At 43.2% G+C, this 72089-nt stretch overlaps 1 long non-coding RNA gene across 1 annotated transcript; it reads left to right on the top strand.

Moving 5' to 3' along the window:
* The first annotated feature begins 41729 nt into the window (after positions 1-41729).
* LOC120991331 lies at positions 41730-52234 on the top strand. Its single transcript, XR_005776628.1, has 3 exons — positions 41730-41740; positions 42742-42756; positions 52124-52234. It is a non-coding gene; the product is annotated as an uncharacterized LOC120991331 (long non-coding RNA).
* Positions 52235-72089: the final 19855 nt, after the last annotated feature.

The raw sequence follows: 72089 nt of genomic DNA, 5'->3' as shown, positions 1-72089 counted from the left end.
TTTCTCCTGCGGTGTTGCTATCAGTGTGTGAAGAGTGGGATAAGAGGGTTTCATTGACAATCCAACACAATGGGCAGCACATTGAACACATTTTATAAGTGGTCAGAAACTTGTAAATAACTCATGAAAGAATAAAGTTACGTTAAAACCAAGCACACCATTGTTTTTCTTGTGAAATTCCCAATAAGTTTGATGTCACATGACCCTTTTCCTATTGAAAAAAAAAAAGTTGAATTCAAAATGTCCGACTTCAAAATGGCCGCCATGGTCACCACCCATCTTGAAAAGTTTCCCCCTTACATATACTAATGTGCCACAAACAGGAAGTTAATATCACCAACCATTCCCATTTTATTAAGGTGTATCCATATAAATGGCCCACCCTGTATACCTCATCTAAGTCCAGGAAGATGGCACTGGCTTTTTCTTTTAATTAACTTTCTTTATTATTATTTCAATATTAACAAACAAATTTATAAAAACATATCAATATTAACATCATTTTTTCCCAACCAACACCACCCTCCCAATTCCCGCCCCCTCCCGTACCATGATGTGTCCTACTTCTCCACCAGCCCTCCGTAACATGACCGAGGAATGATGGAGAAGGATGGAGAGCGAAGGGAGCTCTATGGATTCCATTCTCCCCACATTCTACTCCATTTTATCTCTATATCTCTTTGCTTATATAAAATATGTTCACATCTCTTATTGGTATTTACCAAGTTTACCCATGTGTTAATACTGGGAACATCTCGCGCAAACCAAGAGTGTGCTATTAGGAGTCTTGCCAAAAACATTATTTTAAACAGAAGATTTTTTTTTTTTATATTGGTGTGGTGACAGCCCACCTTGGCAAGATCCCCCAATACCCAGCATTCAGGAATAATAGGAATCTGCACATTCAGTTTTCTCTCTATGTAGTCGTGAATAGTCTCTCAATATTGTTTCAGCTCTGAACAAAACCAGAACATATGCAAATAATCAGCATCAGGAAGATTACACCTAGGACAATTAGAGTGATTCCTAATACCACATTTATTAAGCCAGACAGGTGTAACATTAAGTCTATGTAGAATATTAAACTGCACCAGAACATGATTGAAATTATGTGATACCAATTTTAGATCCTGATCTAACTTCTCCTGATCCTCCAAATTTGCCATTAAACATTCATCTTGCCAAGCCCTCTGTCCCAGGGACCAAATATCACCAAATTGTAATATAATTAAACTTTTATAAAGTTGAGAAATCTTCATCTTTTGGCCTAAATTCTCTATCAATTCGTTAAATTGTGAACGAGTGTAAATTTGCAACCTATTTTTTTCTTTAATACTTAAAAGTGCCGATCTTAACTGTAAATACCGGAACCATGATAAATTCTGTGATTTTTGTCTTTGTGATAATACCGTGAATGGAACAATATCCCCACTTCCTACTACCTGTGTCACATATACAATATTACCTTTTTGCCAGTATAGATCTCTACTATATTCGACTAGAGTTTGTAAATGCTTATTGTACCACAGCAGTGTACATCTGATTGAACCTTTCACTCCACACCAAAGTCTAATCGAATACTATGACTTCATAAACAAGTTCCTGGCGGATTTAAATTCTCTATCGGAGTCGGTCAATTGATCCGACTCCAAGAGCGTCGAAAAATTATCATAAGGAGATCTATTCACTAAATACCTACAGAGAGGCCCATCAATCCACTCACGGAGAAAACAAAACTTTGCGGCCAGGAAATAACCCCTGAAGGAAGGGAGATTAACTCCTCCTCTCTCCAGGGGCTTATACCAATAGTCTAATTTAAGTCTTACGCGTTTCTGCCCCCATAATAAGTCCCTGATAATTCTTTCTATTAATTTAAAATGGCGCTGGCCTAAGCAAACCTAGTTGCTAAAGCTATTTTCTTTATTTGTTAAGGCTGGATTTTATTGGATTGAGATGGTAAGTTTTGCAGTGGGACCTCCCAATCCACCTCCTCATTCCAGGGAATGTTTTCCTTTCACTTGAGGTGATTGCAGGTGAGGCCTGCTGTAATCAGGCTGACATAAAGCACCTCCCAGTGTGTCAGTCTGGGGAGAGAGTGAACTTGGAATACAGAGACCTGCCGAGGCTCTGTGTGTGGTCTCAGTTAGGAAGACTGAGGTTCCACGAGGCTATATAGCCGAATCTCTTCCCTGTGGGGAACTGTGCGTGGTGCAATGACAACCTAGAAGCTGCTGGATGATTGGCTGAGAAAGCCGCACCTGAGACAGTGTGTGAGCTGTGCTATGTAGGTAAGTCAGGGAGACATGTTATCTTTACTAGCTGGGCAAGTGTTTATTATTTTGTGTCGATGTCACACGTGTTTAGTTGAAGGTGTGACTTCATGATGACCTGTATTGATTGGAGTGTGTAAAATAAAGCATGAGTTTGGACAGTATATCCGTGTCTGGCGAAGTAACCTGTGATGACGACCCCCGGAAGTAAAGTGATCCCTTACCATATATTTTGTACTATGCCAATGATAAATTTACTTCAAATTGAATCTTAAAATGTACTAGAATTTTCTGCTTCCTATTTTTTTAAAGGGGCTTCATAAGATTAGAAATCAGGTCTTTTTTTTCCATAAACAGAGTATCTATTGTCTATGGGCTATATCTTGTATTGTCATTTGACCATGAGACACAACTGATGGACAGGAGTAGTGCTGTTTCTGGAAAAAATGTAGACACATTATTTTTATTTCTAATTTCATAACTCCATATAAGTATGAAAATGACAAATTAAAATTACGTTAGAGCTGATGTTTCTATAGATCACCATGATGTGCCCCACCAACCGTCCGAGTAGCTTATTTCCACTAATAGTTATGTCTTGTTTGCTGGCAACAACAGGAAGGCTGGAGACCACACCATCATAGAGCCTGTCCAATGGAATGAGCAGAGTACCAGATCAAGCAGCATGTTATGTATTGTAATACAGTAGGCAAAAAATAGTGCACAATTTTTAATAATAATAAAAGAAAAAAGACAATAAAAAGCTGTCCAACCGTCTCTGAATCCCTAAAGAGAGCCAAATGTAATGTACAATACTTACCTTTTAAAATTTTACCAAATGTCACACACACGGGCATCGACTGACTTTTTACACCACAAAAATTAGCAAATTTGAAAAGTGACCTAAAAGCTTTTTGTGCAGTTTTACATAAATATGAGAAATACTGAGTCAGATTTTTGCACATTGTAAGGGCTCACGCACACAACCGCATGTATTTTGCGGTCCGCAAAAAACATCCGCAAAAAATACAGATGACATCCGTGTGCATTCCGTATTTTGCCAAACGGAACAGCTGGCCCCTAATAATCTGTCATGCAGACAATAATATTTATTTTTGCAGAATGGACATACGGAAATGGAATGCTTACGGAGTAACCGCAATTTTTTTTTACAGTTGTTCTTCTCTTTTAGAGGAGTCAAACAACGATAATAATGGAAGTGCCGGATAGGGTACATAACTGACCCGAATGGAGTTGAACAGACTCCATTGCTTACCATGCAGTCCATTTAGTTTCTGTTAAAAATCTTTTTTGTCTAGTCTTTTTAACAGAATCTGCCATGGAGGCACTGAACAGAGCCTTCAACCCCTCAATGCAGACATGAATTTGCCCTAACTCTGCAAGGCAAAGCAAGAGAATTAGCTGCCAACTAATAAGTAGGACCATCCACTACTTGGAACTGCATTTTCATAGATTTTCATTTGATACTTATTTTGTACTTTAAGCGTGGAATAAAGTTTATAAAACTCATTTATATTTGGCAGCTGACAAGGTTGAAAAAAGAACTCATTTAATGGTCTTATGGTGTTTATCCAGAGGAAGGCAAAACTCCTATGAGACAATTTCCCCTATCCATCTCTCTCCCAATATTTGTCACGCCCTGCCCTGTGAGTGATCTGAGAAGAATTGTCAGACTTGCTGCACGTGAATCTATCTGACAGATTGCTTTGTTGTGGCTTTGGGCTGGATGCCACCCCCTCACAGGTTCTGCTCATTAGTTAGTTAGTGATGCTATTTATACCTGCCTCTCACTATACCCCTTGCGGTTTATAGTTTCTCCTGGAGTTCTCTGCTGTTGTTTGGTTGATCTCCTGCTCCCAGTTCGTCTTCAGTTAAGTCCTCCTTCCTTCCCTTCTGTTGTTTGTACTGGCTAGAACTTAGGTTGACTCTGGTTCCTTCATCTTGTGCAAGGAACCGGTTGTCTTTTTGCCTGCTCCCTAGCTGAGGGTTTGTGTCAGTTTTTGTCAGTTGCAGCAGGGCTTAGGTTCAAGATTTGTTCATGTTGGTAGTAGTCAGGGAAAGGCTCAGGGATTGTCAGGAGGTGACATTTCCCTGTTCCCTAGCTGTGGGGCCTAGCCTGCTGTTTTGTTTAATTTTGTTGTGTTTGGTTTGCTTCCCTTCCCTATTCCGTGACATTATAAACCGCCTATAATGTTATTTTTTTTTCCCTTGCTCTGTGCAAAATGGATGCTGTTGACGCTCTGGTTGATCGCACGCAGGGATTGTCTTTGGAGGTTGCTGGCAGAGGGTTTCTTTTAAAAAAAAAAAAAAGATGGGTCCCTTAGACCGTGCCTAGATTTCCGGGAACTGAATCTCATTACTGTCCATGACCCTTATCCCCTTCGCTTGATTCCGGATCTATTTGATCAGATTGTTGGTGCCAAGGTGTTTTCTAAGTTGGATTTAAGAGGAGCTTATAATCTGATAAGAATATGGGAAGGGGATGAATGGAAGATGGCCTTTAATACCCCTGAGGGTCACTTCGAGAAACTGGTTATGCCCTTTGGTTTAACTAATGCCCCGGCAGTCTTCCAGCACTTTATCAATAAAAATTTTCATCATTTGGTGGGGAGGTTTATCGTTATTTAACTCGATGACATACTGATTCACTCACCCGATATGGAGTCTCATCAGGATAATTTAAGACAGGTATTATTGATCCTTCAGGAGAATAAATTGTATGCTAAGTTGGAAAAATGTGTGTTTGCTGTTCAGGAACTGCAGTTTCTGGGTTACTTACTTTCTGCCTCAGGTTTTCGCATGGATCCCGAAAAGGTCTGTGCGGTACTAGAATGGGAACGGCCAGAGAATCAGAAAGCTCTAATACATTTTTTAGGATTTACTAATTACTACAGGAAGTTCATCCTGAATTATTCCACTACTGTCAAACCTTTGACCGATATGACTAGGAACGGTGCTGACTTCTCTGTCTGGTCGGAAGAGGCATTACAGGCTTTTCCTGCAATTAAGGAATGTTTTGCTTCCGCTCCAATTATGATGCAACCCGATGTGTCTCAACCCTTCATTGTGGAGATTGACGCGTCAGAAGTGGGAGTCGGAGCAGTTTTGTCTCAGGGTTCCTCTGCTAGCAAATGGCGTCCGTGTGCTTTTTTCTCTAAGAAACTCTCTGCTGCTGAAAGAAATTATGATGTTGGGAATAGAGAGTTGTTGGCCATCAAATTGGCCTTTAAGGAATGGTGTCATTAGTTAGAACGAGCGATTCATCGGATTACGGTAATTACTGACCTTAAGAATCTGGCTTACTTGCAATCAGCAAAGCGTCTGAACCCTAGGCAGGCCAGGTGGTCATTGTTCTTTACCAGTTTTCATTTTGTGGTCACTTATCGTCCTGGGATCAAAAAGGTCAAAGCGGATGCTTTGTCACGTAGCATTCCTTGGGGGGGGGGGGGAGATTCAGAAGATCCCGCTCCGATTTTGGCTGATGGGGTGGTGGTATCCGCACTTTATCCCGAGCTGGAGGTGGAAGTGTTGGGGGCTCAAGGTGAGGCACCTGATTCCTGTCCTCCAGGGAAGTTGTTTGTTCCTTCAGAACTGCAACACAAGGTGTTCAAGGAACATCATGATACTGTCCTTGTGGGACACCCTGGGAGTAGATACACAGTGGTTCTTATTTTCCTGAGATTCTAGTGGCCAGGTTTGCATAAATGTGTTGAGGGCTATGTAGCAGCTTCTGAGACCTGTGCATGCGCTAAGGTGGCTCACACTCGGCCATCAGGATCTCTTCTTCCTTTTTCCATTCCAGCTCATCCTTGGACGCATTTGTCCATGGACTTCATCACTGATCTACCAAGTTCCTCTGGGTAAACTATGATTTTGGTGGTGGTGGACAGCTTCAGTGAGATGGCTCACTTTGTACCATTATCAGGTTTGCCCAATGCTAAAACTCTCGCTCAGGTGTTTATTGATAACGTCGTGAAATTACACGGCATCCCATCTGATGTGATGTCTGATAGGGGGATGCAATTTGTCTCCAGGTTTTGGAAGGCGTTTTGTACTCATCTGGGTATTCAGTTGTCTTTCCCTTCGGCTTTCCATCCTCAGTCGAATAGACAAACTGAGCGCACTAACCAGAACCTGGAGACTTATTTGAGGTGTTTAGTCGCTGAGAATCAGGAAGAATGGTCCTCGTTTTTGTCCCTGGCTGAGTTTGCCTTGAATAACCATAGACAGGAGTCAACTGATAAGTCACCATTTTTTGGAGCATGTGGTTTTCACCCTCAGTTTGGTACTTTTTCTGGGACTGAATCTTCTGGTATACCTGAAGAGGAGAGATTCTCTTCTTCATTGTCTTCTATCTGGTGAAAGATTCAGGTTAATTTGAAAAAGATGGGCGAAAGATATAAACGGAATGCTGACAAGAGACGTATGACTGGTCCGGACCTGTGTGTGGGTGATTTGGTGTGGTTGTCCACTAAGAACATTAAGTTGAATGTACCCTCTTTGAAGTTGGGCCCAAGATTTATTGGTCCATACAAAATCTCGGCCATTATTAATCCGGTGGCGTTTCGACTGGAACTTCCGCAGGCCTGGAAGATCCATAATGTGTTTCACAGGTCCTTGTTGAAGAAGTATGTTGAACCTGCTGAACCATCTCCTTTGCCTTCTCCTCCTGTCTTGGTAGATGGTAATCTGGAGTTTCAGATCTTCAGAATACTAAACTTACTTGTTCTTCGACGTTCCCTTCAGTAGCTGGTGCATTGGAAGGGATACGGTCCTGAGGAAAGAATGTGGGTTCTGGCTACTGATGTCAATGCTAGCTGCCTTGAGAACGCCTTTCATAGGGCACACCTGGATAAAGTTGGTCCTGGGTGCCCAAAGGTCACCCGTAGAGGGGGGGGGGGTACTGTCACACTAGAACTCATCTAATGGTCTTATGGTGTTTATCCAGAGGAAGGCAAAACTCCTATGAGACAATTTCCCCTATCCATCTCTCTCCCAATATTTGTCACGCCCTGCCCTGTGAGTGATCTGAGAAGATCTGTGAGACTTGCTGCACGTGAATCTATCTGACAGATTGCTTTGTTGTGGCTTTGGGGTGGATGCCACCCCCTCACAGGTTCTGCTCATTAGTTAGTTAGTGATGCTATTACTACCTGCCTCTCACTATACCCCTTGCGGTTTACAGTTTCTCCTGGAGTTCTCTGCTGGTGTTTGGTTGATCTTCTGCTCCCAGTTCATCTTCAGTTAAGTCCTCCTTCCTTCCCTTCTGTTGTTTGTACTGGCTAGGCCTTAGGTTGACTCTGGTTCCTTCATCTTGTGCAAGGAACCGGTTGTCTTTTCGCCTGCCCCCTAGCTGAGGGTTTGTGTCAGTTGCAGCAGGGCTTAGGTTCGTGTGCATGAACACTTCTATCATCGAGATTTGTTCATGTTGGTAGCAGTCCGGGAAAGCCTCAGGGATTGTCAGGAGGTGAGCTTTCCCTGTTCCCTAGCTGTGGGGCCTAGCCTGCTGTTTTGTTTAATTTTGTTGTGTTTGGTTTGCTTTCCTTCCCTTATCATCCGTGACACTATTAGTGGAAAATTTCATTCCTTAATCTAATATTGGGAAAAAGAATTATTCCCTGGATCAGTTTCCTATCTCCGGAAATCTAGTACTCATAACATCTGATATTCCTATGTTTAAGAAACTTATCCAGGACAGTTGAAATTATTCAACGCATCAACCAGAGATGAGCAAACTTCTGTAAATTTGATTTGTGTCCGAAATTGAGAGTACCATAAAAAGATATTCTCTTTCTGTGCTCTCTGCAAAAATGCTCCCAATTGGAATAATCTAAATTTCTGATTCTTTAGAATATGATTTTTGCAAAAAATTTGGGTTGACTTGAATTCTGATCCTATAGAGTTGATTTACTCATCTCTATAGGATCTATTACTAGTATGGTACATGGATTGCAAGATAAAACTTACCAGGAAAGGTTAAAGGACCGTAACATGAATAGCTTGGAAGAAAGACGAGACAGAGGGGATATGATAGAAACTTTTAAATACATAAAGGGAATCAACACAGTAAAAGAGGAGAGAATATTTAAAAGAAGAAAAACTGCTACAAGAGGACATAGTTTTAAATTAGAGGGGCAAAGGTTTAAAAGTAATATCAGGAAGTATTACTTTACTGAGAGAGAGGTGGATGCATGGAATAGCCTTCCTGCAGAAGTGGTAGCTGCAAATACAGTGAAGGAGTTTAAGCATGCATGGCATAGGCATAAGGCCATCCTTCAGATAAGATAGGGCCAATGGCTATTCATAGTATTCAGTATATTGGGCAGACTAAATGGGCCAAATGGTTATCTGCCGACACATTCTACAGTATGTTTCTATAAACTTCTTGTGCCAGAGAGCTTCATAGTCTTAATGTTCTTACAGTAAAGAATCCCAATCTATGTTGATGGAGAAATTGACAGCATAAAAGTTCTACACAATCTTCAGATAATCCTGCTTGCCCAATTGAACATCTGCACCACGATCAATATTTTACTGCAAATTTCACCATTTTCAATGCTACTGAAAACCTGCAACAAATTCTTGTTACAGATTTACTACAAATTAACAGCAAATTCCACAGTGTGAAAATGGTGAAATGTTTTACTATCTCATATTTATATGCAGGAAGGAAGGAAGACATTTAATTTTTTCCCAAAAAGTACCCATCATGTTGGTGTTTTGAAAAATGTAACATTGTTTTAAGTTGTAGCAATATACAGATTTTTTTTAAAACATTTCAAAATGTAAATACCAGATTTATAACAGCAAATTATACTGAACCGCATGCGAAAAATATGTCATGCTCCAGCAATTTATTTGCATTCAGTCAGCTGCCTGTTAGCCATTCACGTTGCATGCTTTGATGATTGGGGTATGTACTTTACTAATCAAGCTGTGAACTTTCGGCGCTTGTGTTGTATCTATAATCATGTAGAATTCTCAGCTGATTAGCTGCACATAGGGGATCAGAGCTGTTACATGCTATGCTGATGTCATTGGATTTTTCCCCGCTGCATAAAATTATACAATATTTCTGAACTGATCTAGAATGTAAATGTTTCCAGTAAGTTTCCAACCTTTTCTAAATTTCCACCAATATAGATGACTATTTATATTCACTTTTAATTCATTTTATAATATGGAAGTGCACATTTTATAGAAAGTGCTTTTGTAACTAGTAATAAGTTAGTAGAATAGCAAGAAAGCTCAACTATTCTGTTACTTTCTTGGGCTGAGTCCTATCTTATTTTTTTTTTGCATCTCCCATAATGTATTATTTTCAAGTATAAACATACTGTATCAGTTTTTTCCTATAGTGGGTGGACCTTAGGTATCACTTGACACTACCACTTGTGCCTAACCATAGAACAAAAATAAATTGTAAGAGAGTAAAGTCTGACAAAACTACTGGTGTGGGAAAATATGTTCCATTGCCATAATAGCCACGAGCTGCAGAAATCTAGAAATCATTCTATAACAGTGACCACAGAGAGTAAAAATTATTTGCAATTGTAAAGGGATGAAAAAATCAATTCTGTTAGAATCTAATTCGACCCAAATTTTCCAAAAATTTAGGTTGAAAACAAATCAGAATTTTTGGTGATTAGAGTAGGACAAATTTCTCAATATGGCACCAGCCTTTTTTTTCAGATCAGAAAACAGGAAAGATGGAGGAGGGTCACATGACCCTAAGAGATGTCTGTGTTAGAATTTTTGGACTGTTAAAAAAGTAAGAAAATTCAAAAGTTCTGTGCATTTGTAAGGCCACATTCACACAAACTTATGTGTTTTGCAGTCCGCAAATTGCGGAGTTGCAAAAGAAAAAAACGGATGACGTCCATATGGCGTCCGTTTTTTGTGTGTGGATCCATTGAAACAATGCCTATCCTTGTACGCAAAACAGACTAGAATGTTCTATTTTTTTTTTTTGCGAGGGCTACGGATCGGACATACGGATGCAGATAGCACACGGTGTGCTGTCTGCAGTTTTTGCAGACCTATTGAAATGAATGGGTTCTCATCCAATCCGCAAAAAAAAATGAGCGGACACGGAAACAAATTACGTTTGTGTGAATGTAGCCTGAGGCTCTTTGCCACAGCCAATAGCCACATATGTTGCTGTCAATTTAACATTAACTCGTCGTAGCTTCACTCGGTAGAGCGGCATGACGTAGGTTAGCCGCGCTCCTCCTCCGGCTGCCGTCTCCGCTCTCGCTCACCTCTCTCCGCCTCGCCTAGCTCTGCTCTGCTCCCTGATGCGCATGGAACGCCGATGGAATGCCGCCCCCTGGCCAGGCCTGGCTAGTCGATTACCGATGGAAGCCGGAGTTACCTGCCTGCTGCCTGCTGGGATCCGCCGTGGCCTCCGGGCTGATTGTTCCTGGCCCGTCGTCCGAGCCCGCTTGCCTGCAGTTACCTGCAGCATGATGATCTGTTTCCTCTCCTGCGGAAGTGCCGAGTGCTGGTGTTTGATCTTCTGCTCCCGCTCCTGCTCCTGCTGAGGTGCCGTGTGCCGGCCGGCGGTGGTAAGCCTCTGACATGCTGGATTGGGCTCCTGTTATATCTTGCCCTTTGCTGCCTCTTCAGTTGTTTGCAGTGCCCAGCCTCCTACTGTACAGCGCCCCCCTTGCTACGTCATTGTGTGCCCGAAGACCGATGCCCGCTCCCAGCCGTGTCTTGTTGCGACCTGTTTCATGTCGCCCTGCTGCCTGGGGGGTGTTAGGAGTTGGAGCTGGAAAAGTTAGGGGCTAAACCAGGTTGCTGCCCGCGTGGGAGAAGCAGGTGCTTGATCTCAGGCACCCCACTGGTTAATTGGTTGATGTGACCCCAATACGGAGTGCTGAGGAGTTTGCTGATCCCTGGTGCGGCCGGGCAACGGTGGTGGTGTGGAATTCTCAGCCTTCTGTGTCAGCGCTCCTGTCCCCGTTGGTGAGCCCGGCGGATTGCGGTGGCTGGTTGCGGGACCTGGGGCTGATCGCTAGGGTCTGGGGCTGCGATATTAGTGCAACTAATGAATGTAAAGGCCCATAAAGCCTGAGCGGAACAAGTGGAAATAACTAAGAGGAACAGTAAAGTCCCATAAAGCTCCTCTTTAACTTTCAGACTCCCGGACTTCAACCGTCGCTTTTCTGGATGGATTGGCGTCCCCTGGTAAACCCAGTCGCTAAGGGCAATTTGATTCCGCAACGGTATATTTAGAAAGCCAAACTCTGACCTTTCCATCTTAAACATAAGAAGGCTCCCCCCTACTGGGTACCCTCCTCCTGCACATTGTTTATGGGACATATTCCTTAAAACCGGCTCTGATATTTCGCTTCGCTTGGATACTTTGCTGTACTCTGATTTATGTTAACTTGATAATATTATGACCGTTATATAACTGCTGGTCACCTCTTCTCAGCCGGCTAGTGGCTTATCTCGCCTAACCTCACTAGATAAAATTCAGGGCAACTTTATCAAGATGTTTAATTGGGGGTGGTAGCCAGTCAACTTGCACATACCTTGGGCTTGTGGCAACCACACCTAATTAGTGACTGCATTATTCCCTGATATTTTTTGTGCATAATTGTCTGGTATTTGCCTCCTTTTTCTATATGCCAGCCTAACATAGATGGGTGCCCTGTACATATTTGTATATGAGATATAGTCGTCTGGGAACTGTGTTCATAGTCGCAATATATTGGACCCCATAAAAATGCCGCCAAAATATCGTAAATCAGGTGGTCTATCCCCGCCAAAAAGTGGAACAGGGGGGAGCCCACAAGCTCGGTTAGATAAATTTCTGAAATCACCACCCCCCAAAACTAGAGGAGGGGTTCAGAGGTCTGCTCTTCAGGCTGAGATAGGACCTGACAATGCGGAGCGGTCAGAGCAGGGGCTATTAAAGACCAGCTCATCCCATAGTGAAGGTTTTGACAGTATTAACAAAAAATTGCAGGATATACTGGGAGTAGTAAATGCTACCAGTACTTCGGTTGCAGAGTTGGCCTCTTCCCTTGCAGTAGTACAAGGGGACGTCACTATAATAAGAGATGAAATGTCGAAGCTCAGATTAAAGGTGAACGAATTGGAAACTACAGTTAATTGTGTCAGTGTAGAGAATGGTATACTAAAGAACAGACTTAAAGAAGTAGACGAAGATCGTATATGGTTAAGAAGGAAAGTGGTAGAACTGGAGGATAGATCACCTAGGTACAACCTGCGATAAGTTGGGTTTCCAGAGGGGGCGGAACAGGATGATACGCCGAAATTTATCCAGAAGTGGCTGGTAGAAAATCTGGGGCCAGAGCATGATATGTCTACCTTCTGTGTGGAAAGGGCCCATAGGATTCCTTTTAAAAAACCGCCCCCAGGTGCCCCTCCTAGGGCAATTTTAGCTAAATTTGTCTGCTCAAAGGATCGGGATTGGGTCTTCAAACGTAAAAGAGAAGTATTAGAAACATATTTTGATAATAACCTGATATCGATATTCCCTGACTTTTCTCGAGAGACGCAAAATCAAAGAAGATCTTTCTTTGAGGTTAAGAAAAGATTGATCTCAGCTAACATTAAATATTCAATGTTATACCCCGCTAAATTAAGAGTGGTAGACAAAGATACTGTCCGATTCTTCTCTAGACATGAGGAGGTGGCACATTGGTTGGATTCCAGGTGTCTATGAAGATGAGGTGGGGAGGGGTGTGGGTGAGGGGTGGTGGCGGGGGGGAGGTTTGGTGGAAGGTGAGAGGTTGATGGGTATTGTAAAACGCCTTGTCAACCACATAGGGGGTTTTTTGGGGGGGGGTTTTAGGGAGGGATTGGCTGCCGTTATCCGTCTCGTGGTTATGTGTGCCTCTCCGCTGAGATTGTAGATACTCTTACTCATACGCATGCCATGTAACATTTTATGTTGGAATGTGCGAGGGTTGGGAGACAGAGTGAAGAGGACGGTAGTATTTGACCTGGTGACCCGTCATTTGCCTGCGATTGTTGCATTATTAGAGACTCACGTAACAGAAGATAGGATTTACACACTGAAAAAGAAATGGGCCTCTCTGGAGTACCACGCTTGCTTTTCATCTTACTCAAGAGGTGTCAGTGTATACATACATAGAGGGACAGAGTTCCAACCGCTAGACAGTGCCATAGATAAAGAGGGACGATATGTATTTCTTCATGAGTTCTGGAAGGGGCAGGAGGTGATACTGGCTTTTATATATATCCCCCCTCCATATAAATCAAATGTTATGTCACACTTAGCTCAATATATTTCTACTAAAAATCAATGTGCCTTATTGGTGGCAGGCGATTTTAATGCGGTACCAGACCCTGAGCTGGATCGGTTCTCTGCACTCTCTGGGCGCGGTCGCAGCGGGTCCCCTTTGACTGCCGTGTGCCAGGAGCTGGCGCTGGTTGATATCTGGCGCCACCTCTATGGCAATAAAAAAAAATTCTCATGCTTTAACCAGTCATACGGGTCTATGTCCCGTATTGATCTGGCATTTGCTTGTCGGGATCTGTGCGGACGTGTCCGGAGGATGAGGTACGAGCCTCATGGAATCTCGGATCACTCCCCCATGTTGATTGTGTTTGTGGAGGCTCCAACTTTAAGTAGAGCCTTTAAATTGAACTCACACTGGTTTGAGGTGATAGGGGAGCAGTCCGGTGTAGATCATGATATTCAGGAATTCTGGGGCTTCAACGTAGGCTCAAAACACATCCATTATGTGTGGGACACGCTGAAGGCACATATTAGGGGTCTGTACTTTAATAAAATTTATAGATTTAGAACGGAAATACGCCGTAAGGGAAAAACAGTTGACAGACTCAATAAGGAGTTTGCGTGCCGCATTAATTAATTGCCATGAGGAGCAACTTGTTGTTCAATTAAAGGAGGCCAATTCTCAGCTTAAGACAATTTTATATAAAAAAGCACAACATAAGCTCTTCTTTCAAGGTCAGAACCGATTTTGTGAGTCTGGTAAAACAGGTAGATTTTTGGCCCGTTTGGTGGCCAACCAGAGAGAGGTCACTACTATAAAAGAAATCAGGAACTCCCAAGGAATTGGGGTGAGATCCGTAGAGGAGATAAGAGAGGAATTTGTGAAATATTACTCTACCCTCTATAAATCTGACTCTATGTTTAGACACACGGATATGGATCAATATCTCCAACAATTGGCGCTCCCCCAGCTATCTACCCAGGAGAGAGCGATGTTGGACTCCCCTATTCTTTTGGAGGAACTCCAAGCGACTCTTTCGGTATTAAAATATAGTTCTTCCCCCGGTCCAGATGGGCTACCGTTTGAAACTTATAGATATCATGCCAAATCTCTTTTGCCAATTTTACTTCAAGTCTATAATGAATCCTGCGCATTTGGCTCTTTACCATCATCATTCAGAGAGGCAGTAATTATCTTGGTTCTGAAAAAGGACAAGGACCCCTGCGATGTGGGGTCATATAGACCCATATCGCTCTTAAATACGGACTATAAGATCTTTGCAAAAATTCTGGCTAATCGCTTGAAGAGGGTTATAGCCGGTCTGGTCCACCCTGACCAGACGGGCTTTATCCCGGGTCGCCAAATTCAGACGAGCATATATAGGGTCTATCTGAATTTGTCTGTTGGGGGTGGTGTAGACCACTCCATCCTGTCATTAGACGCCGCAAAGGCGTTTGACAGGATGGAGTGGTCTTTTCTCTGGGCTACGATGTCCCATTTCGGCTTTGGAAATCCATTTTTGGAAATGACTCAGTTGTTATATGCACAGCCAGTTGCACGTATTAGTGTCAATGGTATGAGCTCCTCTCCTGTGTCGATGCTGAGAGGGATGAGACAGGGTTGTCCTCTGTCTTCCCTTCTTTTCGCTCTCTTTATCGAACCATTGGCTTGTCGGATTCGCTTGGAGAATCGTATAGAAGGCTTCGGGGTGGCGGGAGTGAGCGATAAAATAAGTCTATATGCAAATGATGTGATTCTGTTCCTGGATCAGGGATGGAAAATCCTTCCTTATGTCATAGAGGTAATAGAATCTTACGGTAAATTATCAGGATATATGATCAACTGGACAAAGTCATCGCTCCTCCCGCTGAACCGGAAAGCTGTAGATGTGGGGAGCCGAGTCTGTATTTTGGCCCCTAATGATTCCTTGAACTATCTGGGGGTTAAGATCGGGGTTCCAATAAGTAGATTCTACGACTTGAATCTTGCCCCAGTTTTGAATAAAGTTAGAACTAAAGTTAGCGCTTGGCGGAAGCTAATATTGGCACAGACAGACCGAATCGCATTGATCAGGATGATTATTCTACCTATGGTCTTGTTCCCGATTTGTGCCTCCCCTATTTGGATTGACGACATCTTTTTTCATAGATTGGAGACTCTGATTAATGACCTAATCTGGGGTAGGAAGAGGGTTTGTATAAAGCAGAGATATCTATGGTTGTCGGAGGCAGATGGTGGGCTGTCACTACCCTTCTTTCAAGGTTATTATTTTTGTGCACAGATTCAGCGGTGTTGCCATTGGAAAGAGAGTTTATTATCACGATACTTGAATAAAGTTATTGACACACCAATAGAGAACATTTTTGTATGTTTGGAAACTGGTACTATGGGAATGAAGAGGTCCTTGCTGGTCCCTTACTCACTGCAGAGAGTGTGGAACAGGCTGAAGGAGATTCTTAAAGTCTCCGGTCCGCTTGGTTTCACTCCTCTGTGGGGGAACGGGGCGCTGGAGGAGTTCTTCAAAATTACAGATTTTGGTTATTGGACACGCAATGGCATCTACACGGTGTCTCACCTTTTTTACTTAGGTCGATTTAAATCACTTTCGGAATTTGGATTTAATTATTGTTCACCATTGGATGTATTTATGTATACACGTTTGAAAAACTTATTTGAAGCCTCTAGGAATAGGGGTCGTATTTTCCCACGAGAGAATATATTTCTTGATTACTGTTATGCCCAGAAGGATGAGAAGGTGAAAATATCTAGATTATACTCTAATCTCCGAATGGCACTGGTGGCTGTAACACCTTTCAAAAGCCCAAGTAAATGGGAGCAAGAGTTGAATTGCCCCCCTTTACACTGGTCTACTATTTACAGGAACGTGAGAAGGGCGACAGTTTCCAGTGCACATAGACTAATACAATTCAAGATCCTCCATAGGCTGTATTATACGCCCCAAATTCAAGGAAAATTTCCCCAAAATAGGGGCCGGGACTGTTGTTGTCCTAAATGTGGACATGTTAACGCGAACTTTGTCCATTTGCTCTGGAGTTGCAATAAAATTAGAAAATACTGGGATGAGGTTTTCTCTGCTCTACAAAAAGAATCCTCAATGAAATATAACCCGGGGATATTGACAGTGATCTTAGGAGATTATGGTTCTGAAACAGAAGTCCCCCCCCAGGTTAGACGGATTTGGGTGAGGGGTTTGATGGTGGCGAAAGCTATATTGGTGAAGTACTGGGGCTCAGCCTCCCAGCCCTCATCAAGGGAGTGGGATCTATACCTTCAACAAATTAAAATTTATGAGGATATGGAAAGGAAGCGGAGAGTAGCACGCAGAGCCACGTAGATATCTCTAAATGTATTTACTGTTTTGTTGTATCTGAAGAATTGAGGGGAACGACAGCCAATGGGGGGGGGGGGGGGGATATAAGGATATGTATGTCTGTTTTATTATATATACTGATTTATCTTAAATTGGTTTATGTATTAACTTTATGTACTTTCAAAATAAAAATATAAAGAATAAAAAAACATTACTAATGATGATACAGATGTAGCAGGTTTGACAGTCACAGTCATAACATGTTAACTATATTTGGTAACTCACCAAGTGTGAGTGCTAACTCTGTTGCATTTGCATAGACTTGTATAAGAGGTACTGTATCTTTGTGTTAGTCCTCTTGCACACAAAAGTATTTTCATTCCGTTTCAGTTCCGTTTTTTTGCTGACTGTATACGGAACCATTCATTTCAAAGGGTCCCCCAAAAAAACGGAAGGTACTCCTTGTACTTTCCGTTTCCGTATTTACGTATTTCCGCAAAAAAATATATGTCCTATAACATGTCCTATTATTACGAACAAGGATAGTACTATTCTATTAGGGGCCAGCTGTACCGTTCCGCAAAATACGGAATGCACACGGATGTCATCCGTATTTTTGCGAGTGCAAGAGGCCTTAAAGAGCTTGAAAAGTTGCAGAGATTTAGGAGACTCCAGAAGGTCATCAATAACTTGTTAGGTAAATTCAGTCACTTTTGATTCACATAAAATTTATCTAGACCCAAATCGAATCACCTCACTGATTCAGCTGAATCAAGTCTGAATTGTGCACCTCTTTGCCTCTTTGCTAGGTATAGGAAATAGTGTGTGCAGTTGTATCCAGAGTCTTGTAGTTGTGGGTGCTGTGTTCAGCTTTCTGTTTGTTAGATTTTTTTCCCCCTGTTTTGTTGAGCTTATCAGCTCAGACTTTTTCACCAGGTTTATGCCTCTTAACTACAATCATTCTACTACACCAATACACTATTGCTGTTTGCCTTCTGTTCCTATGCAGGACTCCTTCTCCCTAATCCATTGGTATTACCAACCCATTTTTTGTAATCTATCGGTGAGTTTATAATTCTGCATTTGTTGTGTGTCAGTCTCATATGTGTTTCATATATCCTTTTTTGTGAACTTTCAGTCCTTATACAATTCTACTCTAAGTCCACAGGTTATCTGAGTACCAAGAGCCATTAATTAGGACATGGGAAAAGTTATTGCCATAGATAAAGTCAAGTTCTCAAGTCTTGCATAAGACTGGTTTTAAGAGTACAAAAATGTACATTGTATATTTTGCGTTTGTCGAGGTTAATTTTTTGAACTGGTAAATAATTATTATAGCATTAAACTTTAATGTTTAGTCCTTTTATGCTCTCAGAATCCATAGCCTTTCAAAGACTTTGAGGGTTTTTCCTGTTTGATGTCTTGGAGCAGTGTCTGCCTGTATGTTAAAGGATTACATAGTTACATAGTTAATACTGTTGAAAAAATACATAAGTCCATCAAATTCAACCAAGGGATACGGTAGGTGGGAATGCGAATCCCAGAAGGAATTTAAACTCAGATTTCTTCACGTTTTCATAAGCAATAATGTTGTTTACTTTTAAGAAATCATCTAAACCCTTTTTAAAACTGTCCACTGTTCCTGCTGTGGTACATAATGCAATAAGGATAGAGTAGGGGATGAACGGACCTCCTGTAAAATAATATATTAACTAACAAGTTAACAATAGTATGATACATATTAGATCACAAGTCAATACTAAGTCATTGCTTCTTATTGCGTATTTTACTGGAATTTTTCAAGAGAGAGTTGCAGCAGGTGGGATGTTGTGTTACTTAGCCCGGTTACTATGGGCCAGTGTTAAGCAGGTACGGGGAAACCTTTACTATGGTGTTATGTACTAGGGGTTAACAAATGAATGAAGCCTGCCTAATTTTAGCATAAGCATAGTGGACTTCTGGGCCAAGATAGTAGGATCAAAGCCTAGGACAGGGGGAAACTAGAACCTCCAGGTTCAACAAAGCGTCGCAGAACAAGGTATTGGAAACTTCGTCAGAGTTCCGCGGCTATGAAAACTAGTGTGAAATGTGGATAGCTAGAGTCAGAAGTAATCCAAGTTGATTCTTCTTGGGGTTAAGGGTGAGTTCTTCCTCTTCTGACGTTGGGCTTTCGGGGTTCTTTTCGTCTCGAACGGGGTTAATTTCGGGATCACTGGAAGCGAGGATAAATCTTGCATACTGTCCCAGTTCTTGATTTTCAGGGGTTGTATCTCCATGTGATCGAATATCTGGGCCAGATCTGTGTGAGAATAAATGTTATGTCTGTGACCGTTAAAAGCAAAGGAGAGGCCGAAGGGAAATGTCCAGCGGTATGGGACCTTTTGATTCCTGAGCCAGTCCGTCAAAGGTTTGAGAGCTTTGCGTTTCTTTAAAGTGACAGGCACCAGATCTTGGTATATATTGATGGATGCCCCGTTGTATGTAATATCAGCGGCATTACGGGACTTGAAGAGGACCGCTTCTTTGTCTTGATAATTAAGAAAGCGACATATTATGTCCCTCGGTGGGTCAGAAGCATTTGGTTGGGGCCGCAGAGCTCTGTGGGCCCTTTCTAAGATGACTTGCGAGGGATTATCAGAACCTAACAGGTAGGTGCAAATAGCTAGGATCGCAGTCGGAACCTCAGATGTGGTGATAGCTTCTGGAACTCCTTGGAATCGGAGGTTATTTCTCCTTCCACGGTTCTCCTGGTCTTCCAGGGCTGTATGGACCGCGTTTAGATGGTCTTGGCATTTCTGTGTTGCCGCCGATTGCCAATCTTTCATGGCGGCTTGTGCAGTTTCCAGTGTCTCAACTCTGCCTCCAATGTGTCTCACGTCTTGACGGAGGGAGGCCAGCTCATGAGCTACTGGTTCTAGGACTCTTGATAGAGTCTTTTTAAGGAATTTCCTTGAACCCCGCCAAGCTCTGTGAGCCTCTTGCTTCCTCCGTGTCGCTCTCTGCATCAGAGGCCTCATGTTCACTCATGGAAGCCTCGGTTTGTGGAGCAGGCGCTATCTTGGATTCTTTAGCGGTGCATATAGCAGCGGCTCTCTTTATGAATTTGTCCATATCGCCTTCCCCAGTTGGGTTCTTTTAATGGCGAGTGGAGTCCCCTGGGTTGGGGTTGCCAATTTTCACCATTATATGTCGGGTGTGCTGGCGTAGGCTAGGTAGGGAGCGAGTCTGTGTAGCGGAGCTCAAGCGCTTGCGGCCATTCCCTTCCGGTGCTAGCTCCGCCCCCCCCATCACCGTATTTTTTGTATGGCCCATTTATATATTTGTATAGGTTAATCATGTCCCCCCTTAGACATCTCTTCTCAAGACTAAATACATTCAATTCTTTTAATCATTCTTCATAACTAAGACCCTCCATGCCCCTTATCATTTTAGTCGCACTCCTCTGTACTTTTTCCAGCTGTAGTGTGTCCTTTCTATGGACTGGTGCCCAGAACTGAACTGCAAATTCCAGATGAGGCCGCATCAACACTTTGTAAAGTGGTAATATTATATCCCTGCTCCGTGAGTCCATGCCTCGTTTAATGCATGACAATATCCTGGTTTCCTTAGAAGCAGCTGATTGACATTGTATGCTGTCATTTCATCTACCATCCACAAGGACACCCAAATATTTCTCTATAAGTGACTCTCCCAGTGTTACATCACCTAGGACTAGTGTTGAACGAGCATGCTTGGCTGAATACCTGTTCGGCTCGAGCATCGCTATGCTCGGCACATGGCGGTACTCGGCCGGGTACCGCATATGCTCGAGCGCGATGCTCGAGTCTCCTCCACGCGCGTTTCATGGCTGCTAAGCAGCCAATAAACATGCAAGTAAGCACTGCCCTAACTGACATTTAAATTATCCGCGAGACATCTCCTGTTTAAAGTCTGCACATTCCTAAAATATCAGTGACATCCAGTACACTTTTTCCGTAGACGGTGTCCACTGGGGACAGTTAGATTATCTGCGACACATCTCCTGTTTAAAGTGTGTGAATCCCTAAAATATCAGTGATATCTAGTACACTTTATCCATAGATTGGATCCCCTGCGGTCAGTTAAATTATCTGCGCCACATCTCCTGTGCAAATTGTGCGCATCCCTAAAATATCAGTGACATCCAGTGCACTTTATCCATAGACTGTTTCCCCTGCGGACAGTTAAATTATCCACGCCACATCTCCTATATAAAGGGTTTCTGTCATCAGAAAAATGGGTATTGACTAGAGATGTCGCGAACATAAAATTTTCCGTTCGCGAACGGCGAACACGAATTTCCTCAAATGTTCGCGAACGGGCGAACCGGGCGAACCGCCATAGACTTCAATAGGCAGGCGAATTTTAAAACTCACAGGGACTCTTTCTAGCCACAGTAGTGATGGAAAAGTTGTTTCAAAGGGACTAACACCTTGACTGTGGCATGCCGGAGGGAGATCCATGGCAAAACTCCCATGGAAAATTACATAGTTGACGCAGAGTTGGGTTTTAATCCTTAAAGGGCATTATTCACCTAACAATCCAAATTTTTTTTGAACAACGTGGTTTAAAACATCCAGTGTGTGTATACGATCAGGTATGATGTTGTATTGATCAGGTAGTGTAAGGGTTACGCCCGCGTCACAGACATTGACAGACCAAACTCCCCTTTTAATGCACCGCAAACAACCGCAAAAAGTCCATTTGCCCAACCTCCCTCCTCCCATTGGAGACTCCTCCCTCCTCCCATTGGAAGCATGGCCACATGCTGGAGGTAACTGGTGAGCTGTTTGTAAGTCGGCCTTATGCTCCTGTAATTTGCCCACTGGCTCCTGGTATCGCCCATACGGCTCAGGTAGGAGAGTGTTAGGTCCCGGGCTACTTGAGAAACCTTGGCGTGGTGTCCGGGCTTAGACATGTTCTACATCGTAGGACATGTTGACTAATCTCTCAATTTTAAAATCAGTTTGAGGGTCTAGTGAGACTGCAGAGTGCACCTGTCCTTGTTATTGTTTTGTTATATTGTTATATTAATTATGACATCCGCACTTGTTACCTTGTGTAGGATGTCTATTGTGGTACTTGTGGTTCGCCGCGTGCATCCTCCATTGTATGCATTTTGCTGGGGATTGCCATTAGCAACGGGCCACAAGTGCAGGATTTGCTCCCCTATATTTATGCACAACTGCATGTGGGTTTGAGCACCTCCTGCTAATGCTAACCTGTCTTCTTAATTTGTATATATAGATTTCTGGAGGTGTATAAACTCCAATTTTAATGTGCCTGTTTTTCATCTACAGGCCACATTTAGGTGCACCTGTGAGGCCTGGGACATATCAGCCAGTCTTGAGTGGGACTCGCAGACTCCTCCCTCCTCCCATTGGAAGCATGGCCACATGCTGGAGGTAACTGGTGAGCTGTTTGTGAGTCGGCCTTATGCTCCTGTAATTTGCCCACTGGCTCCTAAGATCGCCCATACGGCTCAGGTAGGAGAGTGTTAGGTCCCGGGCTACTTGAGAAACCTTGGCGTGGTGTCCGGGCTTAGACATGTTCTACACCGTAGGACATGTTGACTAATCTCTCAATTTTAAAATCAGTTTGAGGGTCTAGTGAGACTGCAGAGTGCACCTGTCCTTGTTATTGTTTTGTTATATTGTTATATTAATTATGACATCCGCACTTGTTACCTTGTGTAGGATGTCTATTGTGGTACTTGTGGTTCGCCGCGTGCATCCTCCATTGTATGCATTTTGCTGGGGATTGCCATTAGCAACGGGCCACAAGTGCAGGATTTGCTCCCCTATATTTATGCACAACTGCATGTGGGTTTGAGCACCTCCTGCTAATGCCAACCTGTCTTCTTAATTTGTATATATAGATTTCTGGAGGTGTATAAACTCCAATTTTAATGTGCCTGTTTTCAATCTACAGGCCACATTTAGGTGCACCTGTGAGGCCTAGGACATATCAGTCAGTCTTGAGTGGGACTCGCAGACTCCTCCCTCCTCCCATTGGAAGCATGGCCACATGCTGGAGGTAACTGGTGAGCTGTTTGTGAGTCGGCCTTATGCTCCTGTAATTTGCCCACTGGCTCCTGGTATCGCCCATACGGCTCAGGTAGGAGAGTGTTAGGTCCTGGGCTACTTGAGAAACCTTGGCGTGGTGTCCGGGCTTAGACATGTTCTACACCATAGGACATGTTGACTAATCTCTCAATTTTAAAATCAGTTTGAGGGTCTAGTGAGACTGCAGAGTGCACCTGTCCTTGTTATTGTTTTGTTATATTAATTATGACATCCGCACTTGTTACCTTGTGTAGGATGTCTATTGTGGTACTTGTGGTTCGCCGCGGGCATCCTCCATTGTATGCATTTTGCTGGGGATTGCCATTAGCAACGGGCCACAAGTGCAGTATTTGCTCCCCTATATATATGCACAACTGCATGTGGGTTTGAGCACCTCCTGCTAATGCCAACCTGTCTTCTTAATTTGTATATATAGATTTCTGGAGGTGTATAAACTCCAATTTTAATGTGCCTGTTTTCCATCTACAGGCCACATTTAGGTGCACCTGTGAGGCCTGGGACATATCAGCCAGTCTTGAGTGGGACTCGCAGACTCCTCCCTCCTCCCATTGGAAGCATGGCCACATGCTGGAGGTAACTGGTGAGCTGTTTGTGAGTCGGCCTTATGCTCCTGTAATTTGCCCACTGGCTCCTGGTATCGCCCATACAGCTCAGGTAGGAGAGTGTTAGGTCCCGGGCTACTTGAGAAACCTTGGCATGGTGTCCGGGCTTAGACATGTTCTACACCGTAGGACATGTTGACTAATCTCTCAATTTTAAAATCAGTTTGAGGGTCTAGTGAGACTGCAGAGTGCACCTGTCCTTGTTATTGTTTTGTTACAACCTCCCCATTTGCACAAGGTTGGATACCAAGCTAGCCATGTCCCGTCGATGTCATTGAAGGTTTCTTCCTCCACCCACCACGTACAACACCAACCAGTTTGTGTCTCAGCATGTTTGCCGTGCTGCAGTCGCATCTTGCGCCCATCCCCATTATAGTTAATAGGCCCAGAGCGGACTTCCGGCGGCACGCGTGGGCTAGCGTTAGTACAGATCTGACAGGCTGCCTCCCCCCCCCCCCCGGAAAAGCCTTCCGAACCCTGCTAAAGCGCAAGTGTGAAAGTAGCCTAATGTATCTGTATATGTGAAATACATCTACAGTATGACTGAGTAAATGTATATGTGTGTTCTATATGTACTTTATATATGATTGATGTATATTTATATATAGTGTGTGTAATACATGTATGTTTGTATAATGTGTGTATATATATATATATATATATATATATGTATATATATGTATTAAGCAAATATATTGCTGCATTTGTGGGAGGGGAGGCTGATTACAAGGCTATCTATACGCACCTGTGGGCCCAGGCTGGCTGATTACTAGGCTAATTACACGCACCTGTGGGCCCAGGCTGACTGATTACTAAGCTGATTATACGCACCTGTGGGCCCAGGCTGGCTGATTACTAGGCTATTTATAGGCACCTGTAGGCCCAGGCTGACGAGGATTCAGCTGATTTCACTACCTCTGAGTCAGCTCTAGGATACAGAAGCATGGTGTGTAGGCTCCTTACGGTTGGGCGATGGCAGAATGTCTCAGGAGCGTGCTGGTATTCATGGTAGGATCGGAGTTGTTTGTACTGGACCCATGCTGCGGTCCGCGACATGTAGCGCTCTGGGATGAAGCAGAGTTTGGGCGCTAATGGTCGAACCATGGTTGTTTGTATTGTTTGTCTGGCTATTCAGAGGCCTGGTGGGGCCATTGCATACAGTTATTGGGGTAGCATGTGCTTAGAGTGGGCATTGTTGTATGTTTTCTGATACCTGCGTTACATGCGGGACGCGTGTCTGCAGTTGGCTCAAGCTACGCGTGCTGGGTTTAAGTGATGGTAAATGTGGATCAATGGTCGATGATTTAAAAAAAAATAAAAAATCCTGCAGCATCATGTGGAGGTTCGGTTGCGCCTGGGCAATGCAAGAAGGTGCCAGGCGAGTGCTGGCATTCACGGTAGGATTGGACTTGGTTACACGGTCCGTGATTTGTAGCGCTCTGGGGTGAAGGGGGTTGGGCTCCAATGGTCAAATGATCGTGGTTAGGATTGTTACCTTCAAAGCTACGTCCGTGTGTCTGCATTTACATTTTGTCCTATACGCCATTCACTACTAGAGCTGCGTTCATGCGTCCGCTGTTGCATTACATTAATACTCTGCTCACTTTCAGATTGCATTCATACGGCTGCTTTATACCATGCTCCTCATACTCATACACAGAGCTGTGCCCATACCATGTTTTTAGGGACCACTCACATCCAGAGCTGCATTCACCCACTTGTTCTTACATCATGTGTTATACTCTGTTTCCACTTAAATTACTTACATTTCTTTTCATTGCTACATAATGGTTAGTCAGTATTCTTACTAGGGCTATCAGCACACCGCTCTGATACTGCTCTTCCGATAAAGATAGCCGCTTTCTTTTCAGGCTTACGTTTCTTTCCTCGGTCGTTTGTTACATTCCTTAGGCCTACCTTTTTCTGTTTACTTGGGGGGAAGTGAGAGGAGAAAGGGGGGGGGGGAATGGGTGGAATGGGTGGTGTTCTTTAATCCTGGTTTGCATTCACTTAGATTGGTCTCCTTTTACTTCTGGTTCGCATTCACTCAGATTGATCTCCCGCCCCAGTTAACCAAATAGCTCCCTAGCGGACAGTGGGCCAATAGGAGTAAGTTCCTATTATGTTGTCAGTTGTTCATTCCTTTGTCACGACGAGGGTCTTTTCTTAGTAAACTGCAATGCCTCTGGCTCTTGTTTTTCTCCCATCTGTTTCAATTTCGCGGTTGGTTAATGTTTCGTTCATGCAAGTGTTTCGGATCACTAATGTCTATGCATTTTCCATTAGGTCTGGCTCACGTTTTAATTACTTATCGTCACTGTAAGGTCATCCAGGTCAATCTCTTGGCTTCAGGGGGCCTCATGGCTTTGGGGGCCCGATGACCGTTCTTCATGTTGTTCGTTAGGGGTACAATATGGTTGTAGGCTGGTTAGCGTCCTAGGTTTATTGTCGGAGAGGGTCATGGTCATGCGAGTCCCCAAGTCATACTGGTGCTGCATAAGTGGTTTAAAAAATAAATAAATAAATAAATATAAATAAATAAAATAAAAAATCCGCCATTAGAGTCTCTCACGCATGGCTTCTCTGTTTTAGTTTTACACATATGGCTCCACAATTAGAGCCTCTCACGCATGGCTTATCTGTTTTAGTTTTACACACATGACTCTGCCATTAGAGCCTCTCACGCATGGCTTCTCCATTTTTAGGTTTACACATATGACTCCGCCATCAGAGTCTCTCACGTATGGCTCCACCATTAGAGTCTCTCACGCATTGTTCTCCGTTTTAGTTTTACACACATGACTCCGCCATAAGAGCCTCTCACGCATGGCTTCGCCATTAGAGTCTCTCACGCATGGCTTCTCCATTTTAGTTTTACACACATGACTCCGCCATTAGAGCCTCTCACGCATGGCTTCGCCATTAGAGTCTCTCACGCATGGCTTCTCCGTTTTTAGGTTTGCACATATGACTCCGCCATTAGTCTCTCACGCATGGCTTCTCCCCTTTTAGTGTTACATATGACTCCGCCATTACAGTCTCTCAGGAATGGCTCCGCCATTAGAGTCTCTCACGCATGGCTTCTCCCTTTTGGTGTTACATATGACTCCGCCATTAGTCTCTCACACATGGCTCTGCCATTAGAGTCTCTCACGCATGACTTCTCCATTTTAGTTGCACACATATAACTCCGCCATTAGAGTCTCTCACGCATGGCTCCGCCATTAGAGTCTGTCACGCATGGCTTCTCCCTTTTAGTGTTACATATGACTCCGCCATTAGAGTCTCTCACGCATGGCTTCCCCCTTTTAGTGTTACATATGACTCCGCCATTAGTCTCTCATGCATGGCTTCTCCCTTGTAGTGCTACATATGGCTCTGCCATTAGAGTCTCTCACGCATGGCTCCGCCATTAGAGTCTCTCACACATGGCTTCTCCGTTTTGGTTTTACACGTATGACTCTGCCATTAGTATCTCACGCACGACTTCTTCCTTTTAGTGTTACATATGACTCCGCCATTAGTCTCTCACGCATGGCTTCTCTGTTTAAATTTTACACACATAACTCCGCCATTCGAGGCCAGCTGCGTGGTCCCACAACAAGTAAGGCCTCTTTCACACGGGCGTTGCGGAAAAATGTGCGGGTGCGTTGCGGGAACACCCGCGATTTTTCCGCGCGAGTGCAAAACATTGTAATGCGTTTTGCACTCGCGTGAGAAAAATCGCGCGTGTTTGGTACCCAAACCGGAACTTCTTCACAGAAGTTCGGGCTTGGGATCGGTGTTCTGTAAATAGTATTATTTTCCCTTATAACATGGTTATAAGGGAAAATAATAGCATTCTGAATACAGAATGCTAAGTAAAACAGGGCTGGAGGGGTTAAAAAAAATAAAAAATCATTTAACTCACCTTAATCCACTTGCTCGCGATGCCCGTCATCTCCGTCGGACTCTTTTACTGTAAAGGACCTGTGGAGAGCATTAACTATAGTTTAAGGACCTGGGATGACGTCACTTTGGTCATCACATGGTACGTCACATGATCTTTTACCATGGTGAATCACCATGGTAAAAGATCATGTGACGTACCATGTGATGACCGGAGTGACGTCATCCCAGGTCCTTAAACTATAGTTAATGCTCTCCACAGGTCCTATACAGTAAAAGAGTCAGACGGAGATGACGGGCATCGCGAGCAAGTGGATTAAGGTGAGTTAAATGATTTTTTTATTTTTTTTTAACCCCTCCAGCCCTGTTTTACTATGCATTCTGTATTCAGAATGCTATTATTTTCCCTTATAACCATGTTATAAGGGAAAATAATAAGGTTAGGGTCTCCATCCCGATCGTCTCCTAGCAACCGTGCGTGAAAATCGCACCGCATCCGCACTTGCTTGCGGATGCTTGCGATTTTCACGCAACCCCATTCATTTCTATGGGGCCTGCGTTACGTGAAAAACGCACAAAGAGGAGCATGCTGCGATTTTCACGCAACGCACAAGTTATGCGTGAAAATCACCGCTCGTGTGCACAGCCCCATAGAAATGAATGGGTCAGTATTCAGTGCGGGTGCAATGCGTTCACCTCCCGCATCGCATCCGCGCGGAATACTCGCTCGTGTGAAAGGGGCCTAAGTTCCATGTCTTTTTCTGTCCTCAGACCCGCTCGCATGGCTCGGTCGTCTGTGGCTCGCAATCCAATTTTCTTGTGGTGTCTCGCACGTGTGGCTTGTGCCATTAGAGTCTCACTCACGTTATTGTTTTCCCTGACTCTTTTATTTTCTAGGTTGTTGGGTTTTCATTGTTTTCTTTATAAGCAGTCATCCCAAGCCTGCCTTTGCGAACATCATCTTCTCCCAGGCATGCTTACTTCATCTACAAACTCGGCCTGAGGGTGTTGGTGTCCGGCCTAAGTCCTGGGTATCGGTCCATCTTCCAGTAGGAGGTACAGTAATAAGGCAAAGTTTACGAAGTCTGTCATGTCTTTTGACACGACAAGTCCTATCACGACTACAGGCGCATCATACATAGTTTATCACGACCTTAAGCTTATTTTCTGTCACAACTGCAGGTATTATGTGTACGTTCTGTCCTTATTACAGGCAACATTAGTTTGTTAATCAAAATAGCCATGTATTCCTGTGGATGGTTCCCCAGGCCTGGTGGGTTACACATTTCACGTAATTTACTACTACAGTAAGACGGCAGACGCCATGTTCTAACTTAGGCCCTTAATAGAAAGTGTGGCCTGGGGAATAAGTAGAGGTAAAGTATTTTGCCACCAGGAACAGTCGGTGCCCGATCAGGGCCCTTGGCAGATGGTTGGAGTTCATCTAGGCCCTTCCAACAGATTCACCATTGTTTGTTTCAGTCTGCAGCTCTCAGGATTCAGACCTTCTCGTTATATGGTCATATGTTGTTAGTCAACATAGGAGTAAATCGTTCCTGGTTACCAGCCACTCTTTCAATTGCATCAGCATTAACCATCTCCAAGAACGATGTGGCGGTGCACATGACAAAGAGGTAAAGTAGATGGAAGTCACTGTGATATATACGGTATATTCCGCACCTTCATCGTGAAAGGTCTTTTCCGTTCAAAATCGGGTGTCGTAACGATATGTATATATTTACTCTAAACAAGATCTGCTCTTTTTGGCCCCTTTAGGCTGCCCTACCACGGCAGTCATGGCATAATTCTACTGCTTGTTGTAGATAGGGGTTAGATAGGTTAGGTTCACCTTTCTGATAGCCTATCCGACCACAAATATATATATAAAACCAAAAAACGGAACAGCACCTCCAGAGACAAATCGCAGGTGCAAGCTACCCGGCAATAATACAGTAAACAAAAAAAGTAGCAGCACACCACTAAATGCACTAAGACTGAGTGAACAGGTGAATGTGTGAACAGGGTCAAATACATGACGCCAATACTTGCTAATAAGCAGTGAAGAAGCTCTTAGCGCATATTACTGATCAAAAATATGTCGGGCCTACCTACCAGACGACAAGGTAGCTTCTATTGTTACTCTGATTAAAAACACCAAGGGGTGGGGGATGGGCGGGGAGTGCTAAGTTCCAAAGAGGATGCCTAGTCCTCTATAATATACATATAACCAAAAAATGGAACAGCACCTCCAGAGACAAATCGCAAGTGCTGGACTAGGACTAGGCATCCTCTTTGGAACTTAGCACTCCCCGCCCATCCCCCACCCGCTCTGAACCCAGACAACCCCTTTAACTCTGCTACATCCGTAAGTTTATATGTTCTCCCCGTGTTTCCATGGGTTTCCTCTAACACTCCAAAGACATACTGATAGGGAACTTAGATTGTGAGCCCAATTGGGGACAGTGTGATGCTGTCTGTAAAGCGCGGCGGAATATGTCAGAGCTTTATAATTGCATAAAATAAATATATATATATATATATATATATATATAATGTGTGTGTGTCTGAGATTTTGTCCTGTCTTGTTAGTCTGTGATCACTGTCTTTTGGGCTTCTGTATTTTGGATGTTTCATTTTACTTAAGATCATTGCAGTTTGATGCTGTATTAGGGTGCATTCACATGACCGTAATTCTGGGTCTGCATCCATTCTGCAATTTTGCGGAATTGATGTGCACCCATTCATTTCAATGGGGCCGCAATAGATGAGGACAGCACCATGTGCTGTCCACATCCCTTGTTCCATTCCGTGGCCCCGCAAAAAAGATAGACCATGACAAGTATAGGCATTTCTATCATAGGGCCGGCCATGTGGGATCCACAAAATGAGGAACGCACATGGCCGGTGTCCGCAATTTTCAGATCTGCAAAACACTAAGTCTTCATTCACATCTCTGGTGAATGGTATCTGGTAGAGAACATTCTGGCATAGTTAACCATATGCAGCATTGCTGGATTCCGCCCTTCACCAGTAAAACAGTTTTTGTCAGGCCGAAACCCTTCTGGAAAGCGTCTGGATCCCATTATAGTCTATAATAGGGAAGTTCAACCTGCAGTCCTCCAGCTGTTGTAAACTACAACTCACAGCATGCCCTAATAGCTGTAGGCCATCCAGGCAGTTGTAGTTTTGCAACAGCTATAGGGCGCAGGTTGGGCATCCCTGGTCTATAGGGTGCGGGGGTGAACTGTAGAATCTAGCAATGCTGGATCTGGTTAACTCTGGCAGGATGTTCTATGGGCTGTTGTGCAGCACATAGTGAAGAAATTATACAGCACTTAATTTACTAATGCACTTGGTTATTTGTATGAGGCTTACATATTGACCTCTAGAGCATTTTATCTGTTTTATTTTTATTTATTTAATGTAGGAGAAGCTTCCTAGGCGAAAGGTAAAATCCCACAGGACATAACAGATTTTGTGTACTTCATTAAGATTTTTTTTTTTTTTTTTTTACTTTTTATTAATATTTTTATTGCTCTCTGGATGATCCAAATAAATGGGACCATTTTGATAATTGGTTTACAGATCTGACCATGTTTTATTACATCTAATAAATTGTAATCCTGTACTGAATGAAGGCAAGAAAAGCAGATAAAAAGAAAACTCTTGCTTCTTGTACATTCCATAATTCCCATTAAAAATAAGTACCTGGAAATATAATCAACACATTCTCAAATACCCGACCTCCACTTTCACTGCTCAGATGAACATGAATAGCTTTAGGAAGAAAAAAAATATCTCCTGACATGATTACAATTCCCATAATTTTAATAATATATTATTTCTTTAACTACCTTAGCACATGCATGACTAATACATCTGGATTATGCACCTGAAGCAAATACAAATATATTTTCTTTAATCCATTGCTTTGCTTCCAAGCAAATATATCTGATTCAATACTCTGGAATTAATTTCTTGAAACTGAAAGTTTTATTTAATCACCAAGGCTGAATTATAGACTAGCAGCAATTTAACCAATGGGTGACTTTTATATTACACTTGTAGAAATGTCTGGCTTCACATTGGGTTTATTTCATTTTTTGCTTGTGTTGATGGATAAAAGATATCCACAGAAACCCCATAACAGTGATATCCACTATGCTCCCATAACAGTGACATCCAAAGTGCCACATAACAGTGATCATATTCCACAGAATTATGGTAATAAATAGAGATGAGTAGGGTTGAGCAAACTTTTGGATTTTTGGACCCCGGACCTGAACCCAAAATTTTCTGTAAAAGTTATTCGGCGAATTAATGGCTCTTTTTGAAAGGCTGCAGAGCAGCCAATCAACAAGCGTTTAACTGTGTGCCCTTAGAAGCCATCACAGCCATGCCTACTAATGGCATGGCTGTGATTGGCCAGTGCAGCATGTAACCCAGCCTCTATATAAGCTGGAGCTTGTAGCGCTGCACGTCACTCTGCTCTGATTAGTGTAGGGATAGGATGCTGCTGCTGTGGGGGAGAGAATAGGACAGAATCTTTAATCTGAAGTGCTTGTTAACTCCAAAGATGATGTGGAGGACGATGAGGTCCTCGACCCCACATAGAATCAAGGTCATGCGAGTGACCTGTGTAATTCGGAGGAAGAGGTCGAACAGAGCCACCAACACAGCAGAAGAGGGAGCAGGGTGCAAAAGCGGAGCGACCATCCCCTAGACCAGTGGTGGCGAACCTATGGCACGGGGGCCAGAGGCGGCACTCAGAGTCCTCTCTGTGGGCACCCGCACTGTGGAAAAAGTCTTTGGTGTATACCAATATGCCTTAGACTTTTCCTGCTGTTCATCATCACAGGGCACACTATGAACAGCACAGGCAGCACATTAAATGTAGGCAGGCTATTATAGCTAAAAGAAAAAGTACATGGAAGATATACTATATTGGGCTGTAGTGTTCAGGTTACATTGCCGTGTTGGCACTTTGTGATAAATAAGTGGGTTTTGGGTTGCAGTTTGGGCACTCGGTCTCTAACAGGTTCACCATCACTACCCTAGACAGTACGCCTGCTACTGCCCAACGCAGCAAGGGACCGAGCACACCAAAGCCAGCTCCAAGGAGTTCCCTCGCGTGGCAGTTCTTCAGACAATGTGCTGACGAAAAGACACGAGTTGTATGCACGCTGTTCAATCATAGACTGAAGCGAGGCATAAATGTTCTCAACCTGAGCACAACCTGCATGACCAGGCAACTAAGTGCAAAGCACGAGCTGCAGTGGAGTAGACACCTCAAAAACATAGAAAGGTCTCTGGCTCCTCCTGCTTCCTCTTCTGCTGCAGTCTCGGCCTCTTCATCCACCTCTGGAGTGACAGTGGCACCTGCCACCCCACAAACAGAGGATCTGCCAGCAACACCACCACCTGGGTCACCAAGCATCTCCATAATATCCCATGGAAACGTTCAGCTCTCCATCTCCCAAAAACTGGAGCGAAAGAGGAAGTACCCCCCTACCCACCCGCGATCCCTGGCCCTGAATGCCAGCATTTCAAAGTTACTGGCCTTTGAAATGCTGTCATTCCGTCTGGTGGAGAGTTTTAAAAGGCTTATGGCGGTGGCTGTCCCACAGTACGTCGTGCCCAGCTTCCACTACTTTTCTGGGTGAGCCATTCCTTCCCTGCACAACCAAGTGGAGGACAAAATAGGGTGTGCACTGTGCAACGCCATCTGTGGCAAGGTCCACCTAACTACGGATACGTGGACCAGTAAGCACGGTAAAGGGACGTTATATCTCCCTAACAGCACACTGGGTAAATGCAGTGGCGCTGGGCCTGAGGCGGATAGCAGTTTGGCACATGTCTTCCACCACCGAGGATTGCAGGGTGCTTCTCTTTGCGTCCTATTGCTTCCTCCTCCTACTCCGCTTCCTCATCCTCTACCGCCTCCTCATCCAGTCAGCATAATACCTTCACCACCAACTTCAGCACAGACAGGGGTAAACGACAGCACGCAGTTTTAAAACTTATCTGCATGGAACAACAGATCGATGAGTGGTTGGTGCCAGTGAGCCTCAAGCCCCGCCTGTTAGTGTGCGATAATGGGTGAAATCTCGTAGCAGCTCTGGGACTAGCTGGTTTGACACACATCCCTTGCCTGGCGCATGTGCTGAATTTGGTGGTGCAGATATTTCTTAAAAATTTCCCCGATATGTCAGTGCTGCTGCAGATAGTGCGGGCCATCTGTGCGAGCTTTCGGTGTTCTCACCGTGCTGCTGCTCGCCTGTCAGCGCTGCAGCGTAACTTCGGCCTTCCCGCTCACCACCTCATATGCAACGCGCCCACAAGGTGGAACTCTACTTTGCACATGCTGGCCAGACTGTGCGAGCAGCAGCAGGCGACAGTGGAGTTCCAGCTGCAGCATGCACGAGTGAGTCGCTCTGCGGAACAGCACCACTTCACCACCAATGACTAGGCCTCCGTGCGAGACCTGTGTTCCTTGTTTCGAGTACTCCACAAACACATGGCCAGTGCCGATAACTCTGTCACTGTCACTGGAGCGTGATCGCAAGATGTGCGAGTACAAGTGCATGCTGGTAGACGCGCTGCTGGTGGCATTCCTACCTGACAGCGGGGCCACAGTGGAAGCACAAGGCGAAGGCAGAGGAGGAAGAGGTTGCCAATTCAGCTGGGGCACCACCAGCATCTCAGAAGGCAGGGTTAGCACGGCCGAAATGTGGAAAAGCTTTGTCAGCACGCCACAACAACCAGCACCACCAGCTGATATGGAACATCCTAGCAGGAGGCGGCATTTCAGCAACATGGTGGAGTAGTATGTGTACACACGCCTACACGTACTGAATTATGGGTCTGCCCCCTTCAAATTCTGGGTCTCCAAATTAGGCACATGGCCTGAGGTTGCCCTTTACACCTTAAAGGTGCCGGACTGCCCTGCAGCCAGTGTATTATCTGAACGTGTGTTTAGCACGGCAGGGGGCGTTATCACAGACAAGCTCAGCAGCCTGTCCACAGCCAATATAGGCAAGCTCACGTTCATTAAAATGAACCAGGCATGGATCCCACAGGACTTATCCGTACCTTGTGCAGAATAGACATGTATACCGGCCTTACCCAGCCATTGTTAAACTACAGCGCAATTGCTCATTGTTGTATTTTTGATATTTCCCACTCTTTTGGGGTGTACCCTAATTTAAAAAATAAAAATAAAAAATGTAAACCAAAAACCAGTGTTGGCTACCTCGTCCTCCTCCAACGCCGCTTCCACCTACACCGCTACGTCCGCTGCCTCTTCAACCTCCTACTCCATATGGACCTCCACCTCATACATCAAGATAATTTTTTCAATTTGTACGTATTTAATTTTATTTAATGTAATTTCACTAATTTGTCTGCTACATTTTCAGGTGACATTCACCAATTTTTGGATGTGATATACCCTTGCTCTACCTAGTAGACAGGTAAACAAATTTCACTAATTTGTCTGTTATATTTTCGGATGACATTCACCAATTTTTGGCTGTGATATACCTCCTGCTCCACCTAGTAGACAGATACACAAATTGCACTAATTAGTCTGTTACATTTTCGGTTAAAATTCACCTATTTTTGGCTGTGATAAATCCCTGCTCTACCTAGTAGACAGGTTAAAAAATTTCACTAAATTGTCTGTTACATTGTCGGGTGACATTCACCAAGTTTTGGCTGTGATATACCCCTGCTCTACCTAGTTGACAGGTTAATAAATTTCACTAACATTTTGGTTACATAGTTGGGTGACATTCACCAATTTTTGGCTGTGATATACCCCTCCTCTACCTAGTAGACAGGTAAACAAATTTTACTAAATTGTCTGTTACATATTCGGGTGACATTCACCGATTTTTGGCTGTGATATACCCCTGCTCTACCTAGTAGACAGGTAAACAAATTTTACAAATTTGTCTGTTACATTGTCGGGTGACATTCACCAAGTTTTGACTGTGATATACTCCTGCTCTACCTAGTTAACAGGTTAATAAATTTCACTAACTTTTTGGTTACATAGTTGGGTGATAATTACCAATTATTGGCTGTGATATATCCCTGCTCTACCTAGTAGATAGGTTAATAAATTTCACAAATTTTTCTGTTGCATTGTCGGGTGACATTCACCAATTTTTGGCTGTGATATACCCCTGCTCTACCTAGTAGACAGGTTAATAAATTTCACTAATTTGTCTGTTACGTTATCGGGTGAAATTCGCCAATTTTTGGCTGTGATATACCCTTGCTCTACCTAGTACACAGGTTAATAAATTTCACTAATTTTTCTGTTACATTGTCGGGTGACATTCACCAATTTATGGCTGTGATATACCCCTGTTATACCTATTAGACAGTTTAAAAAATTTCACTAATTTGTCTGTTACATTCTCGGGTGAAATTCACCAATTTTTGGCTGTGATATACCCCTGCTCTACCTAGTAGACAGGTTAATAAATTTCACTAATTTTTCTGTTACATTGTCGGGTGACATTCACCAATTTATGGCTGGGATATACCCCTGCTCTACCTAGTAGTAGACAGGTTAATCAATTTTACTAACTTTTCGGTTACATAGTTGGGTGACATTCACCAATTTTTGGCTGTGATATACCTCTGCTCTACCTATTAGACAGTTAAAAAAATTCACTAATTTGTCTGTTACATTGTCGGGTGACATTAACCAATTTTTGGCTGTGATATAACCTTGCTCTACCTAGTAGACAGGTTAATAAATGTCACTAATTTTTCGGTTACATTATTGGGTGACATTTTACCATTTTTGCCGTGAATAAACCCCTGCTCTGCATAGGTGACAGGGACCGAAATTTTTTAAAATCATCTCTTCCATTGGTGGGTGACATTAACCCATATCTGGCGATGAAAAACCCCTGCTCTGCATAGGTGACAAGGACTTAAATTTCTAAAATTTGTCTTTAATTGGCCCCTTTATTTGATCCTTCTGCTTTAATAACTTTCAGCTTGATTACATTGCAGCCATTGACCTCCCTTGGATGTGGCCTCCCTTTCTCACGCTCCCTCTCCGGCGTGGAACCCTGATTCGCCGCTAACCAAGATCAACATAGTAGGAGCAGAAAAGAACATCGGAAGTTGATAGCGCAGATATCCAATTGGATCGTGGACATCACAGGGACGTGCAACATGGTGGAGCAGTATGTGTGCACACGCCTACACGTACTGACTGATGGGTCTGCCCCCTTCAGCTTCTGGGTCTACAAATTGGGCCTATGGCCTGAGCTTGCCCTTTACACCTTGGAGGTGCTTGCCTGCCCTGCAGCCAGTGTATTGTCTGAACGTTTGTTTAGCATGGCTGGAGGGGGTTATAACAGGTTATATTTCCCAATATTTTGAGGTGTACTCTAATTTAAACAAAAAATAATAATTAAACCAAAAAACAGTGTTGGCTACCTCCTCCTCCACCGCCGGTTCCACCTACACCGCCACATCCACCGCCTCCTCAACCCCCTACTCCATGTGGACCTCGTCCTCCAAGATCAAGATTATTATTTTCTATTTTTATGTATTTTTTGCTATTTGAAGTTATTTCCCTATCAACATTTGTTTGCAGAGCACTTGCCATGCTCTTAACCACATGTTGCTGCCATTTTCAGCCCTCTAGCCCTTTCCATGACTTTTTTACAGCCATTTTAGTGCTCAAAAGTTTGGGTCCCCATTAACTTCAATGGGGTTCGGGGTCAAGTTCTGGTCCCAAACTCAAACTTTTTTGTGAAGTTCAACTCAACTCTAATTTTAGGACAAAATCATATCATTGTCAAATATCAGAATAATGTGAATTTGAGGCAGATCTAACTATTATATCTGACTGTTACAGCTGACTCTGACATCTGACACCTGAGGATAGTCAGACATCAAAGTCAAACATCATTTAAATTTGTCATCTAGCTGGCATATTTAAAAAAAAGAAATTCTATCCAAATTATCGGCTGCCATGCTTTGAATCCAAAACCTACTAGGAATGAGAGAAATGCCTTACTGTTAAGTCATATGATTAGTGCTTATATGGTTAGACATTAAGGCAGTAATATATATTAGGCTAAGGATAACCATACACATATTCAGGTATTGAGATGTCACATATCAGCCAGATATCAAAGTCAGATCTTAAAGGCATGTATGTATCAGATTTTGGAGTCAGATGTCAAAGTCAGATGTCAAAGTCAGATGTCAGATGTCAAAGTCAGATGTCAAAGTCAGATGTCAAAGTCAGATGTCAAAGTCAGATGTCAGAGTCAGATGTCAAAGTCAGATGTCAGATGTCAGAGTCAGATATCAGAGTCAGCTATTCTGACATTTGACTGATATTTCATCATACCCTGGAATGAACACTGTAGCAGTGTAATTAAAGGGAAAAGGCTAAGTGATTTGCTTGCTCATATGATCCTCTATCATCATGCATTTTATGGACAGGGCCTCTCTGGACAGCACAAAAAACTTACATAAAGTTACATAAAGTATGATATATAGAAAGCAACACAGAATATCAAAGGCTATATTAGTGACATATAGTTACGCATCTTACATACATATCAAAAGTAGCCAGAAAGTGGCCAACCCCTTTAAGTTAAGCTACCTAGAAATTAATTTACTAACTTTGCCACAGGTAACATAACTTTAACATAACTTTGCCCTTGTAAGGATGCATACATTAATAAAAAAAAACAACAGCATTATGTAGAAAAATGATTGCAGAAACATTTTTGCAATGTTCAGGGTCTTTTGTTTCTTCTTTTGTAGTTTACGGACTAAAATTGTAGATTTTTCAAGGACAAGTTCTCAGGTTCTCTCCTATGTACCGAAGAGTTTTATATTTAGAGTTCTTTTTTTATTTTCTGATGAATATCTTCTTTTTTTCTTACAGAAAGCTTGGCTATGCCGTTTCCTTAATAAATGATGACTGGCATCGGTACAATTGAAGTTGTAGTGTCATCATTAGCTCCTGGATCACAAGCAGAGATTTCATACCAAAAGCCTATAGGCATATCAATGAAATCAAACAATACTGAAGGCTGCCAGACAATGTGTCAAACAAAATCAGTTTTAATGTTAGGAGACTGTAAAAAATACAGTTATTTTCCTTAATGAAAAAAAATTAAGTAGAGATATACAACAAATGGTTGACCAGCTAGAATTTTTTATTTCAGTACATTTTTATCACTTATATAATTTACTATAAAATATAATACGGTAAACATATTCTTAAACCTTTGTCCCTCCAGTTGTTAAGAACTACAACTCTCAATAGGGCAGATGAAGTTTGCCAATTTTCCCAACTTGTTTTTCTAACTTTTTGATTTTACGTATATTGTTATGCAAATGCAATACATGTCCACACTTAACTATTATCTCAACATGATAAATCCTAACTCAACCAGACCTATATATAGTGTGAGACAGTGACAGGTCTCACACAGGGTAGAGGCAAGGAAGGGGTGGATAGTGCGGTCCACACCCCTATTCCACCACAGGTGAGACCAGCTGGAAGTAATCAGGCTGGCATAAAGCACCTCCCAGGGTGTCAGCAAGGGAGGAGTGTGTTGCCTGTGGACAGAGTCCTGGAGGCTCTGTGTGGTCCAAGTCAGGAGGGGTGAGAGACCACTATTCCCCAAGAGACACTGGACTGGAGACAGTGGGCGTATTGTGCTCTGTACAGCCAGGAGGCTGTGGGACATTGGCTGAGAAAGCCGCATGTGTTCACAGGGTGTGAACAGAGACTTAGGTAAGTCAGGAATATTATGTTTAGTTAGAGCCTGGACAGGCGAGTGTTTATTATTTTTGTCATTTTGCTTATGCTGGTGTATCACAATAAAGGAACTTTTTGGACCTGAAACCCGGTGTCCTGAAGCCGTACCTGTGAGGATAATCCCCTGACAGAAAGCTACCCCTCACAATAGGCACACCCAAAATTCATCTAAACCTACAATGAAAGTGTTATAGCCCACATCAAAATGAGTACACCAAAGAAAAAAAATTATATTTACTTTATTAAATACAATTAAAACATGATCACATTAAAATCAAAGGAATCCACATAATTGTAAGAGAAAAAACTGGTTAAAACAACCAAACTAGTGGGGACTAACTCACATGCAGACCAGGGCAAGTTTATAAGTATATGTGATCTAGGGTTGTTTCGATACCAAAATTTTGATTCGATTTCGATACCCTAAAAAAAGTATTGCGATACTCGAAACCATTCGATACCTTGCGAAAAAAAAAAAAACACCAAAAAAAGCTGCGTGCATTCTGCATTTTTTCAAATATTTTAATAGTTTGGACGTGGCAATATGTAATATGTTTATTTATTTATTGTTTATATATTTTATATGTAAAATTGGAAAAGGGGGTGATTTATACTTAATATTTTGGTGTTTTTATTACTTTTTTTTTTTTTACTTTTTATTTAATAACTATTTCCCCCCTTAGGGGCTAGAATCCCTTGTCCTATCCACCCTGATAAAGCTCTATTAGGATGAATAGGACTTCACACTCTCCCTGCTGCCATGGGCTTTGTGCACACGGCAGCAGGGAGATTACCATGGCAGCCATGGCTTCAGTAGTGTCCTGGCTGCCATGGTAACCAATCGGAGCCCCAGGATTACACTGCTGGGGCTCCGATCAGAAGCTGCTACTGCACCACCAATGAGGAGTAGTGGAGGGGACCCTGTGGTCACTGCCACCATTGATTTTAATACTGAGGAGTGGGGGAGAGGGGGCGCACTGTGCCACCAATGATTTTAATACTGGGGGGTTGAGGGGAGGGGGTGCACTGCACCACCAATGATTTTAATACTGGGGGGTTGAGGGGAGGGGGCACACAGTGCCACCAATTATTTTATTACTGAGGAGAAGGGGGGTAGGGCGCACTGCGCCACCAATGATAATTAACATTTATTACAGGAGGCAGCACCTGAGGGGTTAAGTGCTGCTGATCGCAGCTCCCCGCCAGCGCCCGCCTCCTGGATTTGTATTAAACGTTTAATTTCATTGGTGGCGCAGTGCGCCCTCCCCTCTCCCCCCTTTGATGGCAGAGGCAGCAGCGGCACAGGGGGAGGGAGAGAGTGCTTCCTTCTCCTCAGTGCTGCTGAGGAGAACACGGGGCGCGCTGAGAGCCGCACGTTCCATGTTATCTGATACTAGACTGCGCAATAGCGAAGCCTAGTATCGAAAAAAGACAAATCCCGGTCGATACCAGACAAAAGTATCGATTAGGTATCGAAAATTCGATATCTGAAACAACCCTAATGTGAACATACCAGAAAGATATTACAAGAGGTATGTGGATTGTGGCTCACCCTTCTTGTTATCACAGACAGGTGCTCTCACTATTGTGTGGTTCACCCTAACCACAATTCAGAGATTGCTAGAGGTAAGTTATAGTGGGCACTCAATATCTGGTACTACATACTGGGTACAACATATTTATTAGTTTAAAAATCAATCAATAAAACAGCAAGTTATGTATGAGATAATCAAATCACAATATAAATATCAATCAATAAAATACCATAGTATATTATAAGACTATCCAATCACAATGTAAACAATTCCTAAAAATTCCTGAAAGTTAATAAAGGATAATATATGCAGTCCTTGAAAATTGGCAGAGGAGTTGGTTGTTAGTGAGTTAGAATATCATAAAATTATTCCCTAAAATTTCTCAGAAAATTCCACGTTGCTTTATAAGGTGCGCTTAATAAGGTGCACTTAATAATATCCTGCTGTTGTACTTCAATATAAAAAAAAAAAAAGAAAGTCACTTAAAGATCTCAGTTGTATAGCATATTGTTTGGGTCTTAATTCTTGTTAGGGGTTATTATATGCAGTTTAGTAGTCAGATACTCACTGCTTGTTGTTTAACTCTTTCTATATCTGACCGTGGTGGCGTCCCACCGCAGGTCAGTGCACTCACCCCTCTTCTTTCACCCAGTGGCGTATTTTCGCCTGCAGTATTCTTCAGAGCTGTTGCTGCAATGATCGGGGACCTCCTTCCGGTTTCAGTTCGGTGTCCCACGTGTTCTCAGCATCCCACGTGATCTGAGCGTCAGAGTGTCCCACGTGACCTGGAATTTGTTCGATTCACTTAGTTAAAGTTCATTATGTCTTCCAGAGGCGGTACCAACCTCCGTACATGCGATTTTTAGCAATGTTTATTAGTTTTTTCGCAACAGTCTGTAAAAAATAAGAAGAGTATTAGCCATAATTTGTTTAATAAATATGTTGTACCCAGTATGTAGTACTAGATATTGAGTGCCCACTATACCTTACCTCCAGAAAGATATTACAATGGCATTAAATCCAAGTGAATATTGAAATATAAAAAAAGAGGATTACGGTACAATTAGAGCTCTCTGGTCCTGAAGATGGACCAGGTGACACGAGAAAAAGTACCTGAAGCAGAGGCTAACAGAGGCGCCAAGGGGTGGAGGTGAATTTTATAGAAAAATATATGTGTATAGGAGTTATGCTCCTCCACAGCTATGGATCGGGACAGGCAGCACAAGTGTTTCGGTGGGTCAAAGAGTACCCTTGCCCACTGTGGAGAGAAAGAGGCGGTGCAGAGAGGAAGAGCAAAGAGGAGCCCTTCGCACACGTTAAAAAAAAAGAGAAAACACGTACTAGGCGCCAAATCCCTTAGTCACTGATCGTGATGAGGATTATATTTGGTTCTTTTTTGTATGTAGGAAATAAAAAGACCTTCACCTGGGTCTAGTAAAAGAGCTAAGAGTTTAGGAATAGCAACAAACCCTATAATGGTGATGCTAACAAATGAAGATTATAAAATGACGATTATAAAATCAAATGCACTCACTTCACAGGGGGGGTAGTTACCAGGATAAATTCAAGACACCTGGGACTATTTCCACCCCCCCGACCAGGATCGCATGTAGAAATATAAATAATTGAACGCCGCCTACACGAGTGGCTTCTGGTCAATCATTTTAATAATACGTGGCTCAATGCGTTTCGAAGGTCTAAAGCCCTCTTCTTCAGGAGAAATAAAGGAATTTAGTTACAACAGAGAAAAAGACACAAATGCTAAATAAATAGATAAATAAAAATGTAGCTTAAATATACAAAATTATATGTCTATATATATATATATATATATATATATATATACATATACACATAAATACACACATATCTATACGTACACACCAGTGTGAAAGAATGACTTGCCCCAAGTCCTTCATTAGGCACAAGGAATAGATAATAAAAGTATATGTATAAAATATGATATATATAGGGCTTACTAATAATACATAAGGATATAAAATCAATGAAGTAAATATAATAAAAATCCGATGGAATACTAGTGAAAGATAGATGTATATGTGTACAGAAATGTGGAGAAATCCAAGTGGAATCTGCCTAAGCATCCAGACACCTAAAGTGTATAGCGAACTCACAGTAGGCCGCGTATATAGCCCGGTATCACAAACCACAAAGTAGTGGATATTAAAAAGACATACATCAAAGACCCGATGTCTGCATGGAGGTCCTCCACTTATTCAATGCGTTTTGCCACGGCATCGTCAGGTAAAAAGTGAAATGGAAAATGAAACGCCTTGGGTAAGTGGGGAACCTTGGATTTGATGCCATTGTAATATCTTTCTCTGGTATGTTCACATATAAACTTGCCCTAGTCTTCATGTGAGTTAGTCCCCCACTAGTTTGGTTGTTTTAACCTGTTTTCTCTCTTACAATCATGTGGATTCCTCTGATTTTAATGTGATCATGTTTTAATTGAATTATAATTATTAATAATTATTAATTAAATATAATTTTATTTCTTTGATGTACTCATTCTGATATTGGCTATAACACCTTCATTGTAGGTTTAGATAATATCTCAACATGGCAAGATATCAGTGTAGTAACATGATATACTAAATAACTCATTTCAACACAGTATCCCAATCTGGTGCCTCGTTTCAAGTAACAAATGTGCTTACAATACAATTCATCAGCATACAACCTAGCAGAAACCTTTTATACTTTACATTTATATCAGGGCTCTTATACTTGACTAAATACAATCCTGATCAAAAATTTAAGACCACTTGAAAAATGGCAAAAAATCATATTTTACATTGTTGGATCTTAACAAGGTTCCAAGTAGAGCTTCAACATGCAACAAGAAGAAATGAGAGTGAGACAAAACATTTTTTGAGCATTCAATTATTTGAAAATAACGTGAAAACTGAAACAGGCTGTTTTTCAGCTGATCCAAATTTTAGGACCACATGCCTTTAAAAGGCCAAATCTGTGCAAAGATGTGGATTCATTGTCATTTTATGTCAGGTAGTCACACGTTGTGATGGCAAAGGCAAAAAAACTCTCCCTTTTTAAACGTGGTCGGGTTGTTGAACTGCATAAGCAGGGTCTCTCACAGCACGCCATCGCTGCTGAGGTGGGACGCAGTAAGACAGTCATTTGGAATTTCTTAGATGATCCTGAGGGTTATGGAACAAAAAAGTCAAGTAAAAAACCCAAAAAAATTTCATCAGCACTGAGCCGGAGGATCCAATTGGCTGTCCGTCAAGACACTGGACGATCCTCGACCCAAATTAAGGCCCCTACTGGTGCTGACTGCAGCCCCATAACCATCAGACGGCATCTGAGACTGAAGGGCTTCAAAAACCAAAAACGTCTTCAAAGACCTCGTCTCCTTGAACGCCACAGAACTGCTCGTTTAGACTTTGCAAGAGAGCACAAAATATGGGACATTCAAAAGTGGAAGAAAGTTTTATTCTCTGATGAGAATTTTTTTTACCTTGATGGTCCTGATGGTTTTCAACGTTACTGGCATGATCCCACCTGAGATGTTTTCTACGCGCCACAGTGGAGGGGGCGCCATAATGGTCTGGGGTGCTTTTTCCTTCAGTGGAACAATGGAGCTTCAGGAAGTGCAGGGGCGTCAAGCCGCCAATGGTTATTTCCAAATGTTGCAGAGAGCATTCCTCATGACTGAGGGCCCTCGTCTGTGTGGTAACGACTGGGTTTTTCAACAGGACAACGCTACGCTACAGTACACAATGCCCGCAGGACAAGGGACTTCTTCCAGAAGAATGACATCACTCTTTTGGCCCATCCTGCGAGTTCCCCTGATCTAAATCCAATTGAGAACCTTTGGGGATGGATGGCAAGGGAAGTTTACAAAAATGGACAACAGTTCCAGACAGTAGATGGCCTTCGTCCAGCCGTCTTCACCACTTGGAGAAATGTTCCCACTCACCTCATGGAAACGCTTGCAGCAAGCATGCCGAAACAAATTTTTTAAGTGATAAACAATAACGACGGAGCTACTCATTACTGAGTTCATGTTTGGAAGTTGGATTTCTGTTTTGTGGGGGTTTAGTTTTTTTTTTTGGAGGTGTGGTCCTAAACTTTTGATCAGCTGAAAAACAGCCTGTTTCAGTTTATTCGTTGTTTTCATTAAATTGAAACACCCAGCATTATTACCCCCTGATTAAGTTTTGGAGCGAAACCCGGGTCGGGCAGGAGCAATAGGCTGCTATTTGTTTTATTTGCTTGTGTGTCCACCTCCATTTGAGTATTATTAACAAAGGTTTTATCTACTGAACTGAGGTTTTATCTACTGAGCTTTTATGTTATATAGAACCATTAAGGAAAAAGAACATCGGAGGAATTGTGGTGTCTACTGTGTCTGAGGTGCCTGATTTCCACCTGCCCCTGTGAGTATAATAGGGAAAGGTGCAGGTGAGAAGCATTCACTGTGCTACACTATTGGTGCGCTTTTCCTACAGGAGCTGTAGTGGAAAGAGGAATATTTGAAGTATACGGCATCCCACTAGTGCTTGCATAATTGGAAGATCTTTTTGAGAGAGGAGGAATTATTGAAAAATCGCGCGGACCCGAAAAAATGCATAACATCTAAGTCTGATGTTTTTACCTAAAAAAAACACACAAAAAATCACAGGTCCGGAAACATGCCACTAAAAAGTATACAAAATTGGCATTAAAATCTATGTGTGAATACACCCTTAGGGTGCTTCAATATTTTATTTTTTGAGGCCTTTTTTGGCTTGTAGAATATACAATGAAATTCAGGCATTTTTATTTTTAGTGAGTGACACAAGGTTTTACTTACTTTTTCAGATTTTTTTTTTTCCCCAATAGAGAAGTCTGTGGCAAAGCAGCAAAAAAAATCATCTGGAGTAAACTACCAAAGGCCAATACAAAAAATGCAGTGATTGTAGGGTATTTTGTATTTCCTATAGGCCAAAAAATTTTTGAAAAATTTCTTGAAAAATAAACTATGTGAGAATGGATTCACACATACAATGGTGCTTAAAAGTTTGTAAACCCTTCTGAAATTTCTATATTTCAGCATAAAGTTGACGTAACACTACTTAAGATGTTCACCTAGACAAGCAAGAAGGTATTTGGAACAATATTTTGTGGACTGATGAGACCAAAATAGAACTTTTTGGTGTTGGTAGAATAATTATTTGGGACTGTTTTGCTGCACCTGGGCCAGAAACGCTTGTCATCATTGATGGAACAATGAATTCTGAACTATACCAGTAAATGTTCATGAGCTTATTCTTAGGAGAAAGTGGGTCATGAAACAAGACAATGACCCTAAGCACACAAGTAGTTCTATCCAAGAATGGCTAAAGGAGTTGTGCAAGAATGGTGAGGTAGGAGGTTGGCAAACTTCTCCATTCTGCGGGACCTGCAAAGGGAAGATGACTTACCTGCTTCCTGGCGCTGGCTCCCCACTCATTCTTCTCCCGGCCTGCGATGATCCTCTGAGCTCCAATGATGTCAACATCTGGTTTGACATCTCTGCAGCCAATCACATGCCATGGTGGTCTCTGGCTTGCTGCCAGGGCCTGTGATTGGCTGTGTTGATGTCAAGACTTACAGCTGTAATTGCAGCAAAAGAAGGTCCTACAAAGTATTTAGATCAGGGGTTATTTACCAAAAATGTTGAAAACCGTGTATCATGTTCTTTCCCTTCACACATACTTGATACTTTGTGTTAGTCTATCAAATAAAATCTCAATAAAATACATTTAAATTTGTGGGTGTACGTTTTTGCAAAACTGACCAGTGTCACTTTATGTGTGAATAACTTTAAAACGCTTTTACTTATCCAGGCCATTCTGAGATTGATTTTTCATCACATATTGTACTTCATGACACTGGTAAAATGGAGTCAAAAAAATTAATTTTTATTTATAAAAAAAATACCAAATTTATAAAAAATTTGGAAAAATTTGCAGATTTCCAAGTTTCAATTTCTCTACTTCTATAATACATAGTAATACTGTACCTCCAAAAATATTTATTAATTTACATTCCCCATATGTCTACTTCCTGTTTGGATCATTTTGGGAATGCCATTTTATTTTTTGGGGACGGTACAATGTTTAGAAGTTTAGAAGCAAATCTTGAAATTTTTAAGAAATTTTCAAAAACCCACTTTGTAAGGACCAGTTCAGGTCTGAAGTCACTTTGTGAGGCTTACATAATAGAAACCACCCAAAAGTGAACCCATTTTAGAAACTACACCCCTCAAGGTATTGAAAACTGATTGTACAAACTTTGTTAACCCTTTAGGTGTTCCACAAGAGTTACGGGCAAATGGAGATAAAATTTCAGAATTTCAATTTATTGCCAAATTTTTCCATTTTAATAATTTTTTCTAGTAACAAAGCAAGGGTTAACAGCCAAACAAAATTCTATATTTTTTGCCCTTATTCTGTAGTTTATAGAAACACCCCATATTTTGTCGTAAACTACTGTACGGGCACACGGCAGGGCGCAGAAGGAAAGGAACATCATATGGTTTCTGGAATGCAGATTTTGTTGGACTGGTTTATTTACACCATGTCCCATTTGAAGCACCCCTAGAGTAGAAACTCCAAAAAAGTGACCCCATTTTGGATACTAAAACCGTCAAGGTATTCAAAACTGATTTTACAAACTTTGTTAACCCTTTAGGTGTTGCACAAGAATTATTGGCAAATGGAGATGAAATTTCAGAATTTCACTTTTTTGGCAGATTTTCCATTTTAATCTTTTTTTTCCCCTAACAAAGCAAGGATTACCAGCCAAACTAAACTCAATATTTATTGCCCTGATTCTGTAGTTTACAGAAACATCCCATATGTGGTCGTAAACTGCTGTACGGGCACACAGTAGGGTGCAGAAGGAAAGAAACACCACATGGTTTTTGGAAGGCAGATTTTGATGGACTGGTTTATTTACACCATGTCCCATTTGAAGCCCCTCTGATGCACCCCTAATTTGGGGTGCATATGACTTTTTGAACGCTTGCTATTTCGCTTTTTGTGATGTAAGGTGACAAAAAAAATATTTTTTTACATCTGAGGGGTTAGGTCATGTGGTATTTTTATAGTTCAGGTTCTTACGGATGCGGAGATACTTAATATGTATACTTTTTGTATTTATTTTAGTTTTACAAAATAATATCATTTTTGAAAAAATACAATTTTGGTTTTGGTCTGTGAGCCATATTTTTTTTTGGTTTTTTTCTGGGCGTTTGTCTGTGGCCAAATAGAATTAAAATTGGGGAAGGGAATTATAAATTTAGAACTCCATCGAAGTGTGGTACTCCTTAAAGCAACCGTCAATGCAGGGCACGTGTCACACTGAGTGGTGGTGTCCTTCCGTATCCCCCTCCTGTGACACACTCTGCACTTTTTTTGGGACCGTCCCTTCTTTCCAGTATGTGGGACCACACCTGGAAAGTGTTTGCCAGAGACGATCCGGGTGCCTCCAGTTCCCGAGGTACTCCGGCCTGCTCTTTCCCGCTCAGAAAAGATCAGAGCCTTGAGGACTGCCTCATAGAACTGCAGGAATTTCCCTGTGTTGCCAGTGCTCCAGGACAGCACAAAAGAGTTGCACAAGGCAACCTGTACCAAGTAGACTGCAACTTTATTGTACCATGCCCGGGTTTTGCGCATGGCGTTATATGGCTTGAGGACTTGATCAGAGAGATCAACTCCTCCCATATACCGATTGTAGTCCACGATACAATCGGGCTTGAGGACCGTTGCCGCGGTACCTCGCACAGGGGCAGGGTTGATGCCGTTACCGTGAATTGTAGATAGTACAAGGACATCCCTCTTGTCCTTATATCTGACCAGCAACAGGTTTCCACTGGTAAGGGCACGGGTCTCACCCCTGGGGATAGGTACCTGGAGGGGGTGGGTAGGGAGGCCGCGTTGATTTTTCCGCACTGTCCCACAAGCAGACGTTGATCTGGCGGCGAGGGACTGGAACAAGGGGACACTAGTATAAAAGTTATCTACGTACAGGTGGTAACCCTTATCTAGCAGTGGGTGCATAATGTCCCACACAAGTTTCCCGCTAACACCCAGAGTGGGGCGACATTCTGGGGGTTCAATACGGGAATATCGCCCCTCATACACACAAAACTTGTAAGTGTACCCTGAGGTACTCTCACAAAGTTTGTACAGCTTCACGCCATACCTCGCCTGCTTAGAAGGAACATACTGGCGGAAAAAGAGTCTCCCCTTGAAAGCAATGAGAGTCTCATCAACAGCGACCTCCCTTTCAGATACATAGGCCTCCAGAAATTTGGCCCTGAAGTGATCGATGACCGGCCTGATTTTGTACAGGCGGTCATAGGCAGGATCACCTCGGGGGGGACATGCTGCATTATCTGCATAATGCAGGCATTTCCAAATGGCTTCAAAACAGGAACGTGTCATGGCCATACAGTAGAGTGGGGTCTGGTAGAGGACGTCCCCACTCTAGGACTGCCTGACACTGGGTTTTTTGACTAGGCCCATGTGTAGCACGAGGCTCCAAAATGTCCTCATCTCGGCTGCACTGACCGGAGTCCAGCCACCGGACCTAGCCAAAAAGGAGCCCGGGTGTTTAGCAATGAAATGTTGGACGAACAAGTTAGTTTGCTCCACCATCAGATTCACAAAGTGGTCACTGAAAAAAATAAATCATATTTAGTGAAGCCCACTGTGCGAATCTGGATTCCTGGTTGGCCAACAAATTCAGGAATCACGGGCTCAAAATCCTCTGGTGTACACCAGACAAGTTCACCGGTAGCTGGCTCAGGTGGACTTATCTGGTGGGCCGGAAAACTAGTATGATCCCCAGGGCTGCTCATACTAGTGTGGGCCACAGGGTCTTTGGCATGGGGGTCCCCTGGCTCTGCCTGGCGGCGGCTCCGCCGCCTTGTGGGCTTATCATCACTAGATGATGAGGAGGACACGGACGACAAGAGGAAAGTGGGGTCATCCTCGTCCCCACTGGGGCTTTCGGAGACAAGCCAGTCGTATGCCTCCTCGGCCGAGAACGTCTGGCGGGCCATAGGGGAGTGTGTTTGTGCGTGTGTCTAAGACTTTATTTAGTGTGCGTGTGGGGGGACGGGTGTTCACGTTCACTTCTAAACCTAACAGAAAAAGAACTCAAACTAAATTTAAAAAAATGAAAGCCACAAAAAAAAAAAATAAATAAATTCGCTGATCAGCAGTCCGAAGCTGATCAGCGGTGGGGTGGGCGATGCGCTAACAGTGGCCGGACGCTAAGAGTGCTGGCCACAGTCAGCACATGCCCAAAAAAATAAATAAATAAAGCGCTTGCGCCACAAAAAATGTTTGTGGGGGGCAAGTTGCAGCACCCCTGGGGGTCTAGGGTCGCACAGCTGAGTGTGCTGTGGACCCCAGACACCCGAGTAGGGTAAAGCCCAAAAAAAACTATCCCTCAGTCTCCCTGCCTAATCTAACCTTTCCCTAAACCTGTCCCTGCAAACTTTTGAGTGCCGGATGGCACTATGGCGGCTCATGTGGGGGTGCTGGGGGTGCTGGGCTAAGAGGTGGATGGACGGAATACTCTCTCCTGGCTCCACAGAAGCAGTGTGGAGGAGGAGAGCAGAGCTGGGGGAAGTTAACCCCCGCCCTCCCGTCCAGCCAATAGGATGCGATCCTGAGAGGTGATGTCACCGCCACCTCTCAGGATCTAAGGATGGTGATTGGTGGTATATTATCACACCACCGATCACCATCCTATTCCGGGTTATCAGGTCACCGGAGACCCGAATGACCTGGAAACGCAGCAAACCGCAGGTCTGAGATGACCTGCGGTTTTCTGTGATCGCCGATACGGGGGGGGGGGGTCACAGGACACCCCCTCGGCATGGTCACAGAGTGCCTGCTGAATGATTTCAGCAGGCACTCTGTTCTGATCACCGCCCGCTGCGCGGCGGTGATCAGAAATACACAGGGAGTACCTGTACACCCTGTGTCCTTAAGGACTCGGACATCAGGGGGTACCTGTACGCCCTGTGTCCTTAAGAGGTTAATATATTATTCTTATAGTCATTTAACTTAACTTAATTAAGGCCAAAAATAAATCACATTATTCATTTTTATATAAATACTGGTGTCGAGTCCTCCTGGTTTAGTTTTAGCTCTAAAATCACATACAATATTTTGACAGGATATCCGATTTTATATTTTTTCTAGTATTTTACAGCTTTGTAAAAGATTATTGAGTGCCTGTGGAACTTTTTATCCATTCCTTAAGAACAGCATTTGTGAGATCAGACACTGATGTTTGCAGGTGAGGGCCTGGCTCTACAATTTTTATTCCAGTTTATTCAATAAGGTGTTGGATGGGATTGAGGTCCAGGCACTGTGCAGTGCAGTCAAGTCCTTCTACACCAAACTCCCCCAAACCATGGCTTTATGGACCTTTCATAGTGCGTTCTGTAAATTTATGTGGTCACCACTTAATGGCTGACTTGCTCTGGTTCCTAAACACTTCCAGTTTACAATAATTCCACTCAGAGTTCATCGTGCAATATCTAGGAGGGATGAAATTTCACAAACTGACTTGTTGCAACAGTGGCTTCCTATTACAGTCCCACACTTGAATTCAGTGAGCTTTTTAGAAGAAGCTACTATTTTACAAATGTTTTATAAACAGACTACATGGCAAGGGGCTTGATTTTGATATACCTATGACAATGGGGCTGAATGAAATGCAAAATTTAAAGGGTTTGTCCGAGTTTAGAGCTGAACTCAGATATAAGCTCCCCTTCACAAATTTAGCTTGTATCAGTGGAGCATCAGAGCATTTTGTAGCTCCAATGCTCCCCTTGCCCTGCGCTGTATACCGCAGAACCAGGGCTTTTTCTTAACTACGGGTGACATAGCGGGCTTCTCATAGGTACGTATGCTGGGCGGAGGCTGTTTTACAGGCTAACGCAGCATTAAAAACCTCCCATTAGTACTGGTAATGTCACCAAGATCACTGTTATGCAGAAGCATCCGCCTAGCATACTGAAAAAACGCTGTGTATGTCACCAGCAGTAAACAAACAGCCCTTCCACTGCGCTATGCAGTGTAGGGCAAGGGGGAGTATCAGAACAAGAAATGCTCTGATGCTCCACTGCTACATCTCTGAACCCGGACAACCCCTTTAATGAGGAAGAAGTGTATCATACAACTTTTGTCTATATAGTGTAATTCCAGTTCAGGCAGTCCGCTAGGAACTTATTTAACTATGCTACATTTCAAGAAAATGTAACATATACATATAGGGGGTCATTTACTAAGCTGAAATATGCCTATATTAGGCGCATTTCAGGTGAAGATTGTGGTGCAACAGCTAGTTGAGCCTCAGTCTGCAACTTCTCCCCGCTCATGCCAGGTCTAAAAAAGTGAGCGTGGCGTGGTGCAGTCGGGGAAGGGGAAGGACCGGCAGACTGTCTCATTTACCATTTTCTACGCTTGTTTTAGGAAACTGTCTTATATTTAGAACTGGCAGAGAATCCGCCGAAGTTATGAAGAGGCCACCACCAGCTTAGGGCTGTATTAAGACCAGTGTTTTAAAAATGTGCCCCATAAAGAGTAAATTGAGTTTTATATGACAACAATATTGCTGCCTTTTGTTACAGAGACAAGGCCTGGACCTACTGTGATTCTACTGCACCAAGTTGCCAATTTAGTGAAAATAAAAAAAGTCTAAATAGTGAATTTAGAAAGTGGAAAATGTCTTAAATTCTTATACTGTATTCTTACATAAACATTTCCCAAAAGATTTGATCTTGACTTTGTACATTTTTTTTTTTATAGAGAACACTATGATAACATTTTCTGGCGACTAAATTCCTGTTGAGACATCTAAGGTCCCTCACTTCTGCAGTCTACTCTCAGCCTCTATATCAACTCAAATAAATTCAGATCCCAAACCAGATCTGTAAATAAATTCGGACCCAACACCAGACTCTATTTCAATCCAGAATGCAGATAAGACTCCTAAATTATCCAGATTCCAGAACAGATCTCTAAGCGAATCCATACTCCAAACAAGACCTCCTAATCTTACGCAAACCCCTTTCATTACACCTCGGCTTATGCTCTCCACCTCCATGAAGGCCTTTCTGTTTTTATCCATTGGCTTCAGGGTTGCCAACAGTCCATACATTTCTGGACAGTCCGTAAAAATAGATAACTTTTTTCCTGTGTCCGTGAAAAAAAATAGAAGTGTCCGTGAATGGTGGTACTGGTGGTACTGGTGGTACTTGACTAGATTATTTTGGTGATAAATATCATCATTTTACAGCTCAGTTTTTATCAGTATATTGAGCTATAGACATGTATTACTTATAATCATTATCATTCACAATGGTTTTCCTATTTGTCTATAAAAAATGTTGACTGTGATTTTGGGATAAATTGTCCAGGAAAAAGAAAAAGTCTGGTTGGCAACCTGATTGGGTTCAGGACCTACAGAGATATAAGATCATATCACCTTATCTGTGAACGTCCAACACACACTTTTGCCATATATCTTTGCTCAAAGCAATATTGTAACTACAGTATTTCAGCAGTGAATTATGGCAAAAAAAAAACATGACAAAACGACAATGTGAATTAAATTGTTGGTACTTTGGGTTACCATGGGGTTCTTCAAGCCTGAACATTGTATATATTAATCTACCACTAGCTCTCTTTTGTGCTTCAGCTATATCTTTTTGGTGGCAAATGCCTTCTTCTCCGTATTCTGAACTGTAATATGATGGTCACTGTTTTGAGCAACTTATGCATGACTAATTTCAAAAATTTCAGATTCAGTGAGATTCACAGTTTGGGAATCTCGAAACAACTTTTTTCTTGTCAAAATGATTCACTCATCTCTAGTCAACAGACATCCTATGAACATAGAACACAAAACAGAAATCTGCCAAAAGACAAACTCAACTCTTCTACTTCTGTACACTTGAAAAAAAAGACGTGATTACAATATTGACAACTTGATAGTATCCAGTGCAGAGGTATCTGCTCAGCTCTCGTCCTCCTTCTTTATACTGTCAGGATATTAGCAACTTTATTTCAGCAGATTAAATTGCAGGTGTCTGAATAATATATACATATGGATCTGGTTGCGTAAGATTCACATGCACTTAAATCTATTTCAGTTTTCCTATTACAGAAAAAAAAGCTAATCTTCTTTTTAAAGGTGTTAGTTCTTTAATATATTTAGATTGTAAGTATTGGTAGGCATGCTTCCCTGCAGGAAATAAATATAGATTAAGCCGTGCTCTAATTTATCGAAGAACATCTGGTGTTTAGAAGGAAGAAATCTTTCTGTTCCCATTCCAAGTTTATGTGCTCACAAGACAGGGCAGTATGATGAAATGTGAAGCTGGTAATCGCTCTTCAACTTTCAATGCCTTTAAAATTAGATTAGCGGAAGGAATTGACAATTTTGCTGCTTGGAGTTCTCCAATGGAAAATCACAGGGCTCACACACCCTGAGAGAAACCCTGATCGGCTTGGTCAGATTTGGCTGATTTTAGTTTATATCTTCACGGTTAAAAGAAGGCCTGATTACTAGAGATGAGCGAATCGAATCCCACAAAGTGGAATTCAATCCGAATGTCAGGATAAATTCGAATCGCCTCAAAGCTGAATTTCCTTGTGCTTCGTGTAAGAGAAAGGATTTAACCGGAAATAGTATAAAAAACCCCAAAATTTATTCTTACCTCCTCCATTTGCTCGCGATGGGCCGCCAGCCGCCATCTTGATTGAAGATCTCGACCGAAATCCCGTGTGTGGTGAGGTATGACGTCACCACGTCGGCCGGCGTGATGATGTAATCTTGAGCCAGATCTTCAATCAAGATGGCGGTAGCCGGCCCATCGTGAGCAAATGGACGATGAAAGTTTGCTGTAATTTTTTTTAATGTTCATTTTACAATGTTTTTACACTCAGATGCCGCAATCATGTATGAACGCAGCATCTGAGGAGTACAATGATGGGGGGCGGCGCTATCACAGCTCCCTGTCATTGCACCCACTACTTACAAAAAAATGCGCTTCGTGACAAAGTAATTTGTCACGAAGCAATTTTTTTTGTCAAATTCGGCGAATCAGCTGAATCAAGCTTTTGAAAAATTCTCTCATCTCTACTGATGACATGAGTCACATTATCTTGAACCGAGAGTGAGGATAGTGAGGACTGAGATTGGGGATTAGGTTAGGCAGTCATGCCAAATAAATGGCACATTATTACTGCATTTGCCCACTTTCATCTCACTTGGACCAGTTTTTGTTGTTATTAGTGCCCACTATTCACTGATTAACACTCTCCAACATTTTTTTAGTTTTACCTAAACAGCATTTTGCCAAAGGCTCCATTTCCTTTTATCTAGCTACATTTTTAATAGAAAAGACAATGGAGCCTTAAATGCTGGTATAAACTTTTTTTTATCACATTTCTATTTTAAATGGTGGTCTATCAATAATTTTTATGTCACAGCCTCTGGTCTATAATGTAAGAAGCAAATGGTGAAACTGTCTGTTGAGAGTCCATTGGCCAGCAAATAATTTCAGTCTCAAAGATGTTGAGAATTGTCTGGCAATTTCTTTGTTTGACTTAGGCCTCATGCACATGACCGTTGTGTGCACCCGTGGCCGTTGTTCCGTTTTCCGTGATTTTCTGCAGACCCATTGACTTTCAATGGGTCCGTTGAAAACTCGGAAAATGCACCGTTTGTCATCCGCCTCCGTGATCCGTGTATCCTGTCCGTCAAAAAAATATGACCTGTCCTATTTTTTTGACGGACAACGGTTCACGGTCCCATTCAAGTCAATGGGTCCGTGAAAAAACACGAATGCACACAAGATTGGCATCCGTGTCCGTAGGCTACTTTCATACAGACGGATCCGAAGATCCGTCTGCATAAAAGCTTTTTCAGAGCTGAGTTTTCACTTTGTAAAAACTCAAATCCGACAGTATATTCTAACACAGAGGCGTTCCCATAGTGATGGGGACGCTTCTAGTTAGAATATACTACGAACTGTGTACATGACTGCCCCCTGCTGCCTGGCAGCAGCCGATCTCTTACAGGGGGCTGTGATCAGCACAATTAACCCCTCAGGTGCCGCACCTGAAGGGGTTAATTGTGCGTATCATAGCCCCCTGTAAGAGATCAGGGGCTGCCAGGCAGCAGGGGGCAGACCCCCCTCCCTCCCCAGTTTGAATATCATTGGTCGCCAGTGCGGCCCCCCCGACCCCCCTCCCTCTATTGTATTAATATCATTGGTGTCCAGTGCGCCCCCCCGGCCCCCCTCCCTCCCTTTATTATATTATCATTGGTAGCCATGTGCGGCCCCCCATCCCCCCCTCCCTCTATTGTATTATCATTGGTGGCCAGTGTGCGCCCCCCCACGGCCCCCACTCCCTCTCTCTATTGTATTATCATTGGTGGCCAGTGTGCGCCCCCCCCGGCCCCCACTCCCTCCCTCTATTGTATTATCATTAGTGGCCAGTGTGCGCCCCCCCGGCCCCCCCTCCCTCCCTCTATTGTATTAATATCATTGGTGGCCAGTGTGCGGCCTCCCCTCTCCCCCCCGATCATTGGTGGCAGCGGAGAGTTCCGATCGGAGTCCCAGTTTAATCGCTGGGGCTCCGATCGATAACCATAGCAACCAGGACGCTACTGCAGTCCTGGTAGCCATGGTTACTTAGCAATATTAGAAGCATCATACTTACCTGCTGCGCTGTCTGTGACTGGCCGGGAGCTCCTCCTACTGGTAAGTTATAGATCATTAAGCAATGCGCCGCACAGACCTCTCACTCACCAGTAGGAGGAGCTCCTGGCCGGTCACAGACAGCGCAGCAGGTAAGTATGATGCTTCTAATATTGCTAAGTAACCATGGCAACCAGGACTGCAGTAGCGTCCTGGTTGCCATGGTTACCGATCGGAGCCCCAGCGATTAAACTGGGACTCCGATCGGAACTCTCCGCTGCCACCAATGATCGGGGGGGAGAGGGGAGGCCGCACACTGGCCACCAATGATATTAATACAATAGAGGGAGGGAGGGGGGGCCGGGGGGGCTCACACTGGCCACTAATGATAATACAATAGAGGGAGGGAGTGGGGGCCGGGGGGGGCGCACACTGGCCACCAATGATAATACAATAGAGGGAGGGAGTGGGGGCGGGGGGGGTGCACACTGGCCACCAATGATAATACAATAGAGGGAGGAGGGCCGGGGGGGCCGCACACTGGCCACCAATAATAATACAATAGAGGGAGGGAGGGGGGCTGGGGGGGGCGCACACTGGCCACCAATGATATTCAAACTGGGGAGGGAGGGTGGTCTGCTGCCTGGCAGCCCCTGATCTCTTACAGGGGGCTATGATATGCACAATTAACCCCTTCAGGTGCGGCACCTGAGGGGTTAATTGTGCTGATCACAGCCCCCTGTAAGAGATCGGGTGCTGCCAGGCAGCAGGGGGCAGTCATGTACACAGTTCGTAGTATATTCTACTTGAAGCGTCCCCATCACCATGGGAACGCCTCTGTGTTAGAATATACTGTCGGATATGAGTTTTCACGATGTAACTCAAATCCGATGGTATATTCTAACATAGAGGCGTTCCCATGGTGATGGGGACGCTTCAAGTTAAAATATACCATCGGATTGGAGAAAACTCTGATCCGATGGTATATTAACTCCTGACTTTACATTGAAAGTCAATGAGGGACGGATCCGTTTGCAATTGCACCATATTGTGTCAACGTCAAACGGATCCGTCCACATTGACTTGCATTGTAAGTCAGGACGGATCCGTTTGGCTCCGCACGGCCAGGCGGACATCAAAACAACTTTTTTTTTCATGTCCGTGGATCCTCCAAAAATCAAGGAAGACCCACGGACGAAAAAACGGTCACGGACCAACGGAACCCCGTTTTGCGGACCGTGAAAAAATACTGTCGTGTGCATGAGGCCTTACTATTTTATCAGTAATTCTGTGACTAAATCCCATTTACCAAAATAATTTGTGTCTGTTACAGCAGAGGATGTGGATCTGCTTTTTCACTTGAACAGATTTGACTTGGGTCTATACCTTAGGGTGTTATATAAATAGGCCCCCTGGTCTTCACCCTTTAAACCTTACACAGAAATCTAGACTCTGCTGCAGGGGAACCTTCAGACCACTACGCATTGGAGTAGTCTCTGTTCAAGTGATTGCTGACCCACAGGGGTCAAAAGACAGTGGCAAAAAGCACAGAGGCAAAACCATAGTCAGGACAAGCTGAGGTTAGGACAGGCAAACAATTCAAACTGATTATTGGGCCAAAGGTCCGATCATGAAGCTCAGGCACCTCTGCACTGGGGAAGGCACCTTAAATTGTCTGGGACAGAAAGCCACAGGCTGGGGACAATTAAGAGTGGAGAAAAAGAAAGCAAACAGGAAGCAGGCCCCAGCCTGCATGAAGTGAACAGAGCAGCACCACACTGATGACCAGGCCTGAAGTGGAGATTTTACCGCATATAACTACAGCGCTGAATGCTGAATAAAATTAGTTTTTCGACCGCAATACGTCAATAAAGATTTTACCACATATAACTGCAGCGCTGAACGCTGATTACAATTTGTTTTTCCACCGAAATACATCGCAAAAGATTTTACTGCATATTACTACAGCGCTGAATGCGGAATAAGATGAGATTTTTCCACCAAAATACATCACAAAAGATTTTACCACATATAACTGCAGCGCTGAAAGCTGAATACAATTTTTTTTCCCATCGAAATACATCAATAAAGATTTTACAGCATATAAGTACAGCGCTGAACGCTAAACAAGATTTGTTTTTCCACCAAAATACGTTGCAAAATATTTTACCACATATAACTGCAGCGCTGAACGCGTTATACAATTTGTTTTTCCAACGAAAAATGTCCCAAAAGGTTTTACAACATATAACTGCGATCAAAATATGTCAATTAAGATTTTACCACAAATAACAGAGCACAGAGATGGAGAGGGAGTTCGGATTTCCCCCGCACTACACGGACTTCTCAGAAATGAACCGCTGCTCCTGACAAGCAGCTCCTGGGAAGGTCATGGAGCGTCCCGGTCATCCGGCATCTATTCGCTTCACTGAAGGATTATTTTGAAAGTGTGTAGAAGCCACACGGGACCCCCACGCTGCAGATTTATCATGGAGACATCATGGAGATTTTACCACATATAACTGCAGCGCTGACCGCTGAATACATTTTGTTTTTTGACCAAAATACTTAAAAAAAGATTTTACCACATATAACCGCTGCAATGACTGACTGCTACCGCCGCTACTTCTGTGAACCCCCGCACCACTATTACCCGGGTAGGTAGGCTGCTGCGAATCAGGTGTTAACCCTGGGCACATTTGGCTCCCGACCTCCCACTGCTGCTACCCTGCTGACTCCCAACCATGCTTTCAACACATATAACCACCGACGTGAACTGAAAATATATTTTCCTTTTTGTACTAAAATAGGCCACTAACCACTTTCAAGACATATAACCACCACCGACGTGAACTGAGACTGTATTTTCCTTTTGGACTGAAATACACCCCTATACGCTTTCACCAGAAATAACTGCAACAGTGCAGTGCGTATATATTTTCCTTTTTTTACTGTGATACGCTCCTATATGCTTTCAACAGAAAAAACTGAAGAAGTGAAATGAGAATATATTTTTCTTGTTGGACTGAAATATGCCCCTATACGCGATCACCAGAAATAACTGCAACAGTGCAGTGCATATATTTTATACTAAAATACGCCCCTATACGCTTTCACCAGAAATAACTGCAGAAGTGAAATGCGTATATATTTTTCTTGTAGTACTGACATAAGATACTAAAGATACTAAGATATACCGTAAGCCACTAAAGGCTTTTCAACATAACACTTGCAGCCCAATAACAAAAAGCTGGAATGACAGAGCTGTCTAATGGCTATTTGGATCCCCAAATAATCGTTCCCTGAACTTGTAAATCGCTTTCCTATCAATGTCCCTAGCGCCTTCTGACATCTCTCCCTGCACTAAGATGCTGTGAAATGATTCCTCCCTATCCTTTCCCTGCACTTATATATCATTTTTTCTGTCTTTTTTATTTCCACAATGAGGTTTTTCCAATTGCTGTCCCTAGCGGTTTCACACATCTGTCCCTGAACTCTGAACTCTGGAAAATAGCAGAATCTAAAATGGCTGCCTTATTTACAGGGCTGTGACATCACAGGGCTGGCTGGCTGCTGATTGGCTGCATGCAGGCATGTCAATCTGGGTGATCTAGAGTTCCTTGCCCCATGTCCTCAGTCCTCACACGTGTAGCCGCCATTTTAGGAAAATTGCGATTCGTTACCACGAAGCGCAAGGAGATTCGCATTCATTGCGTATAGAATTTTTCCTGAAATTCGGATCGAATTCCACTTCGTCAGCTTCGATTCGCTCATCTCTAATTTTAGTGTTTGCTCATTAAAAAAAGAAATAAAATGTACCGTATTTTTCGCTTTATAAGACGCACCTGTTTATAAGACGCACCTAGGTTTTTGAGGAGGAAAATTAGAAAATAAATATTTTTAACCAAAAGGTGTGCTTTTGGTGGGTTTTAAACTAATGGTGGTCTGTGGATGACACTATTATGGGTGATCTGTGGATGACACTTCTATGGAGGGGATCTGTGGATGACGCACTGTTATGAGGGATCTATGGATGACACTTATGTGATTATACCCCCATCATCCTAGAGAATACACTGATGTACTGTAGGTACTGTACATTGGTGTATTCTCAAGGATGAGGGGAGTTATAGTCAGATTAAATAGAAACACTATCCAGGGATCTGTAATTGGCATGTGTTTATATTAAATATGACTATAACCCCCCTCATCCATAGGAATCCACTCATATACTGCAGTATCTGGGTGGATACCTATGGATGAGGGGGGAAGGAAGGGGGGGGGGGTTGTAGTCATAGACACATTTGCAGTCATTTTTATATTGCCCTGAGCTCCACTCACCCGGGGACTGGGTACACAAAACCGCTGTACACAGCAGGAGCAGAGCTGGGTACAGCGGGAAATTGGAAGGAAGCTAATGGAGGTGAGGGCAGCACCACTGCGCTCACCACTAATCAGCAGGACTAAAGAAGTGCGGGCTGGCGGCAGCAGAGCGCATTCATTGAAGCTGCCAGCCCGCCCAACGGTTCATTCCCCTTCTCCTGGTATGGAGATTTCAGAGACTTCCACTTCTGTTTTACCTCTTCTACCTCTTGAATCAGTACCTCTGGGCTTGTCTCCTCCGTTTTGACAATGTCCGCTTGAATTCAGGAAGGAAGCTCAGGACTTGCAGCTGGCTGCACAGCATCTAATGCTTTCTGCGTCGCTCCATGGAATCATCCACCAGGACTTTGGCTGGGATCTCGCCATCACCTTCTTCTTTACACCGCACGTCCAGACAAGTAGTTCGGGAGCAGGAAGCAGTGACAGGATGGCGGAGGGTTTTTGGATTCCCTCTCTAACCGCCCTTGTCTGGAGTCTGGACGTGCGGCGTAAAGAAGGTGATGCGAGATCCCAGCCAGTCCTTGTGGATGATTCCATGGAGCGACGCAGAAAGCATTAGATGCTGTGCAGCCAGCTGCAAGTCCTGAGCTTCTTTCCTGAATTCATACAAGAAGCGGACATTGTCAAAAGGGAGGAGACAAGCCCAGAGTTACTGATTCAAGAGGTAAAACAGAAGTGGAAGTCTCTGAAATCTCCAGACCAGGAGAAAATTCAGTTCAGTTTACTATAATAGCGGGCGGGCTGGCAGCAGCGGAGCACAATAAGTGAAGCCGCCGGCCCGACAATCCCTGGTGCAGTCTTGTAAAGGAAGCGGCAGAAGCCTTTAGTGAAGCCGCCAGCCCGCCCAACAGTTTAATGGCAGGCTCAGGAGTTGTTAGTGAGAGCTCCTGAGCCACCTAATTTTAGTTCTATTCGTTTTATAAGACGCAGTGACTTTTCCCCTCCACTTTGGAGGGAAAAAAAGTGCGTCTTATAAAACGAAAAATACGGTAAATCATACTTACCTCATCCATTTGATCGCGAAGAGGCCACCATGGCTATCTGGATCAACCACATCCCAAGTGGATTGATGTTTACAGTATAATCGATTTGATGAGCCTATACTTATCTATTGAGCAATTATCATCTTCCTGAATTATTGGGGCATCATATCACTATTTGGAGACTGTCCGAGATACCCATTGCAGAGACCCTCACCACCCCTTGGTCTACATTGACCACTGTCCCCGTTACTGAGTGTTTATGACATTCTTCCAAAATAACCCAATACTTATGCGATATTGTTTGAATTTTATGCAGGCATTATCTGAATATTATCCGTATGTTTTTTTATATATGTTATAGGCAAATGGCTATTTGCCGCATTTGTGTAAGGGGAGGCGGGGCTATACTGCTTATAAGTCACAGCCTCCTCCTCACCTTATCGGCGGCTCGTTTCTGCGTCACTTCCGGGCGCCTGTACTTACGTTAGTATACGGTCTCTACCTCTCATCGGCATCGATGTCTACATCCAGCGTTCACGTCTTCAAGCGGTAAGATCGGGGCCTTGCGGCTTCATTCCTGGGCAGGGGGGGAGGGATCGGCATCGGCACGCCGCACGTTGTTACCTGCACGTCTCGGCGGGCGGCAGAGCCGGCTTCCATGTGTTGTGCTGCTGCCTTAGGTTGTCCCAGCATGCCATCTGCTGGTCGGCGGTGTTATTACAGCTTACATTTGCCTGTCATGTCTTGATACATTCTGGTTATGGTTGTGTAGTATTACAGTGGTAAAAAAATAAAATAAAATAAAAAGGGGAAAAAGGCGTGTTATAGGAAAAAAGGAAATAATAATAAATTAAAGGGGTTAAAAATGATGAGGAGTGTTTTATATGTATATCCGGTATTGTTGCATCATAGGACGGGGCAGTACATAGGCTATATTCAGTCCCATCAGGCTTATGTCTGGCTGCACAGGGACCTTGGTTGCATTGCTTTTCCTGATTCATGAATGTAAGTGACTTACTGCGGCCTTTCGTCCTCTCAGTCTGGCCGGCGGTGTGTCGGCTCCTTTAGGTAAGGGAGCACCACCGCACCGGAACGTTTTTGCCTGGCAGCATCGGCTCCCCGCGGTGCAGTCTCTCAGGTTGCAGGAGTCAGCGCGACTCCGCTCTCGACACATTTTAATGTATTGCACGGGCCACCATGCTCGTAGTGAGGCAGGGGCGCATGCAAGGCTGTTTGCTTCTGGTAGGCTCTTGATTCATCTGGTCTGCTGCAGCCTCCAGGCAGCAGATGATAATGGTTAAAAAAAAAATAAAGTGGGAGTTTGGGTTGGAAAAAAATAAATAAAAAGTTGGAGTTTGGGTTGAGAAAAAGAAGAAAAAAAGGGGCAGTTTAAAAAATAAAAAATAAAATCAAATACAAGGGGACTCTTTAAGGTTCTGCAGCTTGTGTCGCAAGTTGATTGCCCATCATCTTCTCTAGTGGGGTCATCTCAAGCAGTGCGTTACTTATTAATTAAAGCTGGGTTCTGCGCCTTTGAGTTGTCAGAACTTTCTCAAATTCATCTGAATATTATTAAGGAATGTTAGGGTCAGTCCCAGTTCCATCACAGGGCATTCCTTTCGCACTGGTGCAGCTTCGCCACCTCCAAGCACAACGTCTCAGTGCATGTTATTAAGAAGTTGGGCAGATGACAGTCGGCTTGTTATGCACAATATATACCAAATCCGCAGTGTGAAATGTTTAATGCTTTCAGGAATCTGGTATTGTAATTTTGTTAATAACACTATTACCCTGAGCTATGTTTGTTATTTTTGGCCCCTTTAGTCTACCCTCCGTACAGCAGTCTCGGCATACCCCTACTGCTTAGCATAAAAGGTAGGTAGGTAGGCGTACTTATCTTGAGCCGACCCGAATACAAGTTATAGGCAAATGGCTATTTGCCGCATTTGTGTGAGGGGAGGCGGGGCTATACCGCTTATAAGCCGCAGCCTCCTCCTCACCTTATCGGCGGCTTGTTTCTGCCCCACCCTGCCAAGTCCCCTTTTATTTTAACTACTCAATGGGGTGGGCCCCTTTAGCCTACCCTCCGTACAGCAGTCTCGGCATACCCCTACTGCTTAGCATAGTAGGTAGGTAGGTAGGTAGGTAGGCGTACTTATCTTGAGCCGACCCAAATACAAATCAGAATAAAACTATATTTTCATATATATTAAAATAAAACAATTTTTACTATATATCAAAATACAACTACAGTATTATTAGCACATCATAACAATCCGATTCATACCAATCTGACTCACACCAACACGTCAGATGAATTTTTCCAAATGAGGTGTGCACAACCCTTCTATACACTATATTTATCTTTTACCTTATAGACAGGGTGTGTCTATAATGGTTGGGGCACCCACTCCATGTGCAACAGCTAGGTGAGCCATCACTAATAACTATAATTTCACCATGGCCATCTGGCTTGAAGATCCAGCAGGAAATCTTGCATGGCGCGTAAAGAGTCATCACGTTGCTCGGCGTGGTGACATCATACGTCAACATACACAAGATTTTGTGCGGGATCTTCAAGCAAGATGGCTGCAGCGGCCTCTTTGTGATCAAATGGATGAGGTAAGTATGATTTTTTTTATTTTACAGCGATTTCAGGGAAAATCGATTGGTTACCACAAAACACGAGGAAATTCTGCATCGCAGCAAATCAAAATTTTCCGGAAATTTGGATCGAAATCCACTTCGTGAACTTCAATTCGCTCAACACTACTCACTATGGACATCCTATCATCACTTTTAAGAATGATAGCAACCCTGGAAAATCTGTTCAGTTGTACTTCCAGGGTAATGCCAAAAATAACCCCATCATTATGTTCCAAAAGTAATGCGATAAAGACAGTATTCATGTAAGATGGAGAAACAGCCACTGATTCTTGAATGCTGTTTCTGAGACTGTCATTCTGTTTTTCTGCCACAAGAGGCTGCTGTTTCCCTACACAGCGAAGTTACTGCCGGATCTAGATATGCAAAACAGATGATGACTCATGCTTATGACTCATGCTGGTGTGTGCCAGACTGAGCAGGAAATGGTGACATGAGGAGACATGCTTGTGCTGAGGCTGAATACAGGATCCAGTGCCATCCTCAGGTCTGTGGGACTTAGAGCGGTCAAAGTCACTGTCAGAAGTGACTGATGCCTGTCAGCAATGCAGATGTTGCCAAGGGAGAAAGGATCGGTTCCCGAGAGGTCAGTTGGACCGTGGAACGTGGTTACAGACCCTGTGAGACCTCATGGTGGATGGAAGGACCTGCGAGTTGGTGTAAGTCCCTATCGGATAAGGACCAGGCCAGGGTCAGCGATCCAGAAGGCTTCCCAGAGAGAGAGAGAGAGAGAGGTCTGGGTCCTGGAAGGCTGGAAGAGCCGTGGAACTGTTGGAGCTACCAGGAGAGGTGGAGTTGCTCAGCTTGGAGAAGAATTAGTCCACCATTTTGTGAGCTGCATGAGAGAACCGTGTGGATCCGGATTCTGTTCGCAGGAATGAGTATCGGCGTCAGGAAGCTGATCGGAACAGAGGGTCAGAGTACAGGTTCTGCAGGGTCACATGTTGTGGCAGGGACTTGCTGTCTGTCTGGAGCAACCAGTAAACATAGGACATACCTAGGTCAGTGACTTAGCGGCACGGTTATTGACTTGTAGGCTCTGCCGTGTGCGCCAGCGGTCAGGTCCGTTACCCTGCGGCACAGTTTTGACTTGCTGGCTCTGCTGTGTACGCCGCTTTGGGTACGTTTTTTCATTTGGGCTGGTACCGTGACTCTGAGCCTGGGGTATAGGGTATTCTGGACACTCCACTGTTTCTACACTACAAGGCCACGCCAGCGTCCAGGCTGGGAGTACTCAGGGCACATGAACAGTGTCATTTGGGGGCAAGAGAAAGGAATGTGACTTGTTTATTGTATTTGATATATATGTGATATATACTCTCTGCAACCACGGTTGTCATTACTGTTAATACTACTGTTTATCCCCCTGTTCAGTAAAGTTTCTGTTTTTGCATCAGGAGCTGGTGTCCGTGTCGCTTTCCTTATTCCATGACTTTGCTGTATCCTGGGGGTCCCTCCCCGGTTCACGGTCTTACATTCATATAACAGTTTCATACAGTACTCAAGTAATAGTGCCCAAATAATACTACAACTGTCAGTTTTATACCAGTAGAGGTTTTCATTCCTTAGTGATGAAACTGTATTACGTTAGTAGGAACAAAGTAATGTAGCTACCCTATAAGTGGATGACTGTAGGCTGCATATTTGCCTTGGAGGATTTTCCTGGATTATTGGATGAGCTATTTAAGGTTTTCATTATCTATATAATCAGAATCGTAATGTGGCTGCAAAACAAATCCCACCGGTCAATGCACATGGAGACATAGAAATGAATGGTAACACAAATACTAGCTAATAAAATAAAATGAACAAATATTTGCAGAGACAGCTCCACAAATGTTTCCAAATGATCCAAGCGTACAAGAACACGGAGACGAATAAAAATGAGCTCCGCTAATTTCATCCTATGGGATTTGCCTGGACATTTTTTTTTTCCTGGAAATCTTTCCAGATCTTCCTCGCTATCTTCTACTTTTTTACTTGTAAAGTGAGTTTATATAAAGTCAAAATGCCGTATGCTATGAAACCAGGGTCATTAATCCAGAAAAAAATTAAAATATCGCCAAATACAATTCTATCAAGTCACTCTGCATTACACTAATCATAGAGATGTATTAGAGGGGGAAATGGCAGGGCTATCCATTTCCCTATCCTCTGCTCGGATTTTGTCCCCAAGGTTGCCTTTCCTCTGATTAAATAAAGGCTAAATTAGGCCATTAATATTATTAAGTGACTGTGATTTAATCAGAGCTGGAGAAGGCCATTAAGGGAAAAGAGAACATACACGTGTTAGACGCGTTTTTTAATCATCCTTTTTTTTCCTTAAAATTAAATGTTCTCATTTACTTCTAAAGCCGGCACAATCACCGCCTTCTGTGCCTTCCTAAGGCACATCTTTTTTAAAAGTTTTAATTGTATACATTTAATACATACCGGTAAGCAGAGCTGAGTTTATTAGTGTTGGAGAACGGATTTAGTCATGTGGAACAACTCATTTTATTATCTGTGGTTGATCAAAGAACTGCAGGTAAATCTACTGAGGGATAGATAGAGGTCTATGGAGGGCTAGATGATGGGATTGAAGAGACAGAGGCTGGGCAGTCTGGGGAACAGTGGACGGGTCATGTGGATGAAGGGTTGGGAGGGATGAATAGAGGGGATGAAGTTGCAGATAGACCCATTTCATAGATCAGGCATCCTCAAACTGCGGCCCTCCAGCTGTTGCAAAACTACAACTCCCAGCATGCCCGAACAGCCTTCAAGTATCAGCCTACAGCAGGGTATTGTGGGAGTTGTAGTTTTACAACAGCTGGAGGGCCGCAGTTTGAGGATGCCTGTCATAGCTCATCCAGCATTGGTCTGATAGCATACAGTATCTCATGGGACCTGGTGATCCTAGACGAAAGAGCTGTGCTGAAATATTATAGACAGCTAAACAAACAGGAGAGGTACTTAGCAGTGGAAAATTATGGCTACATGAAATCAAGTGGTCGCTCACTATGGAGTCCACAAAATATGCTGGGAAAGAGGTATTGCTATTATTTTATTATTATTTATATTAATGCTTCATTAATTCCATGGCACTTTACATCCAAACCGATTACACAAATATAAAAATACAATAAACAAGAATCTATTAACAGACTGGTACAAAGGGGTAGAGGACCCTGCCCTCAAAACCTTACAATCTATAAGGGAAGGGGAGAACACAGTAGGTGAGGGTATAGGCTGCTCATGTGGCTGTGTGGTGACAACATGCTCATTGCAGGTGGTAGACTTTCCTGAAAAGTTGGGTTTTCAAGTTACTCTTGAAAGGTTGGATGTTGGGGGAGAGCCTGATGTGCTGGGGTAGTGAGTTCCAGAGTAGGGGAGAGGCACGTGAGAAATCTTGTAGTCGATTGTGTGAAGAAAAGATGAGAGGAGAACAGAGGAGGAGGTCCTGTGAGGATCTGTGAGGATGTATCGAGAAAGCAGGTCAGAGATTTAGGAGGGGACAAGTTGTGGATGGCCTTATACAGGGAGTGCAGAATTATTAGGCAAGTTGTATTTTTGAGGATTAATTTTATTATTGAACAACAACCATGTTCTCAATGAACCCAAAAAACTCATTAATATCAAAGCTGAATATTTTTGGAAGTAGTTTTTAGTTTGTTTTTAGTTTTAGCTATTTTAGGGGGATATCTGTGTGTGCAGGTGCATATTACTGTGCATAATTATTAGGCAACTTAACAAAAAACAAATATATACCCATTTCAATTATTTATTTTTACCAGTGAAACCAATATAACATCTCAACATTCACAAATATACATTTCTGACATTCAAAAACAAAACAAAAACAAATCAGTGACCAATATAGCCACCTTTCTTTGCAAGGACACTCAAAAGCCTGCCATCCATGGATTCTGTCAGTGTTTTGATCTGTTCACCATCAACATTGCGTGCAGCAGCAACCACAGCCTCCCAGACACTGTTCAGAGAGGTGTACTGTTTTCCCTCCTTGTAAATCTCACATTTGATGATGGACCACAGGTTCTCAATGGGGTTCAGATCAGGTGATCAAGGAGGCCATGTCATTAGATTTTCTTCTTTTATACCCTTTCTTGCCAGCCACGCTGTGGAGTACTTGGACGCGTGTGATGGAGCATTGTCCTGCATGAAAATCATGTTTTTCTTGAAGGATGCTGACTTCTTCCTGTACCACTGCTTGAAGAAGGTGTCTTCCAGAAACTGGCAGTAGGACTGGGAGTTGAGCTTGGCTCCATCCTCAACCCGAAAAGGCCCCACAAGCTCATCTTTGATGATACCAGCCCAAACCAGTACTCCACCTCCACCTTGCTGGCGTCTGAGTCGGACTGGAGCTCTCTGCCCTTTACCAATCCAGCCACGGGCCCATCCATCTGGCCTATCAAGACTCACTCTCATTTTATCAGTCCATAAAACCTTAGAAAAATCAGTCTTGAGATATTTCTTGGCCCAGTCTTGACGTTTCAGCTTGTGTGTCTTGTTCAGTGGTGGTCGTCTTTCAGCCTTTTTTACCTTGGCCATGTCTCTGAGTATTGCACACCTTGTGCTTTTGGGCACTCCAGTGATGTTGCAGCTCTGAAATATGGCCAAACTGGTGGCAAGTGGCATCTTGGCAGCTGCACGCTTGACTTTTCTCAGTTCATGGGCAGTTATTTTGCGCCTTGGTTTTTCCACATGCTTCTTGCGACCCTGTTGACTATTTTGAATGAAACGCTTGATTGTTCGATGATCACGCTTCAGAAGCTTTGCAATTTTAAGAGTGCTGCATCCCTCTGCAAGATATCTCACTATTTTTGACTTTTCTGAGCCTGTCAAGTCCTTCTTTTGACCCATTTTGCCAAAGGAAAGGAAGTTACCTAATAATTATGCACACCTAATATAGGGTGTTGATGTCATTAGACCACACCCCTTCTCATTACAGAGATGCACATCACCTAATATGCTTAATTGGTAGTAGGCTTTCGAGCCTATACAGCTTGGAGTAAGACAACATGCATAAAGAGGATGATGTGGTCAAAATACTCATTTGCCTAATAATTCTGCACGCAGTGTATGTAGTTGTAAGTATTTTAAATGGAATTCGCTGGGCAATGGGGAGCCAGTGAAGGGATTGGCAGAGGGGGGAGGCAGAGGAGAAATGAGGGGAAAGGTGGATTAACCGGGCAGCGGAGTTGAGAATATAAATTGGCAAACATAATGCAATTATAGTCCTGCTCCTAGAACGATTGCTTTAAAAGAAAGTGAAGAAATGCTGACGAGGTACACAGGTGAGATGAACATGCTAGAAAGATGTCAGACAATGCTTTATTAACCATAACTTTCAACATTGAGAATGTTTTTCACTTTTTTATGGGTAGGTGCACTTTAAAAAGATTTTCTGGTTTAGAAGACCAATTCTCCAAATACCTTTATAAGACATTCTACAAGACATATCAGCACAGTGAGAAGAATAGCAATGGACAAGTTTAATGACCAAGGAAAGGGAGGAGTCACTTGATGACCAGAAGACAGAGAAATGATCTCCATATGAGCAAATATGATTGACAATGGCAGAAGTCAATTACAATGCGAACAGCACTCCAAGTAACAGAATGGTTGGCGCACATCTCCCAGGGATGTAGGATCAATCCCCCACATCAAATGGACTATCTAAACAAAAAAAGAGGATGGAAATGGCATGCCTGTCTTGTTTCTTTATTCCAGCATTTCGGCCTTTATCAAGAGGAGGCAGAGGTCAGACAGCTGCTTCCTACATCAGATGCTAAAGGAAAGAAGTCTAAAAACATAAAGGGTTTTTCACAAGACTTTTGTATCGATGGCCTAGCCTCAGGGTAGGCCATCAATATCTGATCAGTGGAGGTCTAACACACTGCAAGTAAGCGTCTAGCTATTCTGGTGTAGCTCTCACGGCAGAACTGGGTGTTGGAATATACAGCTCCATCCGTTCCGTAGTGGAAGAAGCTGGTTATTGCAGTGCTGCTCCCTTTCACTTAAATGGAAGCAAAGCTGTTAAAATAAAGGGGGAGATTTATCAAACTGGTGTAAAGTAGAAATGGCTTAGTTTCCCATAGCAACCAATCAGATTCTACCTTTTTATTTTCCAAAAGAACTGCGAAAAATGAAAGGTGGAATCTGATTGGTTGCTATCAGCAACTAAGCCAGTTCTACTTTACACCAGTTTGATAAATCTCCCCCAAGGGCTCTATCAACTACAGAGTGTGCAGAGCTGTGTAGTTACAATACCTATTTCTGGCACATGAGCTACTCAGGAACACAGGATAGGCGGCATTGCAGGGTGTCCAATCCCCACCCATCAGATATTTGTGGTCAAACCTGAGGCTAGGTCATCAATACAAAAATCCTGGAAAATATAATTAAAGAAGCACTTCAGCAAAAAGTTTTTATTTTCTGACCTGTTAGAAAAGTACATGATCTAAACTGTAGTGAAGGTAATTTTATTTTACCAGTGACTTGATTGGTGAGCTATCCCCTCCCTTCTGCTTCTCAGCTGTGTCATGTGACCAGTAGTCATGAGCGGCAGGGGCAATATTCGAATTTGTGATATTTCACAAATATTTTGTAGACTATTCGTCATATATTCACAAATTCGCTATTATTTTCTTGATTGCAAAAATCAGCAATGTAATATTTGCGTAAAGCGCACGCAATACAGGCGTGGGTCACTTTTGCTACATTTTCCAAGCTGCTAGAAGTTTCCTGAGCCTGGAGAAAATGGTTGGTATGGCAGAACATTACAATAGCTTTATATGCAGATAGAGCTCCAATATACAGTTGTTTTCAAAATTATTCAACCCCCACTGAAATTGAGTGTTTTGGCCAGTTTGACATTGATTTTGATCATTTCAGTCATCTTGTTTACAATTAAATCAAAGAGGCACTTGTAAGTCAGACAAATATAACATAACATTTATAATGAAATAACCACAAATGTCTTTTCTGTGCTCACATCATTATCAGTTTTATTCAACCCCCAAGTGACATTCAATCTTAGTACTTAGTACAACATCCTTTTCCAGTTATAACAGCTTTTAAACGTGAAGCATAGCTTGACACAAGTGTCTTGCAGCGATCTACGGGTATCTTCGCCCATTCTTCATGGGCAAAAGCCTCCAGTTCAGTCACATTCTTAGGCTTGCGCGCTGCAACTGCTTTCTTTAAGTCCCACCAGAGGTTCTCAATCGGATTTAAGTCTGGTGACTGCGATGTCCACTTCAAAATGTTCCAGCCTTTAATCTGCAACCATGCTCTAGTGCAGCGGTTCTCAACCTAGGGGTCGCGACCCCTTTGGTGGTCGATCGGCCCTTTCCGGGGGGTCGCCTGGGGCTTCCTATTGTGGGTCGCCCGCACAACGGCAGCGGCCCCTTATCCTCGCGCACAGGAAGTGATGTCCTATCATTGCCTGTGCTTGAAGGAGCCTGACGTCTGGACGGGTAAGTCGGGCCGCCTGTCTG

This window comes from Bufo bufo, chromosome 2 (assembly GCF_905171765.1).
Source record: "Bufo bufo chromosome 2, aBufBuf1.1, whole genome shotgun sequence".
NCBI classification, from domain to species: domain Eukaryota; kingdom Metazoa; phylum Chordata; class Amphibia; order Anura; family Bufonidae; genus Bufo; species Bufo bufo.
Note: the sequence above shows the minus strand (reverse complement) of the source record. Positions and strands in the feature narration are given on the sequence as shown.